Source organism: Somniosus microcephalus, chromosome 13 (assembly GCF_052327205.1).
Source record: "Somniosus microcephalus isolate GS21.2 chromosome 13, FLI_Smic_1.0, whole genome shotgun sequence".
NCBI classification, from domain to species: domain Eukaryota; kingdom Metazoa; phylum Chordata; class Chondrichthyes; order Squaliformes; family Somniosidae; genus Somniosus; species Somniosus microcephalus.
In genome coordinates, this window is record NC_140999.1 from 46882249 (window position 1) to 46954337 (window position 72089).

Genomic DNA, 72089 nt, shown 5'->3' on the forward strand with positions numbered 1-72089 from the left:
CCTTAGACCAGCAGTCCTTCTGGTCATGGGTTGTTCTGCCGCAGCAATAACATTTTTCAAATCCCCATGTCATTTCATGGGTGCCGTATTCCTGTGGCGTTTGCTGTATTTCCGCAGCTCCCCTTGCTGCTGCTTCGTACGATACTGCCACGCTGAAAGCCTTATCTAGCGTCAGCTCTTTCTCTGAGAGTAACCGCTTCTGGGTTCCTTCACTCCGGAGTCCACAGACAAATTTGTCCCGTAGGGTATCTGCCAGTCCTGCTCCGAACTGGCAGTGCTTTGATAGCTTGTGTAGTTCCGTAAGGTAATCAGCATTGCTCTCATCTTTATGCTGATTTCTCTTGTGGAATTTAAATCTTTCTGCTATCAGCAGCGGTGTAGGATTTAGGTGTTCCTGTAGGATATCAACAATTTATTTAAAACTCTTCGCCATCGGTTTGACTGGAGTGATCAGGTTCCGCAATAGGCCGTACGTTCTTGCGCCCATTAAGTTTAGTAGTACCGATGCCTTTTTCTCATCGGCTACTTCATTTGCCTTGCAATATACTTCGACTCTTTCCACATACGTGGTCCAGTCTTCTATTGCATTATCGAAGGCAGTGATATGGCCAGTCTTCGGCATCTTGGAGATCTAAGATGGTGCCTCCCGCTCTTTGCCTTCTTCCCCAATTGAACAAAATGGCGCCTCCCGTGCTTTGCCTTCTTCCCAGCTGGATTAAGATGGCGCCTCCCGCGCTTTCTCTCTTTTCCGCTGCTACCAGCGCTGTTGCTGGCATTTTTATGCCTTGATGGCGACGCCCTATGGTCTTCGTGCACTTCCCCCCGCGCTGCTGCCAACGCCGCTCTCCGCGGTCCCCGTGGCAAACTGCAGCTCCTCGCGGCTTTCTGCGCTTCTAATTTCTTTTATTTTAATTACTGTTCCCGTCATCAGAGCAGGCCCTATGGGACACTTTCCTCCCTCTTCTCGGGTCTGTATGCTGCCCGGCTTCGTAGCACCGGCCGCGCCCTGTGTGCTCCACCCTCTCTCTCTCTCTCCTCTTCCCGACAACGCTGCTCGGCCCCGTTGAAAAGCCACCCGATCGAGCTCTAGCCCGCCGCAGCCCAGGAAGGATCAGTGTACTACCTGCCACCAGCCCGATTAGCTGGAACACCATAGACTGGAGAACCAAGCCCAGCTCTCGGGAGCCTCTCCTGCAAATCTTCGAATTTGATGAATCAGAGGGCGGTTGCCCACGGTCGATGCCCGTTTCTTCTGTTTTTTTTTTCTTTTTGGATTTCTTCCTTCTGGCCTCGACCTCTAACAACTTCGCTTCAGGGATGGATCCCCGTGAGGTGGTGCAGAACTGTAGGTAAGTTCGGATCTGTTCGTCGCCAATGTAACGTCCGTGTGTAATTGAGACACGGACTGCAGAAGTCGGTTATAACAGGTGTTTACTGAATGGAGACAAAACTGGAACTACTATACAAAGTTACTACACAGGCTTATATACAGGGGTGGTCACTACTGGTACTGCAATATACAGGGGCTGCAGAATATAGTTCCTTCTTCAAGGTACATACACTACAATGAGGGAGGTAGCTAAAGGGAACTGAATAGAGAGTTCCAGAGGTAAAATAAAGACTTGCATTTGTATAGCACCTTTCCTGACCTCATGATGACTCAAAGCGCTTTAGCGCTTTACTCCCAATTAAATAGGGCTGAATTTTAATGGGGAAGGCGGGTTGGGGGTGGGGTGTCTCAGAGGTGGGCAGAAACCCAGGAGGATGGGTTTCCCGCAGGCCTTGCCGACATTAACGGCAGGGCCTGATTTGCATGCGAGGCCTCTATTTCCCACCCGCAGCCAGCTAGAGTGAGAGGCTGGCTGGCTCCGGGCGGGTAGGCCTGCGGCACTAGGCTGCACAGAGAAGGGAGGGATCGGGTGGGGGCCGGGGTCGGCCTCTGGATGATTGGGATTGGTGGGGGTGGAGAGAGAGGATCAGAGCCGGAGGATCGGGGGTGGGTGGGGGGAGGGAATATCATGGCAGGCCACTGGAGGATTGGGGCTGACCTCCGGAGGATCGGATTGGGAGGGATGATTGAGGCCAGCCTCAGCATTATTGTTGGGGGAAGAGGAGATCGGGACTGGCCTCAGGATCATTGGTGGGGGGGGGGGCGGGGGGGGGGGGGGAAGTCCGGGAAGGCAATCGGAGGGCTCATGAGAGGGTCTCCGATCGCTGGGAGTGGGTTAGGCAGGGACACTGGATCCAGGAGGTAGGTGTAAAGGCACTTACCTCCTGGATGCAGCAGTCCTCGCCTTGCTGTAACTACCGGGTTTTACAAGGTGTGTAAATCCCAACCAACTACAGTTAAACACAAAATGGAGATTAAAGAAAAGTCTTCCAGCCTCATTATAATATTTAAATTAACATCCTGCCTCCAAGCAGCGGGTTGGCTGCCCGTCCCGTTCCAGCTCCCATCCCGCCTCCGTTAAAAACAGAAGTGGGCAGGTTGGAGGCGGGTTCAGGTTGGGATTCCGATTTTTAACACTTTAACTATCCTCTACCTCCAGCTCCTAACCCATCTGTTTCTCTAGGCTAAAAGTCTCCCATAATGTTTGAATTGTAGTCACTGTTGTAATGTAGGAAACGCAGCAGCCAATTTGTGTACAGCAAGGTCCTACAAACAGCAATGTGATAATGACCAGATAATCTGTTTTAGTGATGTTGGTTGAGGCCAGGACACCAGGAGAACTCCCCTGCTGTTCTTCAAGTATTGCCACGGGATCTTTTACGTCCACCCAAGGAGCAGATGGAACCTCGGTTTAACATCTCATCCAAAACATGGCACCTTCAACAGTGCAGCGCTCCCTCAGTACTGCACTGGGAGTGTCAGCTTGGATTATGTGCTCAAGGCTCTGAAGAGAGACTTCCACCACTGAGCCACAGCAACACCAGTTGCCTGATGCTGGTTCTTGGGCTCCTCCTCCAGTATTAGAAGTCGCTGCTGTCCTTGTACTCTTGATGAAGCAGAACAACCCCTTGTTTATTCCGACAATAGCTGGAGGGAAAATCTCCACATACCTGCTTTCACTCTGCGAAGCTGCTGCTGTTTGTAAATCCTGCAGCGACAAGTTTGCTACCTTGCCCCCCAGCACTTGACTCCCATTTTACACGGGAGTTGTACTGGTCCCAGGCTGTTCAATATGTAAATGAGCTGGTCTTTTGAATTCCGATTGGGTCAGTGATACATGCCACCGAGCGGACAGAAGTCCCCCCACCCCATCCCCCCCCCCCCCCCCCCCAAAGCATCTACAGTGTAAATGACCCCAAAGAATTTCAGGCCCAATCAGTTTAGGAAATTGAAAAATTCATGCCTTTGCAAGAGAGAGAGCTCCTCTGAAGTTAAAGACTAAGACACATTGTTCATCAAATTAGAAGGAGCTTTAATTTGTGTCAGGCTGTGTTAAGCTTTGGTCTGCGACGTTTCTGGTCTATATGATTCAGTTTCCACAAAACATGGCGCATTTATGCAATAGTCATTGTTGGGGACCATGATTTTTTCTTTCACATGCATCTTGCTCCTTTTTTTTTTTGAGAGTTCCTCTATAGTTAATCAATCAAGTTTTCCCTAGAGTATATCAGAATGACAGTCTCCAATTTTCCTTCACTTCTTGTCCAGAGAGGGTGTGAAGGAATAAGCCATATACCTATTCAGAAAAATACACCATTCTATGAAAGAATTCTGGCCTTATTAAAACATGACAAACTGGGTCTGGAAATCTGGAAACCTCAACAATCTAAAACTGTTACAGCATTCTGATAATAGAGATAAGATAAGTTGTTGACATTAAATCAATAACCTTATTGAAATAGGAGGTTGGAGGCTCCCAATGGTCTGAATCTTTGGGGGCAGACAGTGGTACATCCTGTTAAGGTGTTCTAAAGTACACTTCATAAACAGGCACATAAAAGAAGAAGAAACATATGCCTTCATAAAAATGACATCAAAAAGAAACACCTGTCGTCACATCGTTTTTATGTTAAACTTAGAACACCTACGGAGGAGAGACACGAGTCTGTGTTACAACCAGCTGAGGTGACTTAAGAATTGCATAGATCACCCTGGTTGAGGTGTTCTAATTTATACTTCGTAAAGAGACACAAACAGAAGGCCTTGGTAGAGATGACATCAAGTGAAATGCATCTGCTGTTACACTGTTTTTTATGGTGAGCTTGGGACACCTAGGGTACAGACATAATTCTGCATTGCTACCAGCTGAACTGACTGTAAGAATAGCAGGGGCTCAGCAGAAAAATGACTAGAGATAATTAGCTTACATCAGCAGAAAACTTCAAAGGAAATACCACTAAAAAAGGATATAAATATTGAACTTTCAAATGGGATGATGGACTCGCTGTAAAGGGGCAAAGTGATTCTTGGCTTCAGAGGCAGGCTCTGTAAGTCTACACCTCTTTGTAAATCGGGGATCAATGGTTCTGTATTTGATTTTGGTGGATATCCTGGAATAAGACTGAGAACTGTAAAACTGTAGAGAAGTTAAGATCTCTAATAAGAATTGTAAGCTTACTCTTTTTGGAACTGATAATGTTGTGATTGAAACACCTACTGTAATTACATGTTGGTTCTTTAATAAATCTATATATTTTTAGAATTGTCTCACATAATACTTCTGTATCAAACTTGCAAACTCAATCTCTGTATGCTCTTTGGTGAGGAGTTGCAGAATTCTGAGGGAGTTTTCCGGACCCTCATAATATCTGGAACGTTACAGTCTAGCTAAACTTATTAAAAGTGCTATCTGGAGGATGGTAACATCTTCAGGTTGTTCCTTTCCTTTAGGGAGAGATAGTCTGGACCTTTAGACCCAATTAAGCATCTAGAATTCGGCTACCTCAAACTTTAGTTGAAAGTGAATGTCTGAGGAATACGCCTGATCTGGGGTAGCCCTAAAGGGGCTAGGACTAGTAATAATCCCTTCAGGGGGAACGGGAGAGTTCACAGGGCAGAAGTCGGTGGTTGGACCGGCAATTTGGAGGGAGGAGGGACTGGGAGAGATCACGGAACAGAATGTTCAGGATCGTGGTTTGGTGAGGGGGGAGGGGGGAGGTCAATTGCAGCAGAAGGTTTGCTTGAGGGGCCAGTCGAGCCCTCCTGCTCCTCCTGGCCCACAAACAATGCTCAAAGAAGCACTTGCTTGCTGGATCCAGTTGCTCCCGCCTCCCTTTAGCTGCTGGATTTCCCGAGCCCTGGGAAACGCGGCTAACCAGCATTAAATTTCAATCAGGCTCCCAACGGCACTGTGGGATCCTGATTTAAATATTATAATGAGGTGTCCCCATTCTCTAGAGCAGGACACAGGCACGCCACGCAATCTGCCCCATAAAAATGGCAGGCTGGTGTCGCGCTCCCCTGACGCTCTCCCGCCCGTCTTGGGGTTTAAAATTCTCCCCATTATGCCTGAATTATTTGGTCATCTCAAGTTATACTTATCCCAATAACTACCAATCTCATTCCCACCCAAATATTTATCTAGCATGTTGTTGAAGGACTTAATCCTCCGAGTCTTATTTACTGTTGTTTCTATAAATAAATTTTTATCATTTTTTCTCTTGACTATTTCCCACTTACACATTTACTGGAACATTTCGATCTAATCTTGTGATAAAATATTTCTAACCTGCTGCTTCTCTCTCTGTTACTCTATATCTGCTTTTCTCACTGGCCCAGAATTTGTGGTCCCGCTGAGCGTACGCCACCGTAAGCCTTCTGAAAGGCTCGCAAGTTCAAAAACCTGGAACTTGCGATCTGTCAAGGTACGCCTTGACCGATCTACCAAACTGACTGGAAATTCACTTTCGCCAGCGCAAAGACTGCCCAGCAAATGCCCACGAAACTCTTATGGCTGGTAAAAGCAGGCCTAGGCGATACCTCTTACCAGCAGCCCCCGTAGCACTGCCAGCAAGAGGTATCGCCAGGAATGTCAACGCCAGGTAGATCATGACTTCAGTGAGTGTGCAACGCACACTGACTGCCCAATTTGCAGAATTGATTCTTGCCACTTACCTCACCACCACCAAGCATAGACTGCATTACAGCACTAAGATGTTGTGTCACTTCCGCCTGTGCTTCAACAGACGTTGCCAGATCACCCATTACAAGTGGCATCAGGTCTGGGTTGCACCGTCTTGCTGGGAGTCTACCATCCTTTGCAAACTGGAAATGATGCACTCCATGGTGTGCGCAGAGCATTGTGTAATGTTGGAGGTGGGCTCCTCCATGCTCCTTACCATTGCTGAGAGGATCTCAGGTACCCTTGCTATTGCACCTATCATCTCCATGTGCATGCCCATCACCCTTCTTCTAAAGGCCTCCCCATCGAGGTCCTCATCTGAGTCCTGTGCAGCAGAACTCTAACGCGAACGCACTCTCCGGGGAGCTAGCCCCCGAGCTATCCTTTCCCCCGGCCTTGCTGCAGCTCACTCGTCCCCGGTGCCTCACCCTGTGCAGATCCCACTGCAATACTAGCCTCTAAAGAACACGCAGTGCCAATATCTGAGCTGGTGTCTGCAGGTGAGACATGCAGTGACGCGGTGTGTTCTTCCTCCTCCTCTTCTTCCACCTCGTTCTCTATGGTGCCCTCAGGGAAAGGTTTCTCAGGTGCTTGCTGATTATCTGAAAGCACAAGAGTCGGGTTAAAGTGAGGGGAGCTGGGCAGGAAGGGAGAAATGCACACATACAGCATGATTAGCTGGAAAGTACAAAACGCTTGTGGGGTGAGGGGGAAGTGGGATGTGAGAAGAAGGAGTAGGGATGAACATACTGTTGTTGTTCCCAAGAGGGTCAACGTCACCGGTGGCCACGGCGCCCATCACCTGGCGCCAAATGATTTTCAGCACTCGATTCTCCAGCGCAGACAGTGGTTGGGTGTCGGCTTGTCCCCTGCCTGTGCACTCCTGCTCCCTCCCTCACTCAGCCTGACCACCCGAGTGAGGTTGTTAAATTTTTTCCTGCACTGTGTGTGGGTCCTGGGGACCACAGCGCTACCTGAGACGTGCTGCGCTACCTCCCTCCACATGGAAGACTTGCGGCGAGGGCCTCCTGCCACTTGCCGGGTAGAGCACCGCCCTCCTTCTCTCCACAGTGAAAACCAATGCCAATGCTTCATCGGAGAATCTGCGTGATCTCGCCCTGGGGCGTGGACCTACCATGAGCACACCTGGTTCAGTCCTCCGATATCTTTTGGCATAATAGATCTCTGCCCATTTTGTGGATTTGGTTACATCCACTTTGTGCCCATTTTCTAGCTGTAACTGATTGGTAAATGTAGCCTACCACGTCTGCCACAAGTGAAACACACAGAGGAGTAGAAAATTGTCTTGGCCGGTAGCACAAAATAGGTGGTTGCGCATTGGCGGCCTGTGATTCACCCCACCCAATATTCAATTCCTTTACAGTCAATTGAATTGAATGTCGGGCGGGGCACATAACGGGCGGCTGAAGGGACTCCACCCGCTTTGCGTTACTGCCCAAGATTAATTTCTACCCCAGAATCTTCAAAAACAATTCTAAAATAACTATAAAAAACATTAAGCATTATTTCAGAGACCGTTTTATTAGAAGCTCAGTCCTGATCGCACTTTGCAGTGAAGCCTTTGGCCAGTCTCAACGTTGGATTAGAAGTGGCATATTTCCATTTGCCATGTTTTCTGTACATTCCAAAACAGATCAGCTCTGACAACAGATACAATCAATCGACTGGTCAAGACCTAGAAATGCTAGCTGTTCCTGGCCACTCTCAATTAATGAGGAGAGAAGAAATCTGTTTCCCTCCACACAACAGATCATTGTTTTATCGGCACGTCTAGAAAATAGTTATATCACGTGAGCTTTATCTTTTTCCTATTTTCTTCCCCTCCTCATAATTTTCTGCCCTTCTGTCCTGAAGGCTTCAGCTCTTCCTAGCTGATGGATTATGGTTCCATAGTCACGAGCTACATTCCCCCCAAGTAATCATTTTTGATACGTGAGCCGACGAGTGGCAAGCTTTTCAAGTATGGAGTGCATCACAGACAAGCACAATCACCGAACACCCAAGCATCTGCGAGAACCATTCGGAGCAGAGAAAAGGAGAATCACAGGAGTGCTGAAATACATTATCCCAGCTGTGATCAGCCAGCTCGAGTAGCAAGTCTTTCTGGTGTGTATGGCTGTGGAAACTTGCATTTATATAGCACCTTTCACATCCTCGGGACATTCCAACAGACTTCACAGCCAATGAAGTACTTCTGAAATGTCGTCACTATTGTAATGTAGGCAAATGCAGTGGCCAATTTGTGCACAGCAAGGTCCCATAAACAGCAATGAAATAAATGGCGGATAATCTGTTTTTAGTGGTGTTGGTTGAGGGATAAATATTACCCACAACACCCACAGAACTCACCTGCTCTTCTTCGATTAGTGCCATGGGATCTTTCACATCCACCTGAGTGGTCAGGCCTGGCCTCAGTTTAATGTTTCATCTGAAAGATGGCACCTCCGACAGGGCAGGACTCCTTCGGTTCTACACTGAAGTGGCAGTCTAGATTATGTGCTCAAGACTCTCAAATTGGGCTTGAATCCACATCTTTCTGGCTCAGAAGCACGAGTGTGGGGGCTGAGCCACGACTAACATCGCAAGTGGTGCTTTTATCAACTGAGCCACTGGGAGGGCTCAATTCCTTAGCTTTTTTTTTAAAAGAGCCCCTCCTATTGAACACGTTTGAAGTTAAATTCCTAGCATGACAAAACTCCAGTAAGGGCTTCTTTTGGGTCTTTTTTTATGCTTATCGTCAAGGTGTGAGATGTAAATGCTGAGGAATGTAACATCAAGCATGCCCAGTTCAGGTATAGGACAAATTTAAAGTTAAATTTCCTCTGCTGCACCCAACCCCGTGCCTTGATTACAACCTCAGAAGAATGCGCTCTGCCCGCTATTTCTATTTTCCACACAAACCAATCCTTGTGGTTTCTCTAAGTGAGTTTTCTCATTCTGAGTCAATTAGCAGTAAATTAAAGTTGGTTGTGTGCTGTGAGCTGAGTTGAGACCATTCAAACTAATTTCAGTTAGCACCCTTGCCAGCAAAATATGGGAGGCTTTCATCCCAAACCTCAGGCTCAGATCAGAAAAGCCAACGTTGTAACCCACTGTGGCACTCCATAGGAAGTTTCCATTGATATAACTCTTAACATGCAATGAGAACTCAAACTGCATGTTACCAATTATGCAGACAGCACAGGCTATTGCGACACAAGTCCCCTCTGCTATTAATTTTGAACGGGAGTAGTCGCACCCTGGTTCCTCGTGGGAATCGGTCCACGCCACAAAATTGTACCTAATATGGCACCAATTGGCAATCTGGCTCAGAGAGGCTACAGAATGCTGGTATAAGAAATGGAAAATTGTCAGACTGATGCTGTAGATTCTGCTCTTGTAAGACAAAGAGTAGAGCATATTATTCTAACAGGCTAGAGGGAATATTGCTCTTCCTCTAACCACGCTGAGCTGTCAGTAGGAAGCTGATACCAGATGCACTAAATGTAATAGAAAACTCCTTAGTACACAAAGATTATTGGATCAAAATTCAAACCAGCTGAGCCACAGCCCAAATACATCATAGGTTATTTTTGTACTATGAGGCAAAAATCTACACCACCACCAGTAAACCTGGGTGGCGGCAGAAATGTATCAAGGCTTTTCTTACTTTGATGGTTTGGTTGAGTTTTATTTTATTGGTTACTCTTATGGTGGCCAGTGTCATTTTCATGCCAATTTTAATAGCAAAGAGCTGGCACAGACACAGATGGGCCAAATGGCCTCTGTCATAAGTTTCAGGCCCACCTCAGATATTCTCTTGGGTATGACTGCACTGTTTATTTCTGTAAGCGGTCTGAGCATCTTACCATTAGGAGCGTGCCCGTACTGCCAACGATCTAATTTGACAATAGCGTAACCCAGGGTTAGAACAATGGCACTCCTTGTGACCTGAACAGGTTATTGAACCTTTCACACGTGCACTTGTGCAGCTCTCTAATTTTTCTGAAGATAGACTGAAACACTTAGTAGGTTAAACCAGATACTAATCACTGAGGTGCTTTATTTCATAAGCAGCAAGAGTAACAGGCGTAATCAAATCTCACCTTGATTCAACTAACTGCAGGAGCCTCTCTGAGAACAAGAAAAATGACAAAAAACTCACTACACTATCCCTATTAGCAAGCTCACTTAACTTTGTCCTGGTTAGCCTTCTGCTCTATCCCTACAGCTTTATTAAGCCAGCTCTTCCTCTCCGATATCAAACATATGAAATAACCTTGACTTTGTGCGATAGTGTAAATTGTGTGATGGAATCGGCGGCCCGTTTTACGTCTCTCCCAATTTTTAGTTCCGTTAACTTCACTGAAACTAAAAATGGGGACAGATGTAAAACAGGCCGTCGATTCGCTATCACCCAATTTACACTATCGCGCAAAGTCAAAATTATCCCCATAAACGTTTCCTACCATTGCCATGTTATATCTTTGGTGATTTAATAAATCATAATACAAAAATTATTTTTCCTTTAGGCTCAGAAGTTCTGAGGAACACCAACTAGCCCACAGGAAGTCCGTCCCCCCTCCCCAGGTAAGAGGCATTTTTGGTGATTTTTTAATGTATTGTTTTTTGACAAGTTCCAGCTTTTTTAACATTATTTGTCATTACACCATATTATGGGGAAAAAATGTGGTTGATTAGCGCCTCCCGTTAGCACCCTAATGGGGCACAAAACAACTAGCGCCCGGGCGCGGCGATGTTTGCGCCACTCACGAAATTGACCAGACATTTTGCAGCGGCACTAAACACTACCGCCATGATCTCCTGCGCCCACAGATCGTGACGTCAGTCGAGCGTGCAACGCCCTGTAATGCCCTAGACCGGAAATTGAGTGGCGCCCTCTGCCTTTCTGCTTGCCGCTAGCAAGGACAGGTAGAGGGGAACGTTTTGCAGTCAGGAAGGGACTGGGGGAGCGCTATTTAAAGGCGGACGCTTCCTGCCTTTTTTTGTCGGCAATATTTTTGCACCACGCATTCTGAGAGAGAGAGAAACTTCTGGAGAGATTCAACACTGTGTGAAGGAGTTTTGGGTACTGAGCAGCACTTTGCAGGTTCATTTTGATTTAACCTTCCTTGCATCGATTTAGAAGAGACTGTGGGGGCTGCACTATGAGCTCTTTCCCTGGGCCTCTCCATTGTTCTTTCCAGCAGATTTGATGTTCAGTTCTCTCCAGGCCGAGATTCAAGGTTGCAATGAGCAGGATGTGGATGGAGAACAAGATCGACCCTCCCCTTTAACAACTGGCTGGTGCCAGTGTGTCTGTGTTCCATTGCTGACTGACATCACATGAGCTTCACCAGTGCACTGAGGTAGCGCCTCGCTCCTCGGCATTAGCGCCTTAAGAGAGGTGTGTAGTGCCTGATTTAGTGTTCAAATCACCTCCAGGGGCAATAGAGGCCAAGTTTGCAGTCGGAGGCGATAATTAGTGCCAGGCGTTAAACTTTGCGCCCAGCCGATAATTGCATCCCAAACGGGGCGATACCAAATTCCTCCACCGATATGTTTTGCCTTTAAAGGGCACAAAATTATCATTTGTAGCCAAACCATTAAAAGAAGCAACTAGCAAAGATTATCCAATCGATGTCACTTTAATGCTGATGTTAACCCATTCATTTTAAACGGTTTAGCACCAGTGTTAAGCAGCGCCTCGATTGCAAAATTCTCATGCTTGTTTTCAAATCCCTCCATGGCCTCACCCCTCCCTAGCTCTATAATCTCCTCCAGCCCCAGAACTCCCCGCCCCCCCCCTCCACCCCGAGATATCTGCGCTCCTCTAATTCTGCCCACTTGAGCATCCCTGATTATAATCACTCCACCATTGGTGGCTGTGCCTTCAGCTGCCTAGGCCATAAGCTCTGGAATTCCCTCCCTAAATCTCTCCATCACTCTTTCCACCTTTAAAACGCTCCTTAAAACCTACCTCTTTGACCAAGCTTTTGGTCATCTGCCCTAATTTCTCCTTATGTGGCTCAGTGTCAAATTTTTGTCTTATAAAACTCCTGTGAAGCACCTTGGGACATATTACTACGTTAAAGGCGCTATATAAATACAAGTTGTTGTTGTTAATTAATGCTAATCAGGAAGTTTTATGTTACCATGCCAGTTACTTTGATGTTAATCCATTCTAATCTCCCTTCCACAAAAAAATGCATCACAGTGTTGTCTCTGAAATTCCATGCAATGGTGGATATGTGACATTTTCAGACTATGTTCACCTGACCTCTGAACAACACTGAATGGAGTAGCCTATACATTTTGTCTGTCCAAGCTGATGCCACGTCTGGAGAGGATATTTTGAGCTGTAGAATAAAATACTGTCCCTTTATGTAGTTCTGATTCTCTCTTCTGTCATCAACACTATTAACCACTCTATCCTGCTCCACCTCCTCTCCTCCATAGTGATCCTTAAGGCACCATTCTTTCATGGTTCCACTTTGACCCACTCCAACGGAACCATTGCATCTTACCAAACAGTTTCTTCTCTGTGCCCGCACAGTCACCTTCAGGTAAAAATCCTTTCTGGCTCCTGCCAACATCTACATGCTTCTAACCCTGATTCCATCAATTTCCATTGCTGCATTCGTGGGCTAGATCCTTTGGTATGCAAACTTAGTGCCCTGTTCAACCCCAAACTGAGCTTTTTACTCCATGTCCAGTTTGTCCCCAAGACATATTCTTTCAACTCTAAAACATTGTTTCACAGGCATTCTCTTCTTCCCCACCCCTGCTGAAACCCTAATCCATCTCCTCAAGGATTGATTTCTCCAATGCGCTCCTCGCTAGCCTCCCTGTTTCCACCATTCACAATGTTTAGCCGATCCAAAATTCCTAGGTGGTCTCCTTTTCCATTCAGACTAAATGAGGATTGCTATAAGAATACCAGCTCTTGTTGATTCATCAGTCGCTTGTGTTGGGAACAACTTGAACTGATATAGTAAGACCATCACACTAAGTGTATCACACAATATTAAATGTAGTGGCTTAACTGTGATTTTTTTTATTAGTGCATTGATACCAATACATGGCATTAACCAGGTAACAACACTGTAAATTTTGAGAACCTTCAAACCAAAGCAAATCCACAAAAGATCATTTGAAATAGCCTGCAAGAGAAATTTAAAATTGCCAAAAGTATTGAGTCCAAGTTACTTGGCTCTTGGTATATGTTTTTATTGAGACTACTGGGTCAAGGGCCAAGACCATCACCGAGTTTAAAAGGAGTAGGAGAGAAGATGAGATAATTACAGGAAGTAGTGCTTAGGTGTCACCAAGTTTGGGTGTCAAAAGACTGCAGATTGTAGGAATAAAACAGACTGAATGAACTGAGAAGTTTCACCGTTTTGAAGGCCTTGGGAACTGAAAAGGTATGAGCAAGCAAGGTGGTATGAATTTGGGTCTGTTGTAGATAACTTTGAGGGTTCAGTGACATTGTTTGCTTTCTTCAGCAGTTTGAGTATCTGACTTTTATGGGATTAAAACAAAAATTGCTGGAAATACTCAGCAGGTCAGGCAGCATCCGTGGAGAGAGAAACGGAGTTAACGTTTCAGGCTGATGATCTTTCGTCAGAAGTCTGCTGAGTATTTACAGCATTTTTTGTTTTTATTTCCGATTTCTAACATCCGCAGTATTTTGCTTTTTTACTTTTATGCGAGTTGACTCAGATCGCCCTACATCTATTTGTTTGATAGCATAACCTGCGGGTATAACAATAGCAACCGCTTATAATCAGGACTGGATACTCGTGTCTTTTGCACCTGTTTCTTCAATTGTTCCAAAGGCAGACGGAGCTCTCACTAGATAAGGTGAAGTTCGGTTCAAATCGTAAGCTGTTATATTCCACAGTTAGATGAAACATACAGAGCAATGGGCATTACGAGAGTCATTTTGTTCAATTGGTACAACTTATATTTGTTTAATGCTACAAAATAAAGAGCATATGAAGCTATCTCACTTCAGTGGGTCGCCTTACTTAACTTAAACAGAATAACCCCTCTGCATTCGTCCAACAGCCCAGGGCAAAATCTCTTCTCTTCGCATCCTTTTTCTGCCTGACTGCCTGTACAGCATCCTCTTTTTAAACAAAACAAGCTGCCTCTTTTAGTGTCTGTGCTGTGATATTGAAAACCTCTCTCACTATGTCAAAAAGCCTGTCCCTCTCATAGACCACCAGAGATCAAAGGGGTTTCCAACACAATGGTGAAAGGTGTCGTTTTAATACCCAGACAAGCTAACACGTTGCTCAGTGTTCGGTCTCTTGGAAAAGCAACTTCCGATTAGCATATTAACCACCTTTCATCTGGACACTCCCTTTTATTTTAAAGAATATGCTTTCCTTTTAAAACCCCCAGCATTAAAAGTAACTCCTTTCCCAATCCTTTCTGTGGAAAAATCGTCCAAGAATCTAAACACGTGACACAAGGTAATAGAGGCAAAATTTTGGGGGTTATCCAAAATACAATTAGATGCCATGATGGGAGAATGAATGTACTATATAGGTGGATTTCAATGGATCGAATAGCTTTTTCTCATCCTTGATGTTGGTTGGTGCTGGCAGAGAGCAAAAAACTGGATGCACTTTAATCTTGCTCAAAAGTGTTATTTTAGTCTAGTTTAGCTGTTCGGCAGCCACTTTGCTTTGATGGTTCCGAGGGACTGCCTAAGAAGAAGAAGGATGATTTAGTGGCAGATATGTGGGTAAGAAAGAATGAACCTGGTAGTCAAATGGTGGGTATTTCATTAAGTTTCTGGCCCATCTTATGGTGGGTATACGAGTGAGTCCTTGGTATTCTAATAATGGGTACATGGACAAATCTGTGGTAGTCCAGTGGTGGGCATGCATTGTAATCCCTGTTCTAGTTTACTCCACTCGTAGATATTGGTTCGAGTTCCTCGTTGCCTATCGGAAGAGTGATATGCATAAAATGGTCCAACGTTGGGTATGCATTCAACCCTGATTTATTTTGACATGAAGGAGTTCCTAGTGATACAGATAGACTATCCTTTATCCGGACTTCCAAAAACCGAAAACCTCTAAAAACCAAAAGTTTTTTCATTCAGCGTAAGTCATGCGCACGACATGACCAGAGTGGCGCACGACTTACGCTGAGCAGGGCAGAGGGTCACAGAGTTCCCTCCTGGGTAGGAGATTGCAGGCTGAGCCGGGCAGTGTGAAGGAGGTATACCGGGAGAGTGAACCTGACAATACAGCGGCCCGTCCGATAGCTACAGCGGCCCGTCCAATATTCTTTTCTCCCCCCGACCCAAACCGAACCGCGGCCCGTCCGATATTCTTTTCTCCCCCCTGACCCGACCCGACCCCCGACCCAAACCGCGGCCCGTCCGATATTCTTTTCCCCCCCCCGCCAACCCCGACCCCCCGCCGACCCCCACCCCCGACCCACACCCCCGACCCCCCCGCCGACCCCGACCCCCCGCCGACCCCGACCCCCGACAAATTTCCCAATACCTTCTGAAATCCGAAAAATTCCGAAAACCGAAACTCAGCTGGTCCCAAGGTTTTCGGATAAAGGATAGTCTACCTGTACAGTGAGAATATGAGTAATTATTCCTGTGATTCAGTGTCGAGCGTCTCTCTCAGTCACACACACTATTCAGGGATGCAAGTCCATTTCCCAACAGTCGACTGGTGGCATGTGTCTGAGAATCTGGCAGTCTTGGAAGACATTCTTACACACAACCTTCTGTTTCCCAATTCCAAATTCAGATTCAGAAAATATTTGTTTTAATTTTCCTAATTTTCTTCCCGCCTTTCCTGAAGGTGCTGATTTGTACTGAGGTACACTTCCACAGGGCTACCATCTTGCTCATATTCACATCTGAGCCTGGACAGCAAGTTCCAGGAAGCTACTCACCAGAAGGATCATTGCAACTGAGCACAGTCCAGTCTTTAACTGATCTCTGTGCACACACAGAATTTCCACCAGAAGTCCCTTGATGGGGATCAGGAACAGGAATCCGGGCTGATTAAACCCTCCCGAACCCAAATACACTAAAGCCAATTGCAGCACCCTACACCTGTTCTGTGATCAACTAACTCAGCACTGAACAGTGATCTTGCCTGGGATCTTCCTGTTCTGTATGACTCAGTATCATTCTGGATAATGCATTTATCTTCTAAGACATTTGGATGGATGATTGCTAATTTTTAATCTTCCATATATAAAATTCAAACTTATCCCAATGTTTATACTCCTCAAAACTTAAACTAGAGAAAATCTAAAATCTATAATGTTTCATATCTCGAAGGATTCATTGGTGTACAGGGACACACATGAGGAACTGTAGCTTCAGTCTTTCTCATCTCTGCTCTCTTTCTTCCAAGATTTGAAATCTCTCTGTTGCTTTCAAGCATTCTGAAGACACAACTCGGGTTATTCCAGCCTCTGGGGAGATATATTTTCTGGCACATTCAGCTCCGAATTAATGTGCACAGCATTGTTTACTGCAAAACATAAACGCGTTCATTAACTACACAAGTGCTTGATCATAAAGCAGCAAAGTAATAATTCATACCCTGCTTCTGTTTTTTGTATTATAATCCATCTTAAAGCAGCTGAAAAGTAACAAAAGCTGTCAGATGCAATCATGCGCTATAAACCACAGGACCCACTTTCCACAAATCTTGCACTTCTCTGTCTTGATTATCTCCATGCTTGCAATTGTGGAGGTACGGATTTCTGATTTGCTGTTAATCTATCTATCTTTCTAATTGTCTTTCTGGTGTCTGTCTATCTTTCTGTCTGTGTATCTCTTAAGAAAGACTTGGGGGGGAATTTTGCCAGCCCTGAGGAGGTGGGTATGGAGGCGGAACTGCCAGGAAAATGGCAGAAACTGGGAGCGGGTACCAAACCCGCTCCCAACCCGCCTCTGTGCCATAAGTTTTGCGGCTTATCCCCATTTTACCCCTGCAAGTGCGGGTTTCCCGATGGCTGCAAACCTCGCCAGGGTCAGCAAGGCGAGCAGTGGGTCTACGGGGGTGAGAGGGAGCGAAAAAGCCACTAGAGCTGAGTGATGGGTGCAAGTGTGGAAAGGTAAGTATGAGAGTTGAGTGTAAAGTGTTAGAAAAAGTTTACTTACTTTTGCTTCTTCCTGCAGGCTTCAACCCTTGGGGATCCAGAGGTGCCTCATCTCAACGGCAGAGATGACAGACTGGCTGCTGCATTCTCAGATGCAGCAGCCATCTGATTTCTGCTGAGGAAAGAGGTTTTGGTGAGTCTTTGTGCAAGGGCTCACCTTAGAACAGAGATTGTCAGTGTTTGACAGCTTCTCAAAGCTGTTAAAACGCTGACAATTCATCTGTCAAAAATTTTTGACAGATGAAATATAGAAACATAGAAGATAGGAGCAGGAGTAGGCCATTCAGCCCCTCGAGCCTGCTCCACCATACAATGCAATCATGGCTGATAATCCAAATTCAGTACCCTGCCCCTGCTTTCTCCCCATATCCCTTGATCCCCTTAGCCTTAAGAAATATATCTAACTCCTTCTTGAATATATTTAATGAATTGGCCTCAACTGTATTCTCTGGTAGAGAATTCCACAGGTTCACCACTCTCTGGGTAAAGAAATTCCTCCTCATCTCAGTCCTAAATGGCTTACCCCTGATCCTTAGACTGTGACCCCTGGTTCTGGACTCGCCCGCCATCGGGAACAGCCTTCCTGCATCTAGTCTGTCTAGTCCTGTTAGAATTTTATAAGTTTCAATGAGATCCCCTCTCATTCTTCTAAACTCTAGCGAATATAAGCCTAATCGACCCAATCTCTCTTCATACGTCATTCCTGCCATCCCAGGTATCAGTCTGGTAAATCTTCGCTACACTCCCTCCATGGCAAGAACATCCTTCCTCAGATAAGGCAACCAAAACTGCACACAATACTCAAGGTGTGGTCTCACCAAGGCACTGTACAACTGCAGCAACACATCCTTGTTCCTGTACTCGAATCCTCTCGCTATGAAAGTCAGCATACCATTTGCCTTCTTAACCGCCTGTTGCACCTGCATGCTTACCTTCAGCGACTGGTGCACAAGAACACCCAGGTCTCGTTGCACTTCCCCTTTTCCCAATCTATTGCCATTCAGATAATAATCTGCCTTCCTGTTTTTGCCACCAAAGTGGATAACCTCACATTTATCCACATTATACTGCATCTGCCATGCATCTGCCCAATCACCCAACCTGTCCAAATTGTACTGGAGTTTCTCTGCATCATCCTCACAGCACACATGCCAACCCAGCATTGTGTCATCTGCAAACTTGGAGATATTACATCTAGTTCCCTTGTCTAGATCATTAATATATATTGTGAATAACTGGGGTCCTAGCACTGATCCCTGCGGTACCCCACTAGTCACTGCCTTCCACTCGGAAAAAGACCCGTTTATTCCAACTCTTTGCTTCCGGTCTGCCAACCAGTTTTCTATCCAAGTCAGTACCTTACCCCAATCCCATGTGCTTTAACTTTGCATGCTAGTCTCTTATGCGGGACGTTATCGGAAGCCTTCTGAATGTCCAAATACACCACATCCACTGGTTCTCCCTCATCTATTTTACCAGTTACATCCTGAAAAAATCCCAGTAGATTAGTCAAGCATGATTTACCTTTTGTAAATCCATGTTGACTTTGTCCGATCCTGTCACTGTTTTCCAAGTGCTCTGCTATTACATCTTTTATAATGGACTCTAGCATTTTCCCCACTACCGATGTCAGGCTTACCCGTTTTCTCTCTACCACCTTTTTTAAATAGTGGGGTTACATTAGCTACCCTCCAATCCATGGGAACTGTTCCAGAGTCTATAGAATTTTGGAAGATGACCAACAATGCATCTACTATTTCTAGGGCCACCTCCTTAAGTACCCTAGGATGCAGATTATCAGGCCCTGGGGATTTATCGGCCTTCAATCCCATCAATTTCCCTAACACCATTTCCCTACAAATACTGATTTCATTCAGTTCCTCCCTCTCATTAGACCCTATGTTCCCAACATCTCTGAGAGTTTATTTGTGTCCTCCTTTGTGAAGACAGAAGCAAAGATTATATTTAATTGGTCTGCCATGTCTTTGTTAACCATTATAAATTCACCTGTTTCTGACTGCAAGGGACCTATGCTTGACTTTACCAATCTTATTCTCTTCACATATCTATAGAAGCTTTTACAGTCAGTTTTTATGTTCCTTGCAAGTTTACTCTCATACTCTGTTTTCCCCCTCTTAATTAATCCCTTTGTCCTCCTTTGCTGAATCCTGAACTGCTCACAATCCTCAGGTTTGCTGCTTTTTCTGGCCAATTTATATGTCCTCTCCTTGGATCTTATGCTATCCCTAATTTCCCTTGTTAGCCAATGTTGAATCACCTTTTTTGTTTTATTTTTATGCCAAACAGGGATGAACAAATTCCGTAGTTCATCCATGCGATCTTTAAACGTTTGCCATTGCCTATTCACCATCAACCCTTTAAGTAACATTCCCAATCCATCCTAGCCAACTCGCGCCTCATACCATCGTAGTTTCCTTTATTTAAATTCAGTACCCAAGTCTCTGAATCAACTACTTCACTCTCCATCTTAATGAAGAATTCTATCATATTATGATCGCTCCTCCCCAAGTGGCCTCGCACAACAAGATTGCTAATTAATCCTTTCTCATTACATAATACCCAGTCTAAGATGGCCTGATCTCTAGTTGGTTCCTCGACATATTGGTCTAGGAAACCATCCCGTATACACTCTAGGAATTCCTCTTCCACAGTATTGTTACTAATTTGTTTAGACCAATCTCTGTGTAGATTCAAGTCACCCATGATAACTGCTGTTCTCTTATTGCACGCATCTCTAACTTCCCATTTAATGCCATCCCCAACCTCAGCATTACTGTTTGGGGATCTGTATACAACTCCCACTAACATTTTCTGCCTCTTGGTATTTCTCAGCTCTACCCATACAGATTCCACATCATCAGAGCTACTATCCTTCCTTACTATTGTGTTAATCTCCTCTTTAACCAGCAATGCTATTCCACCACCTTTTCCTTTTTGCCTGTCCTTCCTGAATATTGAATATCCCTGGATGTTGAATTCACAGCCTTGGTCACCCTGGAGCCATGTTTCCGTAATCCCAATTATATCATATCCGCTTAACATAAGAAGTAGGAGCAGGAGTAGGCCATACGGCCCCTCGGGCCTGCTCCGCCATTCAATAGGATCATGGCTGATCCGAACTTAGACTCACGTCCACTTCCCTGCCCTCTCCCCGTAACCCCTTATTCCCTTATCAGCTAGGAAACTGTCTATCTCCGTTTTAAATTTATTTAATATCGCAGCTTCCACAGCTCTCTGAGGTAGCAAATTCCATAGATTTACTACCCTCTGAGTGAAGAAGTTTCTCCTCATCTCAGTTTTGAAAGGGCAGCCCCTTATTCTAAGATTATGCCCCCTAGTTCTAGTCTCACCCATCAGTGGAAACATCCTCACCGCATCCACCCGATCAAGCCCCCTCACAATCTTATATGTTTCGATAAGATCGCCTCTCATTCTTCTGAATTCCAATGAGGAGAGGCCCAACCTACTCAACCTTTCCTCATAAGTCAACCCCCTCATCTCCGGAATCAACCGAGTGAACCTTCTCTGAACTGCCTCGAGAGCAAGTATATCTTTTCTTAAATATGGAAACCAAAACTGTACGCAGTATTCTAGGTGTGTTCTCACCAGTACCCTGTATAACTGCAGCAAGGCTTCCCTGCTTTTATACTCCATCCCCCTTGCAATAAAAGCCAAGATTCCATTGGCCTTCCTGATCACCTGCTGTACCTGCATACTAACCTTCTGTGTTTCATGCACCAGGACCCCCAGATCCCTTTGTACTGTAGCACTTTGCAGTTTCTCTCCATTTAGATAATAACTTGCTCTTTGATTTTTTCTGCCAAAGTGCATAACCTCACACTTTCCAACATTATATTCCATCTGCCAAATTTTTGCCCACTCACTTAGCCTGTCTATGTCCTTTTGCAGGTTTTTTATGTCCTCTTCACTCACTGCTTTCCCTCCCATCTTTGTATCGTCAGCAAACTTCAATACGTTGCACACGGTCCCGTCCTCCAAATCATTAATATAGATTGTAAAGAGTTGGGGTCCCAGCACTGACCCCTGCGGGACACCACTAGTCACTGATTGCCAACCCGAGAATAACCATTTATCCCAACTCTCTGTTTTCTGTTAGATAGCCAATCTTCTACCCATGCCAGTATATTGCCCGCAATCCTGTGATTTTTTATCTTGTGCAGTAATCTTTTGTGTGGCACCTTATCAAATGTCTTTTGGAAGTCCAAATACACCACATCCACTGGTTCCCCTTTCTCCACCCTGTTTGTTACGTCCTCAAAGAATTCGAGCAAATTTGTCAAACATGATTTCCCCTTCGTAAAACCATGCTGATTCTGTCCGATTGAATTATGCTTATCCAAATGTCCTGTTACTGCTTCCTTAATAATGGACTCCAACTTTTTACCAACCACAGATGTTAGGCTAACTGGTCTATAGTTTCCAGCCTTTTGTCTGCCTCCCTTTTTAAATAAGTGTAGTGTATGTGCCTTTAAGAGCCCCCTGTGTACTGTAATGCCGGTAATGGCCACTCGGGCTATATAAGCCTGTATATTGTGTTGTATTAGTTAGTTCCCCTCCAGACTTTGTTCAGTAAACACCTGTGAAACCAACTCCTGTCATCAGCGTCTCTGTTAACACACGGATACAACAGTGGTGACGAATTGGAAACGGACTTACCTGCAATTCGGCAGCACCTCAAGGACATCGATTCCTCTGGCTTCCAAAGTCGAAGAAGATCAAGAAAAAGAAAAAGCTGTGGTTTCACCAGCTAGCCGAGCTGGTGGCAGGTACTGCAATAATCCTTCCTGGGCATCGGGCTGGGGCTCCAGCGGCTGGCTCTGCAGCTAGGCCAAGCAGCGAAGGCGGAGGCAAGCAGTAACAGACGGGGAGGGAGCACTCGGGAGATGGCCGGCGCTGCAAGCAGGTCGTCGTTCAGACCTAGCAGAGAGAGTCCGGCGGGAACGAGTCTCCACCTGTAAATAAATAAATAAAAAGAGAAACCCGCGGGAAACAGCGTTGCCATCGGCAGCAGTGGCGGGGAAGCACGGGAAGCGCCATATCTTTTCTGCAGAAAAGAAAGAAAAGCGCGGGAAGCGCCATTTTTTTCTAGGATGCCTAAGTCTGGCAATATTGATGCTTTTGATAACGAGATAGAGGGTTGGACCACATATGTGGAAAGAGTGGAGGTATATTGCACCGCAAATGGAATAGAAAATGAAAAAAAAGCATCAGTACTTCTAAATCTAATGGGCGCAAAGACATACGGGCTGTTACGAAACTTAATCACTCCAGCCAAACCAAAGGACAAGAATTTAAAAAAAATTGTTGATACCCTACAGGAGCTCTTAAACAAAACACCACTGCTGATAGCGGAACGATTCAAATTCTTCAAGAGAAATCAACACAAGAATGAAAGTAACGCTGATTACCTCACCGAATTAAGAAAGCTATCAAAGCACTGCCAATTCGGGGCAGGACTAGCAGATTATCTTCGAGACAAATTCGTCTGCGGTCTCCTAAGTGAAGGAACACAGAAAAGGCTGCTTTCTGAAAAAGATTTAACACTGGACAAGGCTTTCAGTATGGCTGTATCATATGAAGCAGCCACAAGAGGAGCTGCAGAGATACAACAAAAGACACAGGACTTCTGCACCCATGAAATGACACAAGGTTTCGAGAGATGTTATTGCTGTGGCAGATCCACCCACGACCAGAGGGACTGCTGGTTCAAGGACAAAGCATGCAGGCAATGCAGAAAGATTGGACACATTGCACGGGTATGCCGATCTAGACAAAAAAAATCCACGGACAGGAAAAAAAAATCAATAAAGAAAAGTACAGAAAGGTACAAATGATGACGGACAGTAGCTCCGAAGACCAGAAGAGCGATAGCAACTCCGAAAACAAGAGACTAAGCTGTCTCAAATTACATAATGTAATTGCCAAAGAAGATTACCAGACCATTTGGGTTACCCTCACGATAGCAGGGTCCCCAGTTAAAATGGAGCTAGATACAGGATCAGCTCTGACCGTCATAAATCGACGGGATTACGAGCGGCTATTTCCGCATATACCTTTAAAAGACACATCCATTATCTTGAAAACTTATACGGGGCAGAAAGTATACCCCAAAGGAAAAATAAGGGTGCCTGTTGTATACAACGGCAAGGAAATACAGAAGTTGTATTTATACGTTCTACAAGATGGTGGTCCACTGCTGTTGGGACGTGAATGGATCAGGAAAATACGTTTAGACTGGCACTCCATTCCGGCACTGACGATGACCAGTAAGAAAAAAAACGATGATGACGTCATACCTGAACGATTAAAAGACATCTTGGCCAACGCCAAAGAAGTGTTTCAAGAGAAACTAGGAACCTTGAAAGGCATCACCGCCTCAATAAAAGTGGAAGATGCGGCAATTCCCAAGTTTTTTAAGGCAAGGCCGGTGCCATACGCAATTCGTCCAGCAGTCGAGGCAGAGCTGGAGAATTTGGAAAAGGCAGGCGTATTATCCAAAATAGATTGGAGCGAGTGGGCAACACCCATCGTCCCAGTCATGAAGAAAGCGTTGAATAATGATAAATCTGAAGGACAGAGAAAAATTCGCATCTGTGGAGACTTCAAGGTGACTGTAAACCCGGTCCTTCACACGGTACAGTATCCTCTTCCGAGGATAGAAGATATTTTCGCCTCACTATCCGGAGGGAAACGTTTCACCAAAATTGACTTGGCACAGGCATATCTACAGATGGAGGTTGAAGAGGCCTCTAAAAAGTATCTCACGATAAATACACACAAAGGTCTGTACCAGTACAATCGACTGGTTTTCGGAGTAACATCCGCTCCAGCTATCTGGCAAAGAGCTATGGAGCAATTCCTCCAAGGGATTCCGGGAACTCAATGCTACCTAGACGACATCCTTGTAACAGGAGAAAATGACAACGAGCACCTTGCCAATTTGGAGCAGGTGCTCACTAGGCTGAGAGAACGGGGCCTACGAGCAAATCGCCCCAAGTGCAAATTTTTCCAGAATCAAATATCATATTGTGGCCACATAATTAATAAGGAAGGGTTGCATAAGTCACCTGAAAAAATTGAAGCGGTCATAAAAGCCCCAGCACCTGAAAATGTTTCACAATTAAGGTCGTTCCTGGGATTAATAAATTACTATCATAAATTTTTACCGAACTTATCAACTCTTCTGCACCCTCTTAATGAACTGCTACAAACAGGAGTAATTTGGAAATGGAGCGAAGACTGTAAACGTGCCTTCCATAAATGCAAAGACTTAATCACGTCCAAAGAAGTTTTGGCTCATTACAACCCATCACTGCCAATCAGACTGGTGTGCGATGCATCCCCTTACGGCGTAGGAGCAGTATTATCGCATAAATTCCCTGATGGCTCGGAACGGCCGATAGCTTTTGCGTCACGCTCATTGAACTCAGCTGAGCGTAACTATGCCCAAATCGACAGGGAAGCACTCAGCCTGGTATGGGGTGTGAAGAAATTCAACCATTACCTACACAGACAAAAATTTACCTTGTTGACTGACCAGTCATCTCCATATTCAACCTTAAAAGGGTGTTCCCATTATGACAGTGCAAAGGCTACAGAGGTGGTCCCTTTTTCTAGGGGCACACCAATATAACATAGAATACAAAGGATCAAAACAGCATGGGAATGCTGACGGTTTATCGCGCCTACCGTTGCCAATGGTAGAAGAAGCACCTACCGTAGACCCAGTGGAGATTTTCCACTCTACCATAGTCGAATGTCTACCAGTAACAAATTCTGCCATTGAAAGGGAAACTAGAAATGACCCGACTCTCTCACGAGTCTACGATTTAACAGTGAAGGGATGGCCAGCACATGGCGAACCACTGTTGCCAGCATTCTCGCAAAGAAGAGAACAGCTGTCAGTGTGCCGAGGAACATTGATGTGTGGATCCAGAGTGGTGATTCCACCCAAACTCCAGGATAAAGTTCTAAAGGAGCTTCACGAGGGGCATCTGGGTGGAGTGAAAATGAAGAACCTAGACAGGCCGTTTGTATGGTGGCCAGGTATCGATGGAGACATCGAAGAAATGACCAAGAGCTGCCTAGGATGCCAGAAGGTCCAAAACGCTCCACCACAAGCCCCTCTACATCCATGGGAGTGGCCCTCATCTCCCTGGCAAAGGGTACACATCGACTTTGCTGGTCCATTTTTGGACTCTCTGGGCTAGATTTTCAGTTGCTTGCGCCAGCAGTTAGCGCCTTAAGAGAAGTGATTTTCGGGCGCTATTCGTGTAGCGCCCGGGCGCAGCGCAGTTTGCGCCCCGCCCCAAATTAAGTTGCCCGTTAGCGCCGGCGCAAAGTTTAGCGGCCGCCCGGATGCGCGCGCAGAAAATGACGTCACATCCTCGTGCAACGCCCTTTGGCCGCCCCGAATCCAAACTTCAGTCGGACCGCCCCATTGTGCGGCTGGCGTCCAGAGCGTTTGTACAATGGAACGCAACACACCCTGGGGAGCGCAAATTAAAGGGCACTCCTCCTGCACTATAAACAGCAGTCTGCATGTGGTGTGTGGAAGGATCCAGTGTGTTGTTGTGAACAGTGTATTTACCACCACCACCACCACCACCACCACCACCTCCGAAAAAAACACATGCACCCTTCCCCTTTAAGAGCTCACTGGCACCAGAGTGTCTGCCGTGCGCTGCGCCCGAGCTCGGGCGCTGCGCTCTGCACCGCCGGCTTAGCACCTAAAGATAGTAGTGGAACGCCTCTATTAGCGCTCCACCAACCTCTTAGGGCGAAGCCACTGAATTTCCGGCAACGGGGCACTACTTTGGGGCGGGCGCTAACTTCGGGCGGGCGCTAAGGTTAGCGCCCCAAAACTGTCTATACTGAAAATCTAGCCCAATGTTCTTAATCGCGGTTGATGCACACTCCAAGTGGCCGGAGGTAATAAAGATGTCCTCCACCACCATGGAAAAAACCATCACAGTATCAAGGACCATATTTGCCAGGAATGGGCTGCCTGAACAGATCTGTTCTGATAATGGACCGCAATTTGTGTCCGAAGAATTCAGGAAGTTCTTAAAAAACAATGGGGTTAAGCACTACATGTCCGCCCCATACCATCCCGCCACCAATGGATTGGCTGAAAGGTTTGTCCTAACCTTCAAGAAGGCCATAAAGGCCATGGGTAATGAAGACACAAAACTTCAGCATAAGGTGGATAACTTCTTGTTTGCATACAGGAATGCAACACATATGGTTACAAACCAAACTCCCGCCATGATGTTCTTCAATAGAAGCCTAAGATGCCGGCTGGATTTGATCAAGCCGAACATCAGAAGGGACGTGGAGAACCGGCAATTTCAAGGCATGAATGAAAGGCCAACTAGAACCTTCCAGATAGGTCAACAAGTTTTGGCCCGGGACTACCGTACCGAGAAATGGCAGCCTGGAACTATCTGCACACGACTAGGACCGCGGATGTATACCGTGGACATCAGAGAAAGCATAATAAGGCGCCATGCTGACCAAATCATAGAGTCATCCGAAAAGGGACAACCTACACCACAACTCTATACGCCTAATGATGAAGTAGAGATACCCATATCTACCTCCGATCCGGTGATACTGGAACCCGATGAACCCGACACTGGCATTCAAGCCGAATCAGCCTTGCCAAAAGAACCTACTACACCACCAGAAACTACTACACCACCGAGGCGTTATCCGGACCGAGTCAGGAAGCCTCCAGAGAGACTGACTTATAATTAATTAACTGCAGCAATGTGTAGATTATTTTTCTTGTAACATGTAATTAATGATTACTTAACATATTATGTACTGGTTGGCTAAAAGGGGAGGAATTGTAGTGTATGTGCCTTTAAGAGCCCCCTGTGTACTGTAATGCCGGTAATGGCCACTCGAGCTATATAAGCCTGTATATTGTGTTGTATTAGTTAGTTCCCCTCCAGACTTTGTTCAGTAAACACCTGTGAAACCAACTCCTGTCTTCAGCGTCTCTATTAACACACGGATACAACAATAAGGGCATTACATTAGCAGTTTTCCAACCTGCTGGGACCTTTCCTGAATCCAGGGAGTTTTGGAAAATTACCACCAATGCATCCACAATCCCTATCGCTACTTCTCTCAAGACTCTAGGATGTAAGCCATCAGGTCCAGGGGATTTATCCGCCTTTAGTCCCATTACCTTACCGAGTACCACCTCCTTAGTGATTTTAATTGTGTTTAGCTCCTCCCCCCCCCATAGCCCCCTGTTTGTCCAGTGTTGGGATATTTTTAGTGTCCTCTACTGTAAAGCCTGATACAAAATATTTGTTCAGCGTTTTTGTCATCTCCATGTTCCCCACCAATAATTTCCCAGTCTCGTCCTCTAAGGGACCAACATTCACTTTAGCCACCTTTTTCTTTTTATATAACTGTAGAAACTCTTGCTATCTGTTTTTATATTTTTTGCTAGTTTATTTTCATAATCTATCTTCCCTTTCTTAATTAATCTTTTAGTTATTCTTTGCTGGCTTTTAAATGCTTCCCAATCTTCTATCCTCCCACTAGATTTGGCTACTTTATATGCCCTTGTTTTCAGTTGGATACTATCCTTTATTACCTTACTTAGCCACTTGTCCTTTCTTTTATGCCCCTTTTTCCTCACTGGAATATATTTTTCTTGAATGTTGTGAAATATCTCCTTGAATGTACACCACTGCTCATGTATTGTCTTACACTTTAATATATTTTCCCAGTCCACTTTAGTCAACTCTGCTCTCATACCTTCATAGTCTCCTTTATTTAAGCTTAGTACGCTGCTTTGAGATCCAACTCTCTCACCCTCCAACTGAATTTGGAATTCAACCATGTTATGGTCACTCATTCCAAGGGGATCCTTTACTAGGACATTTTTTATTAATCCTGTCTCATTACACAGGACCAAATCTAAGATTGCCTGCCCCCTGGTTGGTTCAGTTACATACTGCTCAAGGAACCCATCCCTAATGCACTCTATGAACTCTTCCTCAAGGCTGCCCTGCCCAATTTGATTTGTTCAGTCAATATGAAAGTTAAAATCCCCCATGATTATAGCTGTTCCCTTATTACAAGCCCCAACTATTTCATGATTTATACTCCGACCAACAGAGTTGCAACTGTTAGGAGGCCTATAGACTATGCCCACTAGTGACTTTTTCCCCTTATTATTCCTTATCTCCACCCAAACTGTTTCACTATCCTGATCCTTTGACCCAATATCATGTCTCACTATTGCAGTGATTCCATCCTTTATTAACATAGCCACCCCACCTCCCTTCCTTCCTGTCTGTCCTTCCTAATTGTCAAATACCCCTGGATGTTTAGTTCCCAGTCATGGTCACCTTGCAGCCATGTTTCTGTAATGGCCACCAGATTATACTCATGTGTAGTTATTTGTACCGTCAACTCGTCTATTTTGTTACGAATGCTGCGTGCATTCAGATAAAGAACTTTTAAATATGTCTTGTGACAATTTATTCCTGCTTTTACCCCCTTTACTACTCTACCTTTATCTTTATACATTCTGTCCCTTCCTGACATGCTCTGGTTTTTAATTCCCCCACTGCTACCTTGCTCTATTGCCTTTTCCGCTGACATTTTTATTTTTTGCTCTCTTGAAACCTCCTCCCCTGATAAGCCATCCTCCCCAACAATATCCAAAGCGGTATATCTGTTTGAGAGGGGGATGGCCACAGGGGACCCCTGCACTTCCTGCCTGCACCTACTACACTGCCTGGTGGTCACCCATTCATTTCCTGCCTGTGCAGCCTTTACCTGCGGTGTGACCAACTGATAAAACGTGATATCCACGACATCCTCAGCATCGCGAATGCTCTAGTATGTATCCATTCGCAGCTCCAGCGCTGCAATGCGGTCTGCCAGTAGCTGCAGCTGGATACACTTCCCACACACATGGTCGTCAGGGACACAGGAAGTGTCCCTGATTTCCCACATAATGCAGGAGGAGCATGCCATGGGGCCGAGCTTTGCTGCCATGACTTACCCTTTAATTAATTTAAATTAAATCAATACCACCAATTATACTACAATTAAATGATATACTCAAGGGCCCTTGTTTACTAGCACTCCCCGCTACACAATAGAGACCTTAGAAACTATAACCACAAAATTAAGACCTTCTAAACTTTATAAACTATGAACCTTAACTGTAAAACTATAGAATAGTATAAATACTCACCCAATCAGCTGCTTCCTCCTGCTCACGTCACGTTTTAAATCATGACGTGGCTCTGGAATGCCGTCGCCGGTCTGCGAGATTGGTAAGCCTCTGTAAAAAAAGCCCGCGAAAGTGAGTTTAAATACTCACTGAACCTCTGCTCTCACCGCTCCCAACAATGGCCTGTGGAAAAAAAGCCAGCAAAAGTGAGTTTAAATACTCACTGAACCTCCGCTCTCACCACTCCCGACAATGGCCTCTCATACACTGACGTCCTCTGTCACCGGCTTTCCCTTAATTGGCCGGCTAAGCCCGCAGGGCGGGTTTAACAAGGTCAATCAAGGGAAAATAGCGTGGGTTGGCTGGACGTCATTGGGGGCAGTACTGAAACCCGGAAACCCCCAACACATCCCCATTGATAAAATCCAGCCCTTGCACTTACATAGCGCCTTTCACAACCTTTCGAAGTCCCAAAGCGCTTTATAGCCAATTAAGTACTTTTTGAATTCTAGTCACTGTTGTAATGCAAGCAATAAGCATTGAGTTCATCACACATAAGATGTTACACTTTAAAGTGTCATATTTGTTACAGATGTAAAACGATCTTAAGAAAAGTCTAAAATAAAATGAGCTAGTCATTTCCTGCTGCTGCCAGACTACTGAGAAACAGTCACCCTTTAATTGGCCTTATGACGTGTCTAAGAACTATGACCTCAAAATGCACCTGTTTACAGCAGTTAGACCTAGTTAAACACAGCTGCACCCTTAGCATCAGAACAATTTATTGTGCATTAATCTCTTGCCCTTATCAAATATTGTGCCCTTTGACTTATCATGAGCCTCATCATGGGAGATCTGCTCTTTTAAAAAATGCTCTCCTCTCCTGAGATGCTAACTTCTCCCAGGATATGGTTCAAAGGGAGTCCTTCAATATCTTGCCCAAGTGGCCACTATTCATGTGGAAGCCCAGCCAGTGAAAGATGATAGGATAGGGGACACGTGGAATAACCTGGTATCCACACACATATAGTTAGCAGCAGCAATCACAGGAGAGCAAAGATTGCTGACTTTTCCTCTCCCTATCCCAGGGATGCTAAGGCCAAGTTCACTTCATCTATTGCTGCTCTGGCTGAGGTCAGCTAATTCAGGATAGACCAAGAATCAATCCTGATACCAAATTTGGTCTGTACAGCCCTGTAGCACAATAGGCAGAGCATTTATCCATTAAGCCACTGGGGGAAGCCTATCCTTGGTATTTTCAAATTCCTTCTGTGTTACATCCTTTCAAAACTTTCCCATGAAATACTAGCTTCAGGGCTTTTCTGACATATCAATTGCAAATGCACTGAATGGTGTGGTATTGAGCAATACAGATTAGGAAGGTCCCAAATTCAATTCATGGTCTGCAATGAGTTAGCAGTTCTCAGCTTGGGTAATGTAAAGGTGCTACAATCGGTCGAGGTGCCCTGGGCTAGGGGGAACAGCTATGGCTCATTCTCCTGATTGCCTTCTATGGTCTCCTGCTGAAAAGTGCAGGCATCTGAGTGTTGGGTGAAGACATGGTTGTGATGCACCCCCTGCCTAAATTGTCTGTCAAAACTTACTATCTCGGCTCACACGCAATGGTAATGTAGCAGTCAGCAGTGCCTGTGAAACGCCATCATTCTTCAGCAGTGAGTCAGTGCCTTCACACACTGGGCATCCACAGGGTCATTCTGTGGCACAGCATGGTATTAAATACCCTGCCAGAGGCACAAATACTTGGAAAATTAGGCCTTTAGAGACTAGACATTTTAGCTGTGTGCCAAAATCATGCACACTATTATTAACTGGCCTGCCTACTGTTATTTAGTAGCCATAATTATGAGTAAAATGTCTGCAATGTGATTCACCTTTAAGAGACTATAGCGTGTCATAATAGGGGGAAAGGGAACTGTGAATGCAGCCTTTGTACCTAGTATCAAATATTTACTATATCTCTATTTTTATAAGGGACGGGTAATGAAAAATAACACAGATTCCAGATTTAAGATCAGGGAATAATTTCTGTTCTTTACTAATTGACTGTTAAATTTAAATTGTTAAATTTGCAATGCAGCAGACTGTTCCCACGCTTTAGTGAGGCATGAGCGTTGTTAGCTGTGACAAGCAATGCAAATGGACATAACATGACGGATTAGCATACAAAAATGTTTGGTTTCACACTATTTCCCACTGTTGTTGGATGGAAATATTTTGGCCTTTTGGCCAATTCCCAATCGCTTTAAAGTTGTAGTTATGTACCATAATGGAGACATTTCCCAGGACAAAACATTTGCCAAAATGGAAATATTCTAATTATTGGGTCTTATGGGGATTGATTCCTTTCCTTCCTTCTGGTACCTCACTCAAATTGGCTTTTTTTCATACAAAAGCTTAGACAGTGAGTATCAATAGGTTATTTAACTTTGGAATAACATCACAGCTGAGCATGGTGCTGTCTGAGATCAGTGTCCACATACATTAATTTTCCACCTGGAGATCTGGGGAAGGCATGGTTGCTGGCTAACTAACAAGAACAGGGATCCTCCTTAGCCCAAGAGTGCTGAGGCAAACTGTAGTATTCCTAACGTTACCCCCAGCTTTTTGGAAAAAAATATTGATTTGCGGGATGTGGGTGTCGCTGGCAAGGGCCAGCATTTATTGCCCATCCCTAATTGCCCTTGAGAAGGTGGTGGTGAGCTGCCTTCTTGAAACGCTGCAGTCCGTGCGGTGAAGGTGCTCCCACAGTGCTGTTAGGCAGGGAGTTCCAGGATTTTGACCCAGCAATGATGAAGGAACGACGATATATTTCCAAGTCAGGATGGTGTGTGAATTGGAGGGAAACTTGGAGGTGGTGGTGTTCCCATGCACCTGCTGCCCTTGTCCATCTAGGTAGTAGAGGTTGTGGGTTTGGGAGGTGCTGTCGAAGAAGCCTTGGCGAGTTGCTGCAGTGCATCTTGTAGAGAGTACACACTGCAGCCACATAGCACTGGTGGTGGAGGGAATGAACGTTTAAGGTGGTGGATGAGGTGCCGATCAAGTGGGCTGCTTTATCCTGGATGGTGTTGAGCTTCTTGAGTGTTGTTGGAGCTGCACACATCCAGGCAAGTGGAATTTATTCCATCACACTCCTGACTTGTGCCTTGTAGATGGTGGAAAGGCTTTGGGGAGTCAGGAGGTGAGTCACTCACTGCAGAATACCCAGCCTCTGACCTGCTCTTGTAGCCAGAGTATTTATGTGGCTTGTCCAGTTAAGTTTCTGGTCAATGGTGACCCCCCCCATGATGTTGGTGGGGGATTCAACAAAGGTAACGTCATTGAATGTAAAGGGAAGGTGCTTAGACTCTCTTGTTGTAGATGGTCATTGTCTGGCACTTGTGTGGTACAAATGTTACTTGCCACTTATCGACCCAAGCCTGAATGTTGTCCAGGTCTTGTTGTATGGACAGCTTCATTATCTGAGGAATTGCGAATAGAACTGAACACTGTGCAGTCATCAGCAAACATCCCCACTTCTGACCTTATAATGGAGGGAAGGTCATTGATGAAGCCGCTAAAGATGGTTGGGCCTAGGACACTGCGCTGAGGAACTCCTGCAGCAAAGTCCTGGGCCTGAGATGATTGGCCTCAAACAACAACAACCATCTTCCTTTGTGCTAGGTATGACACCAGCCAGTGAAGAGTTTTCCCCCTGATCCCCATTGACTTCAATTTTACCAGGGTACCTTGGTGCCACACTCGGTCAAATGCTGCCTCGATGTCAAGGGCAGTTGCTCTCACCTCACCTTCGGAATTCAGCTATTTTGTCCATGTTTGCACCAAGGCTGTAACGAGGTAAACCAACTTAGCACAGACTGGGAATCAAACCTATGACCTTCCTAAGCTGTGTGGTTCCGTACCCACCCAACCATCACGGGGCTTCATACATCAGTTTAAGAAAACGCTTATAAAGCAACTTAAACATATTGTACCACATGATTGCATTAAACAGTGCCACCACTTTATTCACATAAGAATGCACAGAGTCAAGTTCATTGAGGTCAGTAAAGCAAAAACAATGTGGTTATTTAATGAGCTCTCAAAGGATCGGACTAACACTGCATCACCCCCTTTAGAAATAACATTAATACAAGACTACAAGGTCAAATTTTCCTTTCCTATTGCATATGCTTTTGCACTGGATCTAAAATTCCCAGCTGTCTGGTTGCCTCAGTCCTCCAAAACATATGCCAGTTTGCTTCATTTCAAATATTAAGGTGGGGAACACAGAAAATTTTAGAAGCAGGTAAATGCCATTCCTTCCCAAAAATGTCCCTCCCTTTTTGACTGACCTCCCCCCACCTCTTTTCCATGAATTTCCTCTTTCTCCAGCAATACAATTAGTTGAATTTATGTCTCGTTACGCTGACTCCTGAGGGCCTCAAAACTGTGGGACTCTTCTACTTCCTTAGTCTGCTAACAATACATGACTAATAAAACCCAAGTTTGGCATCATGTAATCATTACCCCTTGATTTACCTCATCCTCTTTGCTACTTTTTTCAACCCTGATAGTGCCCTGGTCTATGGATCTTGGCGCCTTGGTTTGTCAATTAAAAAATAAATTGGCTGCCCTCTTAGTTAGGAACCGGGATTTGGAAGCTTGTTGCAGCCATAGCTTTGCACTCTTTAGTTAATCTGCGCAAATCTGATCTGGGGGTAGCTCGACTGACTAATAAAAGAAAAATCATTTCCTCTTGTTTTTGTATTTGTCAGCACCCCGTGGAGACTTTATTGCAGTGGATTTCAGATGAAGTCAGTTATTGAAAAGTTTCATAGAGTGAATGACAGACTGCAGCTGGATAGGTGGCCATCAGCTCAGCCTTGAATAACACTGGGTATGGCAGCTGCATGAATTTATAGTCGGTTCAGCAGGGGAAGGGTTAAGGAATAAACTAGTGTTAATTTAATCCAATTGAGTTCTCTTCAAGGGGGGGAAAAAGAGAAGTGTTTACTTAGCATTACCCTTGGCAACCAACCATGAGCTGTCATCTCCTGTGATTTATATCTGGTCCATACCATGGAATTTTTAACCTTATTTAATATATAATAGACAACATGCATCTTATAAAAATAAGCATAAACTCAATGTTGATGCTAGACTTTCCAAACTGAATAAAGTTTGAGTTTCCTTGGGCTAAGAATTATGTAATTTTAGACAGGCTGGCTGATTAAAACCTTCCCTGGGTTGAGATTTCCTTAAAGGGGAGGTCATTGTAAATTCATCAAAATTCTTGTTTATTCTAAATGGGCACTGGCTTCATCAAAAAGTTCCAACATTTTTTTTGGAGGGATTTTTTTTTAAATGAAAGAAACATTCATCTTCTTTTCTTCACACGCACATGCTGTCTGATGTGCTTTAACATTATGTTTAGGGTTGTTTTGTGCTTTTCCGGGTGAGGCAGGTCCATGAAAGGGAATGGCACACTTCAAGCCTCCCCTGTCGAATGTGGGATGAGTTAGTTGCAGAGCAGATCTCACGCCACTCTATTCCAACGATGTGCCTCATAAAAGCATGCCTCACCAGTGCGTTTTCTTCTGCTTTCCCACACCATCCATTTTATGGGCTGTCTGAACACCAAGGCCAACTTTGGAGCCAATTTGCATTGAATTATGAGCAGTTTAATGCTGTTGAACCCATGCCTATGAAGAACTGGGTTCAAAGTGCCCAATGTTTTACTCGTTTACCTTTGAGTATCAGGGAATATTGGGGTGAGGCAGGGAGGAGTTTAGAATCCAAGATATTTTAGACAACATGGTATTTGGAAGGTGTGAACTCACTAGCCTTTTCGCATTCCATGTTTTCTTATGCTCTTATATATTTAAATATAATTTCACATAAAATCCGGACATCTGGCAGAGAATGGAAATTTTCATTCCATTGGCCAGGTCTGGATTTGAGCCCAGTTTGTGTATCAGCAGCCAGACAAAAGAAATCGCTCATATTGGCAAGAGTCAAAAGCCCTGATTACACTTGCAAATGATGAGCAGGTGTAGGATTGTACTTCTCTGAAAGTTCCATGAACACTGGAACTCTCTGGAATCTTGTCAAAGATGCCATTCTCCATGTGTGAGTCTAGACATGGAACACCAGTTGGCTATTCAACTGCTTGGCAGTCAGTACAGCTGAATGTGAAGCTGCCCTCATCCTTACAAGCCTCCCAGGCTGCCTGCCTTTTCTGCGGCCTGGAGGAGTCCGTGCTCTATGTTTATACGGAGTGTGAGAGGTTGCAGTCCCTCTTCCACTATTTGAAGGGGCTGCTCCTCGATGTTTGATTGCACTTCTATCCCACGCTCCTGATCTTTGGTCACCCGATGTGGAGGGGAGCGGGCAGGTCGGGGGACCTCCTCATAGGACTGCTCCTGGGCCTGGCCAAGGTGGCCAACAACTGGTCCAGGCAGCGGGCAGCCCAGGGGGTCGTTCAGCCCGACTGCCTGCCTCTCTTCTGCGGCCACGTTGGTGCCCGGGTGGCCCTGGAGATGGAGCACGCGGTGTCCACCGGCACGCTCAAGGCCTTCCGTGACTGGTGGGCACCACAGGGACTGGAGGGCATCATCACCCCCGGCAACCAAATTTTAATTTAAGTCGTTAAATTTCATTTAATTTTTTTTTTGTTAAGTTACAGTTTGTTTGTGCACCAAAAGAGTACACCTTACAAGCAGGGTGCACCAGATAGCAATCAGGGGCAGGGATCCTGGCTGATTTTTTCCTATTCAGCTGAGGGAAGCTGAGGCCAATTGTAATACCCCCACCATCACCCCGTTTGAGTTTATTTAATTCACTTTAGACCAGGAATCAAATTTGGGTCCTTTCTGGTCCCCAGGGTCCATTAACACACCAGACAGTGTATTTGTCCACCACATCGGTTTGCCAGTATAGCCAACTTGTGAGGTTCAGCAACTAGAACAATCCTCTGGGTCTTTTAACTACCATCGACCTCCCTCCTTTTCAATTATGTCTCTGATTTTCAGTGAATTTAAATGTTATCTTTCTTATGTTTTTGTCTTAAATGTTATTCCTCTCTGAGTTCAAATGAAAACAAATGAGTACCTCCTAGTGCGCAACTCCGCATCCATCCAGAAAGGCTGTGGGTTGTAATAGGGCCTCCTAGCATTATAGTAAAACCTTGAGGAAACATTTAATATAATGAGACATTAGCTAAACTCAGATAAATAATTCAGGCCAGCTTTTTTTCTATCCGAGCTTAGAACAAAATAAACTAGTAAACAACATTCCAATTGGTGCAGATTGCACAGAGACACAGTTGAATGCCCTCCTCTCTCCTGCTCCGGAACTGGGAGCTAAACACTGTCAATAAACTAGTCAATACCTGTAAACAAGGTGGACAAGTACTAATTGCACGGTGGGCATCTAGGCATCCATAGTCACCAAATTAGCGGCCTTTAATAACTTCATGTATGGAGTCCCACTGTGAGCTCACATAATTCATGATGAGTATATATATCTAGACAAACTGAGATAATCAAATACTCTACAAAACACAACGGCCCCTATATTTTTGGAGATCGAGGTGAGAAAAGGAATGCTGCCTGTGGAAAACTGCAGGTCCAGCTCGAATAGTGGAGATATGAGGATGGATAAAGATTTTGGAGTTTTAATTTATGACCTTCGAAGTTCAGAAAGTATTTGTACAGAATTTCCCTCAACAGCTTAACTGGTGAGATAGAGTGTGGTAGGTGAAAGCGTACATGGGTTGTGAGAAGAGATTACATGGGCAGAGTAGAGTCCATGATAGGTCTGAGTAGCCTGTCAGGAGGGACTCCCTACACTGGGACTTCCTGCTAACCTATCTCAGTCAGGACCCGCCATATATGCAGAGACCGGTAAGCCAATTGAGATGAGGCGTAGCAACTTCCAGGTGGGTGAATGTAGAGCCCCACCGGTGGGGTCCAGGCCAGGGAAGCAGCCTGGACCCCTAAAGAAAGGAGCCACTGTTTAAAAACATTTTCAGAAAGGCCTTGTTACACAGAGAATGAAGAGAGATTTGGGAGGAGTCTGAATCTGAGTCTGGGCCTGGGCCGCCCCCCGCCCTACCCACCCCACCATGGCGGGCAGGCATGGGATTTTCCAGCTGCAAGGCCATGCAAGTGCTGTAGATGCACCCACAGTGGTGCTTGTACCTTTATGCCCAAGTTAGCTGCCCTTGCACTAACCCTGCAAACTTTGGCCGAGTCAGCACTGGAGGGCAGCAGTAGGTGCAATCTTGACATAACCACTGGGATCACATCCCACGGAAATTCAAGACCCTTATTTTGAGTTCACCTTTTGTCTCAGGATGGAATGAATAGTGTTGGTTAGTAAGCAGCAATGAATTAATGATGTGATCTTGAGGGAATGACTGCCATTTCTAGTTACGGCAGACTTCAGGCTCTTCAGGCAAGCACCCAGTCATGTGAAGGAACCACTGCAATTCCCTCCTGTCTGCAGCTCCCAGGAATTATGACCTTTTTATAAGTCATCTGCTCTAACTCATTATTTATTGTCAAATAGTCTCCACTTAATCCTTTGTTTTTCTCGCCTCCTCTCCTGAAGACACTATTTATGCTAAGATTCAGCTCTATGGGCAACAGGAACCCAGCAGTATATCTGTCTAGACAATGAGCGCCAGCAATCTATTGGACAGTGAAAGATTCACAGCTAAGCCAGTGCCTGAGCTCATCTGATAGCCTCACATAAGCACTTTCCAGTAAGGGTCACTGGATAATACTCAGAAAGAAAGAAAAAGAAAGACTTGCATTTATATAGTGCCTTTCACAGCCACCGGACGCCTCAAAGCGCTTTACAGCCAATGAAGTACTTTTTGAAGTGTAGTCACTGTTGTAATGTGGGAAATGCGGCAGCCAAAATTGCACACAGCAAGCTCCCACAAACAGCAATGTGATAATGACCAGATAATCTGTTTGTTTTTGTTATGTTGGTTGAGGGATAAATATTGGCCAGGACACTGGGGATAACTCCCCTGCTGTTCTTCAAAATAGTGCCATGGGATCCTTTACATCCACCTGAGAGCAGACGGAGCCTCGGTTTAATGTCTCATCCGAAAGACGGCACCTCCGACAGTGCAGCACTCCCTCAGTACTGCACTGGAGTGTCAGCCTAGCTTTATGTGCTCAAGTCCCTGGAGCGGGACTTGAACCCACAACCTTCTGACTCAGAGGTGAGGGTGCTACCAACTGAGCCAGAACTGACACAATAGGAGTGAGAACTCAGGCTCATTTTCCCCTCCCTAGTCCAGGGCCCCACTAGGGTTGCCAACTCGCCAGGATTGCCCTGGAGTCGCCAAGAATTGAAGATTAATCTCCAGGACACCGCAGCGAGCAAAAACCCAGGTGAAACATCATGGAACACTATTATTTATTAGTTTTAAAGATATTAGAGATGGGGAAGAAAGGCGTTTGACTGGGTGGGGAGGTTGAAGGCAGGAGGTCATGTGCTAAAACCTCCAAGGATATGTCCCACCAGAGTTGGTATCCCCCAGGCCCACAGGCAAAATTGTCTCACACCAACCACTTCCTTGACCGAGATCAGTTACCTTAACACAGACCAGAGACTGAACCTGGGATCTTCCAGGTCAGTATGGCTCAGTTATACACTGGCTTTGTCAAATAAGCCAGCAGTGAAGCAACTTCCATTTGACTTTCAATTCTACTTCCTTTGTGATCAATGTTTACATACTTATACTTGAATTATTAAAGGTTCATGAAAGTAATTAGTTAACTACTGCTTACTTGAATCCTGTTTGTGTTATGGAACCCTCTAAATCCTAGTAGAGATTCATGTTCTAGGCACCTAGTTTGAATTCCCATCCATAACATATCCATCTGAATATAATTATCTACTTATGGCCCAAGTACTTAAGCAATGAGTCTCTGAGATAAGAGGCTTGTCGGTGATTAAAACACTCAGTTGATTCTTCTTGTTTTATTGGCCTCACTGACCCTTATTCAACACTAATCATGTTTGTGCAGATACTATGGGAGAGATTTTGAGGCCCTCCCCTCCTGGTGGAAACAGGGCAGTAGTGCCCCAAAACTGCTGGGGTAGTCCAGCAAATCCAGGGCCCAGAAGGTAAGTTTTTATTTATTTTTGTGGGGCAAGGAGGAGCAGGGGTGCTCTTTCGGCTCCACAAAAACATACTGGGTCGCTGCTGCACCAGACCACCCAGCTCCCAGGGATAGACCCGCCGGACCTACCTTTCTACGGGCCCAGAGATCGGCTGGCTCACCCGATATTGCGGTGGCCTGGAGTCGGCGGGCCACCCCAGAGCACTCACTTTCCACCTACAGTCCGCCAATCATATGTTAATAAGGCCCCGCCCTCAAAATGGACCTGCCATCCCGTCAAAACAGTCCACTGGCCAGCTGCCCGAGCACTGCTCATGGGGACGATATTTACCTCAAAAGCTCTGATATTCTTGCATTCAACACTCCTCTACAGAGTCCTAACTTCTCAGCTTTGGCCTTCATCGGTCTTTCCCCAGCAAGTACCCATACTGAAACCTTCCACGGGTACCGAACTTCGCACTATTGAAGGGAGACGAGAGATGAGACCTGGCCAGCATGCCTCTCTCTCAACAAGCACTGCCAATTAACTGGTCATTAGCCTTATGGTTGTTTGTGGGGCCTTGCTGTGTGTAGACATTTGCCTACCAGCAATGGTGACTCCATTATGTGGCAAATGCATAGCATTTATACCCTGCGCTACTAAACATAGGCCCAGATTCAATACAGCAGAGAAGCGGGAGCAGCACGTCCGAAGTATTGTACCCCCCAGAGGTAGATGTGTTGCTGTTGGCAAAAAATGGCTGGCATTTTTCTGGTCCAGGCAACCTGTGTGCTCAGCTCACTGGTATGGGCCTTCCCTGACACTGACTAGGAAACAAATGCTGCAGTTGTGACTTCTAATAAGTACACATGTGCAGTCTTGCATTACACAGTTGTTAACTGCAATGACACAGGTGTAGCCAAATGTACCCCACAGTTTAAACAGTGCAGATTCCAGAGCATCAGAAACCACAGTCAGGACACATTAACCTCTGCTGCTTTAAACAGTTCTGCTTTATAAAAGCAGTGTTTATCTGCTGAAACATTACTGTGGAGGCCATAAACCTTACTCAGTTTACAGCACAAACATACAGGCGTAGAGTTTCCACATTGGGTGCAATCAGCAATCTGGGTGCAAATTGCGCTCAACGTTTTCCAAATTGATTTTATGGTTCAAGTTTCCGCTCAAACTCATTTGCATAATCACAAACATACAATCGTCCTTAAACCAGCGCAATCGGGCAGCGTTTCAGAAAGTAATTTTTTTTTAAATTTGCATTAAAAAATATTCCTTGATATATTTAAGAGCGATAACTTGGTGCAGTTTTATTAATGCAGCTGAAAATGGGTTTATCACAAAGAATAAGCATTTTTAATCAGAGTGTCTAGTCCACCAGCTGCGAGTAACCCGATTTTAAATAAATAATAATGACTTTTAAAAAAAAATATACCAAACCATTGACTAGTTTCATTGGTCGACAATAGTCAGTTTCTTAGTAAATGAAGTTGTTTTTTAATATTTAAAAGCTTTTAAAAGCTGCCTATTAGTGTTCTTTTGCCTAAAATAATAGCGCTTAATTTTAAGAGCCTCCTCGAAGGTGCAATTAGCAGAAACTCGCCCTGGTGAACAATTCAATCTGGGGACGTGGGCGGGGCCGGCTTCCAGCGCGATGTTTTTTAAACCAGCACAAAAGATGGCGGAGACTCGATTTGCGCTGGACGCAATTTGCGCCTGAAATTCCTCGATCTTTGGCGCTGGTTTGGTCAATATTTGGTGAATTGCGCTGGAAATACCAGCACAATCCAGTGGAAACTCTACCCCAGGGAGTTCGCACCTAGTCCCGTTTGCCCATCGCCCCTGTGCACCCCTACATTGGCTCTCGGCCCTCGACCACCGTCATTTTAAAATTCTCATCCTCATGTTCAAATCCCTCCATGGCCTCACCCCTCCCTATCTAAGTAACCTCCTCCAGCCCTACAACCCTCCAAGATCATTGTGCTCCTACTCTGGCCTCTTGTACATCGCCCACTTCCTTCGTTTCACCATTGGTGGCTGGGCCTTCAGCCGTCTAGGCCCTAAGCTCTGGAACCTTTTCCTTAAACCTTTCCGCCTCTCCACCTCTCTCCTCCTTTAAGATTCTTCTTAAAACCTACCTCTTTGACCAAGTTTTTGGTTACCTGTCCTAATGGCTCAGTGTCAATTTTTGTCTGATTACACTTCTGTGAAGCACATTGGGACATTTTACTACGTTAAGAATATAAGAAATAGGAGCATGAGTAGGCCATTCAGCCCCTCGAGCCTACTCTGCCATTCAATAAGATCATGGCTGATCTGATCTTGGCCTCAACTCCACTTTCCTGCCTGCTCCCCATAACCCTCGACTCCCCCGTAGCTCAAATATCTGTCTCTCTCAGCCTTGAATATATTCACTGACTCAGCCTCCACAGCTCTCTGGGGTAGAGAATTCCAAAGATTCACGACCCTCAGAGAAGAAATTCCTCCTCATCTCCATCTTAAATGGGCGACCCCTTATTCTGAAACTATGCCCCCTAGTTTGAGATTCCTCCACGAGGGGAAACATCCTCTCAGCATCTACCCTGTCGAGCCCCTTCAGAATCTGAGAAGTTTCAATAAGATCACCTCTCATTCTTCTAAACTCCAATGAGTATAGGCCCAACCTGCTCAACCTTTCCTCATAAGACAACCCTTTCAAGGCGCTATATAAATGCAAGCTGTTGTTGTTTTTAACATAAGAAATAGGAGCAGGAGTAGGCCATTTGGCCCCTCGAGCCTGCTCCGCCATTCAATAAGATCATGGCTTATCTTGGGCTCAAAGCCACTTCCCTGCCCGCTCCCCATAACCCTTCACTCCCTTATCTTACAAAAATCTGTCTATCTCCACCTTAAATGTATTTAATGACCCAGCCTCCACAGCTCTCTGGGGCAGAGAATTCCACAGATTTATGACCCTCTGAGAGAAGAAATTCCTCCTCATCTCAGTTCTAAAAGGGCGACCCATTATTCTGAAACTATGCCCCCGAGTTCTAGATTTCCCCACGAGGAGAAACATCCTCTCTGCATACTTAAGCTATACTTGAACTGTACAGTGCAGATGTTAGTGAATTATCAGCTTTTACTTGGTGTGCACTATATAATAATTCCTAACACAGCAGATTCATAAGGCGGAACAAATTCTTCTTGCAAGAAATACAAGTTGAAAGCATCACAATTTGATTTTGCCAGAACCATGCTGGGAATATATTCAATGCCCCTGCTGAAGGAAGGAAGGAAGGTTACGATTTATTAAATAACGTGCTGAGGGTTTTACGACAGCAGCATCACTAAAGGCCACAAAGGGAAAAACAAAAAAAGCTAATATTCAGGGAACTGAAAATGAGTCACCATGGGCAAAGTGTTTGCATGTTGTTTATTTCCCTCCCCTGCTCCAATTTCTTCCTCTCTTGTTTCAGGGATTGATAACATTAGAGAATTCAAGGAGACTTTGCTAGATTCTTTCCTACATGCCGTAGCCTAGGAATTATTGCCAGCGATACTGGCGGGCAAATGATTAATGCTCTTGTATGACATTCTTCTAGCCCCTATTTTAGTAAGAACATTAACTCATTTAAAATAAACGGGTTAACTCCTGTGTTATGGAAGGTCATGTGAACACATTAAGCCAGGAGTATCCAACATACGGCCTGTGGGCACATTTCATCTGGCCCACACCTCTTCCCACCTTCAGTGCACAAAACTGATTACAACTACAGTTAATTCCATTGGGAGCTGAAACTACCCCTAGTTGGAATCAGCTTTCTGTGCTTAAAATGAGAAGTGGAGGCTGGATAAATGGATCAGCTGAAGCCCTTTAAACGGCCTGTCTGGAGGTAGCTTCCGAATTGGTGGATTTAGACCAGAGAGGAAGTATTTTCCACCAATCAAAGAGTTGAGGCTGAAATTTTCCAGCATTCACGCTTTGGAGAGGGGAAGGATGGAGAAGAAATATAGGGGTGGGGTAGAAATAGTTGGTGGTATCTCACTTCATTGTATTGAGGTGGTCTAGCTTTTTTCTGTATGGGGAGGTCTTGAGTTTTGTGTGTACGTGGTGCCACCTTTTGGTGTATGGTCAGTTTCACTTTTTTGTCTATGGTATCTTGCAATTTTTGTTTATGGGGGTGTTTGACTCTTCAGTGTATTGGGCCTCATAGTTAGGCCTAATCATGCGAGCCAGTAACTGATTTGGACAGGAGTATTGGCCCCCCAGCTCTAAAAAGGTCAGATATCCCTGTGTTCATTCACTAATTTTGGCAGCAGTAATTTCTAATCTCCTATTTTAATATTTTAGTAGAGAGAAACGCAGACTGTCTAATGAGCACTGGCTATGTAAATAACCTAATAGATGCTGTATCCATCTGAACTCCAGCAAGAACAATTAGTATAATTGCACTCTGCTGAAAGCACAAACTCATGCTGAAATACAAACATTGGCCACACTTTGGTACTTCACCCAAATGGCCAATTGGGAGCCCAGACAGTGCAGTTCAGCAGGCTATTCAGCTGTGGGGTGGGCGTGGGATCAAAGCAGCGCCTGATCCTTTTCCTTGCCAAGTGTCAACCTACAGGCACTTTTCAGCAGCAGTCACTGGACGGTGATCATAGAAGAAGGAGCCCTGGCTGATTATCGTGATCCAGGGACACTAAGATCCATCATATCCTCCGTCCCACCACCCACCGGTTCCTTTTTCATATAGTGTCAGCTGTGGCTCAGTGGGTAGCACCCTCGCCTCTGAGTCAGAAGGTTGTGGGTTCAAGTCCCACTCCATAGACTTGAGCACAAAAATCTAGGTTGACACTGCCAGTGCAGTCCTGAGTGAATGCTGCACTGTCAGAGGTGCGTCTTTCAGATGAGATGTTAAACCGAGGTCCCATCTGCTCTCAGGTGGATGTAAAAGATCCTATGGCACTAAGAAGAGCAAATGAGTTATCCCCAGTGTCCTGGCCAATATTTATCCCTCAATCAACATCACTAAAACAGATTATCTGGTCATTATCACATTGCTGTTTGTGGGAGCTTGCTGTGTGTAAATTGGCTACTGCATTTCCTACATTACAACAGTGACTACACTTCAAAAAGTACTTCATTGGCTGTAAAGCACTTTGGGACATTCGGTGGCCATGAGAAGCGCTATATAAATTCAAGTCTTTCTTTATTCTCTTGTCTTCTTTAAGTAGACTAATTGTAAAGGGTCTCCATCATTAGGTCAGCGGAAAGGGACATGCCGGATAGTGCAATCATTCACTACTGTGATAGATTAAACTAGCTGGCAGTGCCTCCGCTGACAGTACTTGCAAATTTAGCAATCACTCAGATTTATTCTCACAGTCCTAGATTCAAAGTCTACTAACCAGAGTTTACATCTGCAGCAGGTTTTTTTCCCCAATATCTAAGATTGCATCTGAACATTTTTAATTAAAGAATATACCTTACTTAAATAAAATCTTAGATTGCTGGGGTCTGTGGGGGAACTCCTGTCTCCCATGGTCAACCGGTTTAGTTTGCTTTCAAATCAACCATTGTAATGCTGAAACAAACACTAATATTACAGTAATAAAGTTACTCAAATCATGAATATCTTACCAGAATATTGAGATAGAAATTGGTCCTCTTGGGCCGGTCTTCCAGGTGGAAAACAGGGGCAACAAAGAACCAATTCCACACCCGATCTGCAGCAGCGTTATGGGGGCCACTCTATTGGTAAAGGTGGGTTTCCCACGCAGCCACCTAAAACTGGCATTAGGCCCCTTATATTTTAGGCCCCCTTGAAGAAATTGATTCAGGATGAGCTGAACAGGTGCCGGGCCTAGTCCGCTCAGGATTCTTCAGCAGCCACTGTGACCTAAGCAATGGTCGCCAAGAAAAAGGTAATTATTGTTTAAAAACAATTTCAAAAGACTTACTAGTGGAGCCAATAAGGCAAGCGGCTCAACATTGTAAACACTAGTGCTTTGAACCCCAACATTTTGAGTTTAAAATCCCCTTCCTCATCTTCAAATCCAACTATGACTCACTCCACCTAGCACTGCAATCTCGTTGAGCTGTACATCTCCTCGTGCATCCTTCCATTCTCCAACTCTCGCCTTCTGTGCATCACTCCTCCATTTGTAGCAAAGTCATACGTACTCTCTGGAACTCCCCCCTAAACCTTTCCAGCTCTCCACTTTTCTCTGCAGCTTTAAAAGGCTTCTTCAAACCCATTTCTTCGACCAAGCTTTTGTTCGTCTCTCCTAACCCTCCCACCATAGCCTGCTCTCTGTTTTATTTTTTCATTCTTTTGAATTGCCTTGGGAGGTATTTCTACTTTAAAGTTGCTATATAAATGCAAGTTGTTGAGGGAACCACTGGGGGTGCATCATCACCAGAAGGACTGCAGCAGATCAAGGGGAAGGCTCACCAACACCTTCTCAAGGAGCTAAGGATGGATATTTAAGGAAGGATATACTTGCATTGGAGGCAGTTCAGAGAAGGTTCACGAGGTTGATTCCGGAGATGAAGGGGCTGTCTTATGAAGAAAGGTTGAGCAGGTTGGGCCTATACTCATTGGAGTTTAGAAGAATGAGAGGGGATCTTATTCAAACATATAAGATTCTGAAGGAGCTTGACAGGGTAGATGCAGAGAGGATGTTTCCCCTCGTGGAGGAATCTAGAACTAGGGGGCGTAATTTCAGAATAAGGGGGCACCCTTTTAAATCGGAAATGAGGAGGCATTTCTTCTCTCAGAGGGTCGTGAATCTTTGGAATTTTTTTCCCCAGAGAGCTGTGGAGGCTGGGTCATTGAATATATTTAAGGTGGAGATAGACAGATTTTTGGAAGGTAAGGGAGTCTAGGGTTATGGGCAGGGAAATGGAGTTGAGGCCAAGATCAGATCAGCCATGATCTTATTGAATGGCGGAGCAGGCTCGAGGGGCCAAATGACCTACTCCTGCTCCTACGTCTTATGTTCTTATGTAGGTTTGAAAAGTTCTTCAGACAATTGAAAGCTTGGGCATTGAAGGTTGACATGGCCAACTCAGATGTGTTTTCATGCATCAGTCATGGGAGCGAAGATTCTCCAATAGCCCAACAGAAAATCAGAAGGATCTCAAAATAATATGGTCAGGAATTAGTAGTTATAGCATGACCTTGCCCTGATGCTAACATTGCAAATGAAGTCAGATTACTTCATTTATTTTTTTATATTAAACCATAATTAGGACGATTGCCAAGATTTAATTAATTCAGCATCATATTAAGATCTAGCATTTTGAATGCAAGCCAATATAAATTGATAAATAATAATGTAAAGGATAAACAAAAAAATGCTGGTGGCACAATACAGGTCCATCAGCAGCTGTAAAGAGAAAGTGTTTTGGGTGTGGACTCATTGGCAGACTTTGCATGTCCATCCAGCTCAGGAGTGTTAACTAATATATGCTGGACCCCCCTGACTGGACTGTCCAGTGTAGAAGTAAGCTATTCCTATTAGGAAGGGTTCCAGGTTCAGTCTCTGCTGGGGTGGGAGGAAAGGTGCCACAACTGGCCTCAGTGCTCTTGGGCGAAGGTGGGGAAAAGTGTCACCATCTCTGCTCTTGATCGGCATCCCGTGGCTTCCACTGGAAAGTGCATGTGTGTGGATGTCAGTATCAAGTTCGGCTGTGAGGGTCTGTCCCGTGAAATAGCCTGGCCATGGTGACTGTCTAGACTTACATGAAGCATGGCTTCTTGGGTGAGGTACCAGAGAGGGGCCAGTGCCCATGTAACCATGCCATGTATCCGTGGTCATGCAACTGTGCCCATGCAACCGTGTCCTGGCACAAGTCAAAGCCTTCAGGAGGAGGGGAAAAACTTGGAGGAACAAATTGAGCTGTGTGTCATATGTAAACAGAAGACTGCGTGATTATGGGGGCGATTTTCTGAGGCCCAAGGAGGCGGGTTTGGAGGGGGGAAAGGCGGGAAAATCAGAAAAAATTAGTGCAGGTTCGGAACCCGCCTCCAACCCGTCTCCGCGGGATTTTGTCGGTGCTGGTTTTGCAGGGCGGGAAATGGTCCCACCTCCAGCTGGCTAGAGAGCTTGTTAAGAGACTTAAATGCTCATCAAGGGCCCCTCTAAGCCTATTTTGAGAGGCCCTCATTATTTTTCGACCATTTTGGCATGTTCCACGACCTTCCTAAACCATGCCAGCTAAACCTGGTGGGTTGACAAGTGGGTGGTCTCCTCACAGCTGCAGCTCAAACATTAAATCGGAGATTTCATCAGGGATTAGTTGCAGGTGGCAGAACTTTGCTTTAAAAGGTCTTTGAGCACTTTTAGCAGGCCTTCCTAAGTCGGAGGTGCTGCGGCTTGAATTTATCAACTGTGGGACCTCTTTGGAAGACCCTCTCCCCGATTGCAATGAGCGCTTCCCCAACAGAGGCATCTGCAAGCAGCATGGGAACCATTCATTTTCTTTCACCATGGACCTCAGATGAGGAGGAGGAGCAGGAGGAGGTCAGAGCGCCGGTGTATCGACCGGCAGCATGCAAGCACATGGCTGCCCGTGATGCAAGGGATGAACTTATCCTGGCTAGATTTGCATAGGTTGCCCAAGTTGGCACATGTCCTTGGCTCCATCTTAAGACATCATTGACAATGGACATGACTCTCTGGCCTCCTTTCACTCTGGCCACCAACCTGACAAAGCAAGTGTCGCGGAGCCTGCAATGTGGTGCTGCCTAAGGCAAAAGAACAGATGCCATAACGCCAACATTTTGGCATCAAATCATTTTAATGCTTTCCAACAGGGATGGCATTTCATCAATACACATAAACATTCACCCAATCTGCACAGATCTGAAGGTTATATCCCTTGACAGCTGGACCCACACAGCCTTGGTTTCTTTGGGAGGCCTCTTCCTCCCAGATGAGTGGAAGAGACCTAGCTCTCACCCCCTCAACCAACATTTGCAGTGCCTCATCCGAGAACCTCGGGGAGGCCCTTGCCTTGGAGTTGGAAATAGTGGTTTCTCAGAATATGTTGCAGGTGGTGCAGCATAGGCAGAAATCCAGTGGAATGATCCAAGGCAGCAAGCAGCCATAAAATCAGGCCGGAAAAGTGATGTCAACAGAGGCGAGTTTCAGTCCCAAAACACTAATTGACCAAGGGTATCCCACACCTCTGAAATCAAGTGGCCAATCAGGGGAAAATCGCAATTTTTTGAAAACTATCTGTGGAGGCGGGTTCGAAACCCACCTCCAGTGGGAAAATCGCCCCCAATGTAACAAAACAGCAAACCTCGTCTATTGATACTCTTTCTCTATACTTAGCTCATTGATAAAAAACCCAAAGATGTTTTATAAATATATTAAGAGTAAGAGGATAACTAAAGAAAGGGTAGGGCCTATTAAAGATCATGAGGGTAATCTGTGTGTGGAGGCAGGAGACGTCGGTAGGGTTCTTAATGAATACTTTGCGTCTGTTTTCACAAAGGAGAGGGGCGAAGCAGACATTGCTATCAGCGGAGGAGTGTGAAATATTAGATGAAATAAACATAGTGAGAGAGGAAGTATTAAGGGGTTTAGCAGCTTTTAAAGCTGCTAAACCCCCAGGCCCAGATGAAATGTGTCCCAGGCTGTTAAGCAAAGCAAAAGAGGAAATAGCAGAGGCCCTGACCATCATTTTCCAATCCTCTCTAGCTTCAGGTGTGGTGCCGGAGGACTGGAGGACTGCTAATGTGGTACCCTTGTTTAAAAAGGGAGAAAAGGATAGACCAAGTAATTACAGGCCAGTCAGCCTAACCTCGGTGGTGGGTAAATTATTGGAAAAAATTCTGAAGGACAGGATAAATCTTCATTTAGAAAGATACAGATTAATCAAGGACAGTCAGCACGGATTTGTTAAGGGAAGGTCGTGTCTGACAAACTTGATTGAATTTTTTGAGGAGGTAACAAGGAGGGTAGATGAGGGTAGTGCATTTGACGTAGTTTATATAGACTTTAGCAAGGCTTTTGATAAGGTTCCACGTGGCAAACTGGTCTCGAAGTTAAAAGCCCATGGGATCCAGGGCAAAGTGTCAAGTTGGATTCAAAACTGGCTCGGAGACAGGAGGCAGAGGGTAATGGTTGATGGGTGTTTTTGTGACTGGAAGGCTGTTTCCAGTGGGGTTCTGCAGGGCTCAGTACTAGGTCCCTTGCTTTTTGTGGTATATATCAATGATCTAGACTTGAATATAGGGGGTATGATTAAGAAGTTTGCAGATGATACTAAAATCAGCTGTGTGGTTGATACTGAAGAAGGAAGCTGTAGACTGCAGGAGGATATCAATAAATTGGTCAGGTGGGCAGAACAGTGGCAAATGGAATTCAATCCGGAGAAGTGTGAAGTAATGCATTTGGGGAGGGCTAACAAGGAAAGGGAATACACATTAAATGGTAGGACACTGAGTAGTGTAGAGGAACAAAGGGACTTTGGAGTGCATGTCCACAGATCCCTGAAGGTAGCAGGCCAGGTAGATAAAGGTGGTTAAGAAAGCATACAGAATGGTTGCCTTTATTAGCCGTGGCATAGAATACAAGAGCAGGGGGGTTATGCGTCAACTGTATAAAACACTAATTAGGCCTCAGCTAGAGTACTGTATGCAGTTCTGGTCACCACATTACAGGAAAGATGTGATTGCGCTAGAGAAGGTACAGAGGAGATTTACAAGGATGTTGCTGGGAGTAGAGAATCTTAGCTATGAGGAAAGACTGGATAGGCTGGATCTGTTTTCCTTGGAACAGAGGAGGCTGAGGGGAAGCCTTATTGAGGTGTATAAAATTATGAAGGGCATAGATAAAGTGGATAGAAAGGACCTATTTCCTTTAGCAGAGGGGTCAAAAACCAGGGGACACAAATTTAAAGTAATCGGTGGAAGGTTTAGAGGGGATTTGAGGGGAAATTTCTTCACCCAGAGGGTTGTGGAGGTCTGGAACTCACTGCCTGAAAGGGTGGTAGAGGCAGGAATCCTAACCACATTTTAAAAGTACTTGGATGTGCACTTGGGATGCTCTAACTTGCAGGGCTATGGACCATGAGCTGGGAAGTGGGATTAGGCTGGATAGCTCTTTGTTGGCCGGTGCAGACACGATGGGCCAAAATGGCCTCCTTCCGTGCTGTAACTTTCTATGATTCTATGATAAAATCTAGAATAAAATTAACATGATAAACATTGAAGAACTGTCCCTAGCGCCTGAAGTAGAATTTGGCTGGAACTTGTCATTGCTACAAATATGATGGCGCAGTCAGCAAAGAATAAGGTTGCTTAGGGATTGGCTAAGGAAATTACACCACCTGCTTTTTGTGCTAGTCAAGGTGAGAGATGTCAAGTAACTAGTGCCATCATCAAGCATTCACAGGTCAGGCATAGTATGGGTTGTTGCTGAGTAAAGTTTCCTCTACTCTTCCTCAACAATGTGCCTCAGCGAAGAGCTCCCTCCGCTCCCACCACCACATGAGAAATGTTACCATTTCTTGCACCATCCAGCCTTGATCTCTTCAAGTGAGTTGCCAATTTAGTGCCAATTAGCAGCAGTTTTCTGCTGTGGGTTCACAACCACAAAGGAACTGGATTGAGGCTGTCCCAAAGTAATTTCACATGGCACTCGTACAGAGAGAGATGATTATCACATCAGTTTGGGTTGGATTCAAGTACAGGCCCAGAGGTGAAAGGTCAGTGTAGGAACATAACACACCACCCAGTCCCCTAGCAGCAGCCCTTAAAATGTAATTTTTTTGGTCCAAGCTTTTATATCCCTCACGAGGGAAATTTGCCAATAACTCTTGATTAAAACAAAAATAAGCAGCCAAAGTGATATAATACATACCTCGCGTGTTCCTGGCTGTAAACTGATTGCTTTCAGCTGTGAAATCTTGTTAAATGGAGGTTTGTTTTCTTCATGTTACACGTTCTCGTTAACAGCACAAATTACAAACAGACAAGCTCCGTATTGGATACCCAGTCTGCTGTGTTAGTATTATCAATGTCTCGCTACTAAAACAGCAAGTACAAATTAGGGAGTGAATTATTTGGGCCTCAGATTAAATAAAAATTCCTTTGGCCCACAGACATTGCTCCAACACTCTGGAAGCAAATTTCTTACATAATTCAGCAGTGTAAATCTCGAGACGTCTCAGTTGGTAACTGGACTGACAGGGGTGGACTGAGCTATACTGAACAGAAGGATCCCAGGTTTTATCCACAGTCTCTGCTAATTTAGCTGATCTGAGCTAGGGCAGTGGGCAGTAGTAAGGCACAACAATTGATCTCAGCCTTTCTTGGGTTAGGGAGGGTAAAATCAACTGGGCTCCTGCTGTTGAATGTATCCTGAAGAAACAATGTGTTTATATCGTGTCGTTTTATATCTCTATGAAACAATTGTTGAAGTGCAATGACTGTTGCTGTGTAGACAGACATAGCAGCCATTTTGTGCACATTAAGATCCCACAACCAGCAATGAGATGAAATGAGCAATTAATCGCTCCTCGTGCAATCCACGCATATACACTTTCCAGTAGGGATCACTGGACAGCAATCAGGAGCAAGGACTACAGCTGATATCGTCCTCTCCTAAACACACAACAACAGCTTGTATTTGTATAGCACCTTTAACGTAGTAAAACGTCCCAAGACACTGCACAGGAGTATTATAAGACAAAAAATTTGACAGGCCAGGTGTAGCACTTACCCCACCCCAGCTGTGATTACCGAACTCACGGCAGGCTGCAGGTCGGGAATCAACACTGGGACCTCTGGTATCACTCTGAGTTGGGGCGGGGGCGGGGGTGCAGGGCAGCCCACTTACCCACAGACCATTGACCGTACCCTCTGCTGACTATTATATATGATTTCACATGTGTGAATTGCCACCTCTGATTTTAACGTATAAAATATCGATTCAGTGAGCAGCAAAATTACCAGTTACCCCATGGAATAAATCATAATGGTCAGTAAAAAAAAATTAAAAATTCAGATAAAAATTGACATCCATTTTGACTCTGTTGAAAAGTAAAATTAATTCTGTCAGGAAAAAAAACTCAATTCAATTTTTTTTTAGTTGTTTGCGAAGTGGTTGTATTTATAGCGCAAAATAGAATATCAGACAATGCTGAAGAAATCAGGAATGTTTATAAAATCTGAAATGATTCATTCAAGAGGATTTTTTTCTTGATCACAAAGTATAAATGATTACTAATTTTTCATTCCCCATTAACAGAGCTCTATTTCAGTCAGTTCTCTACTGATGATTGTCCCTCCAATTTTTTCTCCTCCTCTCCTGAATGTGCTGACTCATGCTGGAGTAGAGTTTCACAGGCCCGACGGCTTTCCAGTAGCTCAACTGGCCATTTGGCCTGCACGAACCTGGTCAGTGGGCTATTTGATTACAGAGATCATTGCATCCAAGCCCAGGCCAGTGCTGTCTTCGCTCAATCTCCACATGTTCACTTTGCAGTAGGGATAAATAGATAGCAGTCAGGTGTGGAACTGCAGCTGATTTTGCGCTTCCCCGACACAGGGGAGCTGAGGCAAACGGTAACAACCCTAATGCCTGAGGTTAGCTAACTCAGCACAAACGGGATTGCACCTGCGACAGTTATTACATTCATACCGCACATTAATGCGGAATCTGAAACCCAGAACTAGGTTCTAGGGCTATCCACATGCACTTCCCATCTCATGCTCACTGCCATCAAATCCATAAGAGCTTTCTCCTCAGCCAACTAAGCGGTGGGGCCTAGGGCTGCCTGGTCTGTGTGCTCAATGCAAGATGATGGGGGACTGCAGCATAGTGTTTAATGAGGTTCACACATAGCTGCAGCGAAAGCTCATGAGATCCAAGAAGCAGTTTTAAATTTGATTACTAATTGGCTGGAAAATAGAAAAGACAACATGGTTATCAATAGTAACAGTCCTAATTGGGGAACTGCGGAGTGAATAAATCTTCCGGGGATTGATTCTATTTACTAATAATCTTATCAACGGTATTTTACATAAATCACTTCTATCTGATTTTGAGAAACGTGGGTGAAGAGTTAAAGAGAAATCTGATGGGGGAGAATATGGGTTGATTGGCTGAGTCTGAAACATAATTTTAGTCCAAATGGCCAGTTTGTCAGTGGAATGCACTATTTCTGTAATGAGAACTTTAATTGAAGGGCTAAGGCCAATAGTGCAGGACATCGACAAGGTTGTAAAGAGTAGGAGGGAAGGCAAAGTAAATCAGTGATTTGGTGACGCTAAGCATGAGCTTTAAAAGCCTGTAATTTGTAGCAAAAAGGGAAGATGGAAGGAGGTAAGGGGCTCCACAGTTTTGAGACCTTGGGAAAGAATGAGTTAGAGTAGCAGACAGTGTGACGAGTTTTAATTTCAACACACTGAGCCTGCAGGGAGGAGGAAGCGTTTGGAGGACACCCCTGGAGGAAAAAAAAAGAGGACAGTTCACAGAAGTAATAACTACAGTACATCAATAAAATAGAGAAAGGAGAGAGAGAGGTTGGAGGTAAGGGAAAGATTGCCTATCAGGCAACAAGCTTCTTCTTGTACCCTGTTAAGGAGTGAGATGCACTTTTGTGGAGAACACAAAGACATGTGGAGAAAAATAGGTTATTCTGAGGAGTTAAACAACATTAAATGAGGCCTACCTACACACAACAACTGAACGCAAGAATGGCGCACAGCACAGCACGTTAGTCCTGTTGTAGTCGAGTTTATTGGAGTGATCACGTTTTTCCTCTGGGAGCTGCTGACATGTACACATGCACAGTGACAGCTCCTTCCTGTTTTTACATGTAAAAGAATAGGTCAGCCATTGACCTGGTTATAACTACGAAGCTACCATGTCAATCTTCTCTATTCTGCTTTGAACTGACTAAGCAAACAATCCAGTGACCCCCCTGGGCTATGAAGAATAAGAATTGTCCAAGGTTCCCATTCCCTAACACTAGCCAATGACTCCTGCTGAAAGACACGTGTGGGGAAGGATAGGATCATGCTCACTGTGACGTCCCGTGGTTGAATAGCTGACGCTCATTGTCTAGACTCGCACTTGAAGAATGGGCACTTGGGCGGAGGGCTGCCCGTATCCATGGAAACATATTCCAGCAAGAGTCAGCACTTTCAGGAGAATAGGGAAGAGGACCAAGGGGCTGGGGAAAGTTCAAGTTTTTTTTGACCAACGTAAATTTCTCCTGCAAATACTGATGCCCTCAGAGTTTGATGAAATGACTATCTTGTAACCAGTGCCAGTTCTGTTATCCTGCATACTACAAACCTCTATTAAGTATAGCTGAATTCTGACAAATATGCAAGTGCAAGACATTATGTTCTTGGATTAGAATTTGTGTGTGCAACATTTGTACTCTGCCTATTTCCTCATGTATAATCTGGCTGAATTTAATGACCTGTTTACAATCTGTAGCCATGCCTTTGGAGGTACTATAATGGGAACGAGGTATTATGCTGCACAGGCATCAACAAATGCTGGGGGAGCAAGATGGAGATGCACTGTGCATGCACACTGACTGAATGCATGGTAAGGCAATTGCCAGCGGATACAAATTTACCATGCTGCAGGAGTGCATGACGACAACTGCGGCTGCTGCTTGGGGAGTATGATCTGATCGATTTAGTTGCGATAGCGAAATGAGGCACCGAGCTGCAAGTTCCAGCAACAAGTCCACTCTGTCCCTGAACAAGGCAAATCCTTCAACAAAAGCAAACCACAGCGGATGCTGGAAATGCAACATAAAAACAGAAAATGTTGGAAGCACTCAGCCGGTCAGACAGCATCTGTGGAGAGAAAGAAACAGAGTTAACGCTTCAGGCCGATGCCCTTTCGTCTGGACTGGGGTTTCATGATTGGAAGAGCCTTGCAGTAGTAAAATTAACACTGGGGGAAATGGCCACTTCACCTCTGTGTCTGTGGCAAAGCGCCGCTAGCAGCAAACAGCGCTGCCGGTGGATGCCATTTTTGCGGGTGCATGGAACTTGATGTTTCCACATTGCTGGCCCCATGCAACTCTCCTCTGACTCCCGCAGCATAACGATTCGAATACAACCTTTGAACAAGTGCTCGTGCGCAATCTTGCACTTGTGCATATATTTAGTGCAACCGCAGCGGATGCTCCAAATTCACCCTTCAAAACGTAAACAGGAGGGGAAATTTCAGACCACCGGCTGCCAGGGCACATTGAGGTTCAGCAACGTTAAGTGGGGGTTTATGTCACTGAGCCGTAGCTGGTGTCCTGCATCTGTTGGCGAGCAAGAGGTGAGTGATAGACTCACAGGGTCAACATGAATGATCCTAATTCATTGCTCAGCAGGGAATTAGGATAACAGGGGAATGTTTTATGTCAGAGAATACACATTTGAGTACTGTGAATAGACCAGGAAGGTGGGAGTGGATAGGATGTGATTTGGTCCATTGGAATTTTGAGCTGAGGACAAGTAGGCCCAGGGGAGGCCACTTAAACCACAGGCATCAGATATCTTAAACTCCCACATGAGCGGTCACCCCTCCTTGTCCCTGGCTTCACCCATGTGAGCAGTTAACTGAACTTATTTGTTAATTCCCTGAATTAATCTGCCAGTTGAAAAAAAACTAAATGGGCAGGGACAAAGTTATAAAAATTAGTTTTAAAATGCCCAGGATTTACAATGAAATAGTTTAAAATCTTACTCTGATATAATCATACAAAGTATTGACATTATTAACAGCAAAAATAAATGCAGTTGCTGAATTTGGGACAGTCTGATGGAACACATTAATTATGCCCCCCAGGGACTTGGTTAGATTCAGTATAGTGTGCCTCACTGTGACGCCAATATCCCTTGTCAAATACATGTTGCCTGTGGCTCCATCTCTGATAAGCTATTTATGACATGGGACTTCAGCCACTGCTAAATCAGTTGTTGTCCAAATTTGTCTCATTTATACTGCTGTGTTTTCATAGCACTGGTGGTAATAACAGAGCAAGGTTCATACAGACAATGTTCGAAAGTTCCATTTGTAACTATAGATTCTGGCTGTCAGCTTGCACAGACCAGTAATTTGAAAACTGGCAACTCAGCTCACCTGTTGCCAAAAAAAATGGCACCCTAGCATCTATTACCACCCCAGCGTCCATCGCCGTCAGGGGCATGATTTATAATAAAGAAACCATAAAGAACATTCTTTCACAGGTTCCCTGGTTGGACAGTTAGCAAATGTAGTACAGGTCAGTATAGTACAGTGTAGTGCAGGTCAGGAAAGTTCAAGGTCCAATTCTTGTTCTGCACTTAAACTGCTTGATCTGAGCACAGACATCAGTTGGGGTGTTGTATTTCACCTCAGTGTTCTTTGGTAAGCAAGGAGATGAATCAACCATGATTCCTGCTCCGAGGCACAAGACCCTCCCAACCACCTACCAAGATGTTAACATCGATAAAGAAATACATGTGACAAATAAACTTTGTAGGTCATCCTTGTTTTCCCATCCCTCCATGGCTTCGCCCCTCCCTATCTCTCTAATCTCCTTCAGCCCCACAATCGTCCGAGATATCTGCGCTCCTCTAATTCTGCCCTCTTGAGCATCCCTGATTATAATCACTCAACCATCGGTGGCCGTGCCTTCAGCTGCCTAGGCCCTAAGCTATGGAACTCCCTCCCTAAACCTCTCTACCCTCCTTTAAGACGCTTCTTAAAACCTACCTCTTTGACCAAGCTTTTGATCACTGCCCTAATTTCTTGTGTGGCTCGGTGTCAAGTTTTGTTTTGTCTTATAACAATCCTGTGAAGGGCCTTGGGCCATTTTACTAGGTTAAAGGTGCTATATAAATACAAGTTGTTGTTGTTGTCATGGGATTGATCCATGGTCTGTGTTGAGTTAGCTGAGCTGAGCCTGGGTGGTTCTAGGAGGTGCTATAATTTGCCTCAAAGTGCCCCTGCACTTTGGAGGGGAAGAAGTAAGCTGGGGTCCCACTCGTGGTCACTATTCAAATCTGAAAGTGCACATGTGTGCAGGTTGGGTGAGAAGGGGATTGGGCTCGGCTCACATCTGAAAAGCAGCCAATTGGGTGAAATGCCTAAATGACGCCAGTGGCCATGGGCTTTACCCCGGCAAGAATCGGAACCTTCAGGAGAGGAGGGGAGTCTGACGGACAAAGAGACTTCTCGATTACTTCCCAATTTGAGACTTGTTTTGTAGAACTCTCCAAAGTCCATTAGCCTCGACCTGGAGTCCCGTCTCGGTCAAGTCGCCGAGGACCCGGCCCTGCGGCTGGCGTACGAAGAGAAGAAGGGCGCGCTGAAGGACCTGCAGCTCGTCGGGTCCCGAGGCGCGTACGTGAGGTCGCGGATCCAGTTCCTGCGGGACCTGGACCGCGGCTCCCCCTTCTTCTACTTGCTGGAAAAAAGACGGGGGGTCCGTAAGCAGCTTTTGGAGCTGCTGGCCGACGACGGATCTCCGGTCTCGGATCCGGAGGGAATCCGCGCGGAGACCCGCGCCTATTACGGGGCTCTGTTCTCTCCGGATCCGTCCAGCGAGGACGCGCGCAGAGTTTTGTGGGAGGACCTGCCGAAGGTCGGCCTGGAGGGCGCCGAAAAATTGGACGCTCCTCTGAGTTTGGAGGAGCTGTCCGGCGCCCTCCGCCAGCTCTCTAGGGGGAAGTCCCCGGGGCTGGACGGGCTGACCGTGGAGTTCCACAGGGCATTCTGGGGCGTCCTGGGGGGCGACTACGTGCGGGTCCTGGGGGAATGTTTGGCGACCGGGGAGATGCCCCTCTCGTGGCGCAGGGCGGTGATCGTCCTGCTGCCTAAGAGGGGTGATCTCCACCTCCTCAAGAACTGGCGCCCGGTCTCCCTCCTCAGCACGGATTACAAAATCTTTGCCAGGGCCATGTCTGTTCGCCTTGGCACCGTGCTGGCCCACATGATCCATCCCGACCAGTCCTACACGGTCCCGGGCCGGACCATTCACGATAACATCCATCTGGTCCGGGACCTGGTCCACCATTCCCAGAGGGCTGGTCTGTCGGTCGCCTTCCTTTCCCTGGATCAGGAGAAGGCGTTCGACAGGGTGGATCACGAGTATCTTTTCGGGACTCTGCGCGCATTCGGGTTCGGGACGCATTTTGTCGCCCGGATCCGACTTCTGTACGCTGCCGCGGAGTGTCTGATTAAAGTTAACGGGTCCTTGACGGCGCCCCTTCGCTTCGGGAGGGGGGTGCGTCAGGGATGCCCCATGTCCGGCCAGTTATATGCCATTTGCGTGGAGCCTTTCCTGCGCCTCTTGCGGAAGAGGTTGGCGGGATTGGCTCTGCAAGGGCCGGGCGTGGAGGTGGTCCTCTCGGCTTACGCCGATGACGTGCTCCTTGTGGTCACGGATCCCGTTGACTTGCGGAGGATGCGGGAATGCCAGCAGATTTACTCGGACGCATCCTCCGCCAGGATCAACTGGGGGAAATGTTCTGGACTCCTGGTGGGTCAGTGGCAGGTGGACTCTCTGCCGGAGGAGTTCAGGCCCTTCGCCTGGAGTACCACGCACCTCCTCTACTTGGGAGTCTACCTCAGCCCGGCCGAGGACGCCTGGCCGGCGAACTGGCACGAGCTGGAGGCCAAAGTCACCGCTCGCCTAGGACGCTGGACAGGATTGCTCCGAGTGCTGTCCTACAGGGGTCGGGCGTTGGTCATAAACCAACTGGTGGCCGCCATGTTGTGGTACCGGTTGGTTACTCTGATCCCCCCCCCTGCGTTTGTCGCCAAGATACAGAAGAAGCTCGTCGACTTCTTCTGGAACAACAGGATACACTGGGTCGCTGCCGCGGTTCTGAGTCTCCCGCTTAGGGAGGGCGGTCAGGCGCTGGTGTGCCTTCGCACCCAGGCTGCGACTTTCTGTCTTCGGATGCTGCAGAGATACCTGTACGTCGAGAATCCTCCCAGATGGTGTGCGCTGGCGACGTATTTCTTCCGCCAGCTGCACGGCCTCAATTACGACATGCAGCTCCTGTTTCTGGAAGTGGGCAGCAGGCGTGCCAGCCTGCAGGAGCTGCCTGTCTTTTACCAGGAACTGCTATGGGTTTGGAACTCCGTCGCCTCCAGGCGGAGCTCTCCCCCGTCAGGAATGGCGGCTGTCCTTCGAGAGCCGCTGTTCAGGAATCCGCACCTCCGCATCCGTGAGTTTGGGTGGCTGGCGGAGCGGAGGGCTGTGCCTGGCAGGGTGACTAGAGTCGGGGACCTACTCGATGGCGGAGGAGCGGGCTGGATGGCGCCGGAGGAGTTGGCGCGGCGCATGTCGTGGGACGACGTCCGGCTCGCGGTCGATGCCATCGAGGCGGTGAAGGCGAAGTTGCGCCCCGGCGCCACGAGGTGTATCGAGGCGGCTCAAGCGCGTGGGGCGATCCCGCCCGGGCTTACTCCCGTTCGGACGGAATTCCTTATCGGCGCCCTGCCCCAAAGCTCCCCTAGGGGTTTGGTGCCTCACAACTTGAGCCGTCTCGAGGAGATGCCCTCCGTGCTTTTCCATTCTGCGCGGAGGGGTTTCCTGTACGGGCTGCTCTTGCATACCTTCCACTTTGCCATCTTCGCCTGCCGTCCGGACACGCCGTGGCGTGACGTTTTACCTTCCGGCGGAGGCGGAGGTCCCCAATGGGGGGCTCTCTATGCGGGAGTCTTCCCTTGTTCTATTGGGGACTTGGCCTGGAGGGTGTTGCACAGAGCAGTCCCGTGCAACAAGTTCCTAAGCAGGTTCACGGACTCCCGGGCCGCCTGTTTGTTCTGCGGTCTGGAGGAGTCCGTGTTCCATGTTTGTGTTGGGTGTGGGAGGTTGCAGCCCCTCTTCCATTATTTGAAGGGGCTGCTCCTCAAATTTTGGTTGCACTTCAGTCCCACGCTCTTGATCTACGGTCACCCGGTGCGGAGGGGAGCGGGCAGGTCGGAGGACCTCCTCGTGGGTCTGCTCCTGGGCCTGGCCAAGAAAGCCATTAATTGGTCCAGGCAGCGGGCGATCGAGGGGGTCGTCCGGCCGGATTGCCTCCCTCTCTTCCGCGGCCATGTTCGCGGCCGGGTGGCCCTGGAGATGGAGCACGCGGTGTCCGCCGGCGAGCTCGAGCTCTTTCGAGACCGGTGGGCGCCGCGGGGACTGGAGTGCGTAGTTGGTTTAAACAACCAAACTTTAATTTAAGTGGTTAAGTTTTGTTTCGGGGTTTATTGGACTGGTTGTTAGTGTATTTGTTTAATGTATTTTTATTGGTTTAAACAAAGAGGAAAGTCCATTAGCTGTTGCTAATTGTTAGTTCAAAAAAGCCATTTATATTAAAACCGTGCTACTGAGCAGGTCATTAAAAAAACAAAATATTCTACTGAAAAAAATCCGTCAAAAACAAATATTTACAGCTTTCTAAACCCCTGAACTGAATTGTTTTGTTGGGGAAATCTGTAAAATATTTACTTTTAAGTCCTAGATCTGAGTGAAGAGGCTTCTCATTTTATGTAGGATTGTGTCAGTGAAAGCTTTGGTTTTGTATTTCTCTTATGTACAAGAAAGAAAATAAATGGATCAGTAATACAGTTGTGTGGGGGGGAAAAAAAACCAGAAGCCAGTCCAGTTTCTGTGCAAGCTCCAGTTCAGGTTTTGCTACATGCTGGAGGCTGGTGCTTGGAGTAGCTGTGAGATGAGGGCACTGTGTGCGCTCCTGGTATCACACAGAGGTATGAGGTGGGAGCTCAGCCCCAATCCCGCGCAGAGTGTTTCACAGACACTGAAGGGGGAGAGAGAGACACACTGCATATCCACACACAAACAAATCACTTTCACGGCTGTTGTCCTCTCCCCCACTCCACCCCCGTGGATCTACACACTGCAGAAGGCACAACAGAACCAGGTGGCTTTCAACTGTATACAGCTGCTGTGACTACAAGCAGACTTCCAGGACTGTTTCCCCCTACCCTTTTACCGGCTAGTTCTGCCAAGGAGTAGCATTTGGACTGAAGTGCAGGGCCAGGACAGGTGTGGAGACAACTAGTTAAGAACATGAGCTGAGAAGAGCCCCCAGATGGGTGATCAGTGAAGCTCTCCATGCATTGCCTGTATGCTTGCCGAATCCTTTAGAGTGTTAGAAACCCAGCTAATAAGGTAATTCAGGCGAGTGCTCACCCCGGGTGCATGCAGGAGCCGTTTGACACTGAAAGCAAGGTAACAAAAGCCTCCTCAGATTTCTTTTTGACTGTTAATTATTTGATGTGATTTTTTTTGCAATGTTAATGATCATGAATGTATTAGCAATTTGCGATTGTACTGGAAACGCATTAATCTCAATACAATTGTCTTTTGACTAACCCTTCGTCTTCTGTGCCTTTACAAAAAATTCTGCTGGATTCTGTTTCTCTTAAAGGATCCTGAAAGATGACTTAAAAGGTAGTTTCTCGTATAGGCATCTGTGACTTAGCAAAAATCTGGAATTTCAAGTCCATATTTTTCCCCCATAGCACTTCAGTCAGGGTTAGAGGAACTTGTAAATATTTGGTTTTGAAAATAGCTTTTTCAGTCGACTCCCTCCCGTCTCTGACCAGCACAATACCAATGTTTCACTTACCTTATGTGAATGGTTTCTTTGGACTAACTACTGGCAGCAGCTAATGGATAATTTATTGCAAAATGAAAACTGCTTTCAATCATTGGATAAGTGTGTTGTGATTGTCATCTGTTAAACACTGGGGAAAAAAATCAGCTCACTTTATAAAGGAGAGGAATGGGTTGACTGGTTGGGGAAGTGCCCCCTTTTTTTATTACTGGTTGTGGATTCGAGATGTCGTTCTCTGCAGGTGAATTAAAGCAGGGTTCGGTTTATGAATAGTAGACCACCCTCTTCTATCAGTAGTGCTTTACGTTCACCCTTCATTAGCTGCTTCGGCCAGTAGCCCGTTGGGTTCCTTTGTGAGACCTCTATCTCCGTTACTCCTCTCTTAATGGGGGAGGGTGAAGAGAACGTTCACCTCTTGCTCTGTTTTAGCCTTGTTTTCAGATCCGGGCTAGCCTGTTAAGTAATCTGTAAATAGCTAGAGCTTGCACTATAAGGAACGGCAACCTTTCTGATCAGGGGAGTGGGGGTGGTCGTAACAATGGAGCTCAACCCTGTCCTCACCCGGAATATGCACACAGGCACTCTCACTTTCCAGCAGCAATAACTAGGTAGCATCAGGCATAGAAAGACTGGATGATTTCACCTTCTGTAGCCCAGAGGCACGTGGGACAATTGTAGCAGTCCGACTGAATGATATTGGCTAATTCAGAAGGAACCTGGGACCTTCTAGGTCTGTATGGGTGATACTATGTCAAGTGGGACATGTACCCACAGAGAAAGCTAGGGAGCCCCTTGGGCAATTACTAGCAGATTTCATCTATGTTTCCTTCAATAGACTGGACCTGAACATTGTTAAATGTAGAGACAGAGGAGAAGTAGCAGCATTCAGGGAGACTGGTCTTCCAATTGTGTGCTGCCTCTTCTCAAAAACTAGGCAACTACTGTAGGCAATCCTTTTGAGTGTTTCCTGTCTCCTGGCACCACCCATCGAGACATTTCGTTCATAGTAGCTATCCTTTGTCTTGTTACTGTGTATACGTGTCGATTAAAGATTGCAAGGATGTCTTCCTCATTTGTGTATCTCTGTTTAGATTTTAGTGCTGGCTCGTTACACATTTCCCAGTATGTTCTATTCTGCCAGTAAGAGCTAACTGGCTTTTGCAGTTGTCTTACCTTAATGGAGATTTTCTAAAGTCTTTTCCATTGCATTAGGTGTTAATCCCCCGCCTGGGTGCTGGGCCCTATGCTGCTGTTTGTAATGTGTTTTGTAGTGATGTTTGTATAAAACCTCTGATTTGTGTCTTCAATTCTATTGCATTGGCAGAAATTAGGCGAAACTATAAAGACCCATTTAGGAGATACTGTCTGCTTTGACTGTGAATACCTTCCTGCTTTTAGATGGAGTTAAATTGAGTTCTCATTCTCCATGAATTGTAAACTATGGGATCGAAAACAAAACATTTAAATGACTGATCTGCTTTAGTTGTGCTGTGACTCCAACGAATCAATATATTCAGTACCAGGACCCATGTTCGAGACTGATTAGTACACAAGGTGATAGCCAAGTGGCTTAATTGATTCCAGCTTTCCCAGTTACGAGTGGTCAAGTTTAGCAATGCAGAGTCTTCTAAAATGAAAAGCAGACACTAAAAGCCTGGTGTTTTTAAAATGTAAGATCAGTTTTTTTTTCCTGTTTGGTTTCTGTGTCTCACACTGTGGAGACATAATTATTAAGGGTTTCAATGAATTTTCATCATCAGCTAAGCAAACATCAGCACTTGAGCCATGATCCTCGCCCCAGCTCTGCCACATCTCGCCCACTGGCTAGTTTTGGTCTTGGCAAAGGCTGCAATGCTAACTCAACTGATATGGGGGCAGGGGTAATTCCAGTCAATGGAGAGTAAAATCAGGCAGGGTGTAAGACAGGCAATCCGATCCACTCCTGTGAGTATCCCTCCGGGTAGTTAGGTTAAAATTACTCGCTTATAGGGTTTTTCTGTTGAGGAACCAGGGTGAAGGGCAAGGGTTCATCATGCAGGACACGACCAACGTTGTAGGAATGAAGACAGAGGCAAATGAAGAAGCAGAAAGAAATACATTTGCATTTTTATCGCAACTTATCCTATCCTGCAACAGTGACAAAGTGCTTTACATACAATGAATTACTTTGAAGTGCTGTGACTGTTATATTGATAAAAATGTTGCATACTGAAAGCTATTGGTCAAAGGAGGACTGTTAGCCAGGATATCGTACTATTTTTCTTTGAAAAATCTTAAATCATTTGCTAGTTTAGGTGGATGTTAAACATCTCATCTAAAAGATGGTACCTCTGACAGTGCAGAACTCCCTCAATACTGTAGTGTCGGCCAAGATTATATGCTCAAGCTCTAGAGTGGAGCTTCAACCCACAACCTTCTGTCAGAGGGAAGAGTGCAATCAACTAACTCTCGATTAGATGACATCAATTACTAACTAGACTCTCCTATAACCATTAGGAGGAAGATTGGCAGTTGATCCCTTTAAGAACAAGAGCAAAGCCACTTTTGAAATTTAAATGAAGTTCTCAATGCAGAAATCCAACCAGGGAATTGGAGCCTGTTCATCAGCCAATCAGATTGTGTAACTTTAATAAAGCGCCTATTAATAAAAAATGAATTAAATTTGCATTTCTATTTTATTGAAGTAAATTCTGCACATGAAGAAAACATACTGTGCCCTACACAGGCATCTAATTGCATTCGATTAAATACAAGATTCAGATTTCTACAGAATTATCTTTTTTTAGATGGTCTGCTCTGGTTAACCCTTTGAATACCTCACCAAAACATTGTTCTCCCCCTCATGAAGGTGGTCACTGACTGCTTTCTGTTACCTTACCTAGTACACTGCAATTGGCCTCAGAACGCCAATAAAACAGGCAGGTTTCTTGCTCTTGATCACCGGCTAAAAAGTGAATGTGTGACGATTGGGTGGGGGCAGGATCATGCTCAATGTGATGCCCTCCACATTTAAATAGCCCATTGACTCTAACTTATAAATGAAGCCAAGACTCCAAACCCTAGCTTGAGTCAACAGGATAGATTTTCAATTTGCCACCCGGACGAACGCTGGCATTGTCGATCAGCTGCCTCTTAATGAAACCTAATGGGGCAGATTTCGCTGTAGCAGGGCATCTAACGGCCTTTGCCATTAGTTAGCCCTTTTATGTCTTTATAAATTTTTTGCGCAGCAAGTTGCTGAAAGTGTGAGCTCTGAACGTCACAGCAAGGGATACAGAGCATCTAGGACCTGAGTGAACAGGGCAACCGACTGTCTATCTCCTTAACCAATCAGATTGAAGGATTGTGAAATAAACAAAGCAAGGACTGTGAAGGAAGTGTAAGTTAGAGAGGGTGAATTCAATGTCAAATCAGGTACAGAAAGAGAAATAACGAGAAGGAAAGATTGGATTGAGAGAGAGAAAAAAGAGGCCAAGGTATTAAAAAAAAATGAAAATTTAAAATTTTACATTCTTAATATCTCCAACAACAATTCAAACCTGAAGGAATGTGACACCATACCTGTAATAGTTAATATTCAGTGCTAGAGAGGGTGATTGGCAGTAATTAACACTTATTACATTGTTAAAAGGGTGCTTACACTTGAAATGACAAGACTTAACTTAAAGTTCTGAACCCCCCCCCCCATAAACTTCAGCTCATCCATATTCTACACAGCATCAAGTTCTGCTTGTCCATCATCCCTGCTCTTGCTGATCTACATTGGCTCCCAATCGCCTAATATTATAAATTTTCAGCCTGGGGTTCACATGTCCTCATGGCCTTGCCCCGCTCTATCTCTGCGACCTCCTCTAGCCCTAATATCCTCCGGGAACTCTGCGCTCCTCCCACTCTGACCAGTTGTGCATCCCTGTCTCCATTTGCCCTACCGTTGATGAGCCACCTAGGCCCCACACTCTGGAATTTGCAAACTAAACCCCTCCATCTCTTCACCTCCCACTCCTCCTTTAAGACCCTCATTAAAACTAATCTCATTGACCAAGCTTTTGGTCACCCCTTTTAATATCTCCGTCTTTGGCTCGCGTACATCTCTTTTATTAGATGCTGTGAGGCGCTTTGAGATGGTTTTCTATGTTAAAGGTGATATCTAAATGCAACTTGTTGTCAAAATGATGTCATGTGAAAGGGATGGAACGGTGTGTTGCAACATGAAATACACAAGTGTGTTTCTAAAAGAAATGCAAAAAGGTTAAACAAACACTTACAATGAAATGAGGGCCCTTTAAAATGCAGCTTGATGTTGCATTTTGATTGAGCTTGGCCCTGTAGCTTTGCTGGTGTGTTTCGGCTGGGCTTGGTATTATAGATTTGCTGATGTGCTTTATCAGGGTTTGGTAGTGCAGGTTTATTGCTGTGTTTCGGATGGGTTTGGTAGTGCAGGTTTATTGCTGTGTTTCGGATGGGTTTGGTAGTGCAGGTTTATTGCTGTGTTTCGGATGGGTTTGGTAGTGCAGGTTTATTGCTGTGTTTCGGATGGTTTTGGTAGTGCAGGTTTATTGCTGTGTTTCGGATGGTTTTGGTAGTGCAGGTTTATTGCTGTGTTTCGGATGGGTTTGGTAGTGCAGGTTTATTGCTGTGTTTCGGATGGGTTTGGTAGTAGGTTTATTGCTGTGTTTCGGATGGGTTTGGTAGTGCAGGTTTATTGCTGTGTTTCGGATGGGTTTGGTAGTATAGATTTATTGCTGTGTTTCGGATGGGTTTGGTAGTAGGTTTATTGCTGTGTTTCAGATGGTTTTGGTAGTGCAGGTTTATTGCTGTGTTTCGGATGGGTTTGGTAGTATAGGTTTGTTATATTTACAATGACATCCTTGCTGGATTCCAGCCCTCCAGCACTTCCTTCATGCTTTGTCCTGGCACAGCTTTGGCTGGTATCAGGTTAGCTTGTGCTGTGTCTTGCATTGAACTCAGTGGAGCACTGACTGCTCCGACTCATCCGGAATCAAATCTATTTGTTTCAGATCTCATTTTAAACCAGCACCTGGAGATGGCAGTTTCATTTAACAAACATCACCAGAGTGACATCAATACAAAGGGATTTGATTTCTTTCCCACGTATCCAGCCAAAACTGACCGTCCAATTCCCATTGGAAAAATAATTGGATTTCCTGAAATTCTCGAGGGTAAAAGGGGTTAATTCAATACAGCTGAACGTTTGGAACAAACTTTATCCAGCCCATTGTGCAACAGGTTTCATCCTAGAACTTGCACAGACTGTCCCTGCTCCAAGATGTCGATGAGTATGAATTATGCGTTTGACACTGGATAACTGCTTTCACTAGCTTGTTCGACCAGTGTGTGGGAGTAGCTTCAAGTTGTTGTTGGCCTTTTTTTCTGCTTTGTAAGTTATTAAATATATAACTCCAAGTGCGTACGGAAAAGACTAGGTCTGTACTCAACACGTGGGAGTGAATGCATTCAATTGATTGTTCTGCATCGCCAGGTTTACAAGACATCCCACACATTGAGAACAGTCCACTTCTTCATGGAGCTCTGCCAGAATCATTTCTGTCTAGGTTTTTAGGGATAAGCTGACCCCTGAAAGATCGATCCAAATTGGTCTGAACTACCTCTTGTTCATAAGAACAAAAACCCTAGCCCAGCAAAATCTCCTACTTCACTAAGCATCAGGAAAGCATGCTTAGCTTCCAATCTTTGACAGTGCCATTGGAGGCTAATCTTTGCTGCACATTTACCTGTCTGAACCTGGAAGAGGCTCTGCTGACGGGTATTCCTGATCTGGGCACTGGGTGGGTTAAAGGTCATTACAGCCAGGGTCCGGAGTTTTCAGACATTCTCAGTTCCTGCAAAAATAACATTAGTTTGGAGTGGAATGATGTCGTCATTGCTAACCATGTTGCCATGGCTCTGCTATATTTGTAAATATGTCAGTGTGTAGGGATCAGTTTACTACTGTGCTGTCCCCTTAAGCTTTACAATTTCTCTGAGAAACTGTTTTGCAGTTGTTCTGAAAGCTTTCATCAAGGCAGTTCAGTTTATTGATCTTTCTATGGTGAACCAAAGAAGGGCCCAGTAGAGAGACCCTCCCCAACATGGCCTCATTGAGGCTATGAACATAAAGCTGTTGCAAATAAAGCAATTTTGCACCAATAAATTTGAGCTGAGAGAGAGTACTTTTATTTAGGAACAAGGAAATGCCATTTGACCCAATAAGCCCACCCCTTAAAAAACAAAATTCTCCCCTTTATTTCCTTCCTTGTTCGAAGTTGCTTATTCTGTCTGAGATTCCGTGGTACCCTCAGCCCTCCGATACCTCATGCAATCACCATTCTCCATGTCCGAGCCCAGACAGTGACTAATGGCAGGTTATTACTCCATGAGGACATCACAGCCGAGGCCCATTCTTTCCTCACCCAGTCTCCACAGATGTGAACTTGGAATCCCCGGATAGTGATCAGGAGAGGAAGCCGGGCTGATTCCCCGCTCCCTAACCCGTAGGCACTGAGGCCAATTGTAATGCTCCAGTTGCTGCCCCAACTGAGATCAGCTAAGTCAGCATAAAGCAGGGATAATACTGGGGGCCTGCCTGGCTGGTATGGGTCAGCTTTACAATGACAGTGCACTTACAAACTGAATCAAGTGAATTTAATGATTTGTTCCATTATAATTGACAAAGAAACTGGTGTTATTGACTTGATGGATAGCGCTCTGCTGAAGTGGATTGAAAAAGTTGGCTGTTGTCCTAAAATCAAGCTGCCTCTTTGTTGGGTCACTGTGCAGTTTTTAGTGGACGTTTTCCTTTACCTTGCCAACTTAAAGGGAGCTACGACACTGGTTTCTGAGTGGCATTGACAGAAGTGAGCAGGTGAGCGCAACATTTCCTTATTTTCTTCCACAAAGAGACAACAGGTGGAACTGACAAAAAAAAAATCTGCTGTCACATCCCAACCAGATGCTAATTTGCCAGAGTCTGCACGCTTGCTCCAGTGCAGCACCACAGTGACCCCAATCAGATCATTTTGGATAAGTCTGCGAGCATCAAACTCTGATGAGACAAAGACTCTGGATCCTTTTCAATGGGATATAGGAACAGGAGTAGGCCACTCAGCCCCTCAAGGCTGCCCCGCCATTCAATTAGATCATGGCTCTGTACCTCAAATCCATTTACCTGCCATATCCTTTGATACGCTTATCTAACAAAAATCTATCAATCTCAGTCTTGAAAGCTCCAATTGTCCCAGCACACTCAGCCTTTTTGGGGGGAGAATTCCTGATTTCAAGTATGGCGGTAGCATGGCCATGTTTTTAAGCCAATACTTGTGTGTAAGGGGAGGGGATTATAGGGTATCCCTTTTCCATGGTGATCTAGTGCAGCAGTGTTCATTTTCATCAAGTCTAATCGGGATCTGTCTATTTCCATGGAAATCTGGAGGAAAAGGCCCATTTTCCATTTCGATCGAATGAGCAGCACCCGTTTTCCGTTGAGATGCAGTGGGGAATATCCACTTCCCCTGGAGGTTTAGTAGCTTCTTTGCATGATGTTGCTCTGCCTCTATTAGCTTACCAATCAGTCTCGGTGGGAGTCGGGTGCTTCCTCTCCCAATTCTAGCTCCACTAAATCAATTTTGGCATTTAAGCAAATATCACTGAAATGTCAGCGCTTTGAGTGGCATCATTCTCCAATGATAATTTCCTCTGTCAAAGCAGATGGAACAATTATCAATATTTGTGGAAGAGATAGCTTTGTGGACAGGATGGGGAATTCATGAAAACAGCATTCTCCAAGAATGCTGCGATGTAGGCTTGAGTTGAAAGGTGATTCCGGTTGGGTTTGCATGCTGACTGTTGAAGTATCCTGAAGGGGGCACTGAGAGTTTTATTCAAATAAGAAGTAAATCTACAGACAGGGAAAAGCATCCTTTTCTGTCTAGTGTCGGAAAATAGTGAGAGAATCTGGAAAGCACTGACATGACAGGAAAGGATGATGATTAATTTACACAGGATTACATAGGATATACGGCACAGAAACAGGCCATTCGGCCCAAACAGCCCATGCTGGCGTTTATGCTCCACTCGAGCCTCCTCATTTCCTTCCTCATCTAACTCTATCAGCATAACCCTCCATTCCCTTCTCCCTCATGCTTATCTAGCCTCCCCTTAAATCCATCTTTACTATAAATTTGGAATTTTCAAATCTAACCATGTTTAAACTGAAATCTGGTACTAAAATTTCAAAAAGTTATGCTTAGATCAGCCAGATCTCTCCGCCTTTGTTTGCTCCGGTCAGATTCAGCTCCTTGTTTAGTTAGGTCACAATTCCACTTGTGTGACTCTCTATGCGATTGCAGTTACATTGACACTGGGCGGGTAGCGGACAGAGGCCAGCTAGTTCCCTTTAGACGAGATGGGAACAGCAGACAGTGATGTTCAGTTCATGTTCTGGAATTGTTTCTACTTGAGGCCGCCCTGTAATATACTGGTGCTCGAAGGTTGCCAACTCTGGTTGGACATAATCCAGGAGGTTTTATCACATGACCTCCCGCCTCCAACCCCCCCCCCCCACGTCTGCCATTGGTCGCCTGACACGTCCATCCTCGTGGCGCACCACCTTCCCTCGCTAATTGGAAAGCAAACAGACCCTTCGTTACCTGATTGGATGATTCTTGACTGTCAGTCAAACAGCCGTTTCCCCCCCCCCATCTCCAATATTTTTGTAACTAATAAATAAAAGCATTCAAAGACAATGAAAAAAGAACACGCAATATTTTTTAATGTCTTTTCTCCCGAGTTGTTCGCAGCAGTGTTCTGAAAATTATCGTCAGTCTGTGCAGATGGACCGAGGGCCAAAATAAAATGGTGGCAGGTGGCAGCCATTTGCATTACAGCACTGATTCTGCTGGCTCTGGTGGTGTGTGAGAAACAAGCTTGAGGTGCTTCTCTCTGCTGCTCCAGAGGCAGTGGTGCTGTCTCATTTATCTTACAGCACTGTCACTGAAGCCGGGGCTGATATTAGGGCATGCAGCGTGTAAGGTAAATGTAGCCTGATTCACTCCCAGCCCTGTCCTGCACAGCGGTCTTCCTGCCAGCAACCATAGAGCAGTCCAGACACAGCCCTAGAAGAAGGCATCACCTCGCTGTCCAACCATAGGAAAGTGCAGGTGTGTGGTTATCTAGCGTGGACTGAATCAGGATTGCCTATGATCCTCTCCACAGTCAAAGACCTTCTCCATTCTCGTTGATTAACCTCACACATGAAGAATTTTGATGAAGTGCCAGTAGGTTCACCACCTCTCCGGGATTGCCCCAGAGTCTCCAGGAATTAAAGATGAATTTCCAGGACACTGCTGCGAGCAACCCGGGGAGAAAAGTCATAGAGGGCATTGAAAGAAATGATATTTTTAACATTTTTTCATTTATTAGTTATAAGAGATGGGCGGTGGAGGCTGTTTCACTAACGGTTAAGAATTATCTAATCGGGTAAGGAAGAGTCTGTTTGCTTTCCAATTGGCATAGGATGGTGGTGCGCACCGAGGATAGGCATGTTGGGTGACCAATGGCAGAATGTTGGGGGCGGGGTGATTGGAGGTCATGTGATGAAACCTCCTGGATTATGTCCAACCAACGTTGCCTACCCTAGGTGCCAGAGGGCATCCTCTGCCTGTAGGTCTCTGACCTTCATGGGTTAGCACCTTCAGGAAAGGTGGGAAGAAAACTGGAATTAAAACAACAAGCTCGGTTCTCCTGTTTCTGCACTGTGGGGAGCCCATTGCCCTGGGAAAAGTGCCAAAAGCCTTCAGGCCATAAAAGGGTTAATTGACAAGAAGCAGGACATGCTGTGCAACCTTTCAGAGATAAAAA

At 45.5% G+C, this 72089-nt stretch overlaps 1 protein-coding gene and 1 long non-coding RNA gene across 2 annotated transcripts in view; one reads left to right on the forward strand and one right to left on the reverse strand.

Moving 5' to 3' along the window:
* Positions 1 to 15594: 15594 nt before the first annotated feature.
* On the reverse strand, positions 15595 to 29661 carry LOC147108293 (uncharacterized). The gene is made up of 3 exons (XR_015080712.1): positions 29503 to 29661; positions 17230 to 17340; positions 15595 to 16594 (listed from the first exon to the last, which is right to left on the reverse strand). It is a non-coding gene; the product is annotated as an uncharacterized LOC147108293 (long non-coding RNA).
* Positions 29662 to 61196: 31535 nt separating this feature from the next.
* The window catches only part of LOC147108294 (semaphorin-6B-like), a 789919-nt gene continuing 779026 nt past the window's right edge, over positions 61197 to 72089 (forward strand). Inside the window, exon 1 of the mRNA XM_086004876.1 lies at positions 61197 to 61825. The gene's annotated coding sequence lies outside the window, so the exon portion shown is untranslated. The remainder of the gene's footprint in view (positions 61826 to 72089) is intronic.